The 72,089-nt window shown below is 39.2% G+C and overlaps 2 protein-coding genes and 2 non-coding genes across 4 annotated transcripts; all 4 read left to right on the forward strand.

Annotated features, from left to right (window-relative positions):
• Nucleotides 1–2,056: 2,056 nt before the first annotated feature.
• LOC118492875 lies at nucleotides 2,057–2,158 on the forward strand. Its single transcript, XR_004894876.1, has one exon. It is a non-coding gene; the product is annotated as a small nucleolar RNA R71 (small nucleolar RNA).
• A 28,491-nt stretch (nucleotides 2,159–30,649) lies between these two features.
• LOC110900130 (golgin candidate 5-like) lies at nucleotides 30,650–32,216 on the forward strand. The gene is made up of 3 exons (XM_035989920.1): nucleotides 30,650–30,781; nucleotides 31,926–31,985; nucleotides 32,106–32,216. The coding sequence occupies exons 1-3, from the start codon at nucleotides 30,698–30,700 to the stop codon at nucleotides 32,214–32,216; spliced, it is 255 nt and encodes an 84-aa protein (XP_035845813.1). The 5' UTR covers nucleotides 30,650–30,697.
• Nucleotides 32,217–32,879: 663 nt separating this feature from the next.
• LOC118492127 lies at nucleotides 32,880–33,990 on the forward strand. Its single transcript, XM_035989921.1, has 2 exons — nucleotides 32,880–33,864; nucleotides 33,926–33,990. The coding sequence occupies exons 1-2, from the start codon at nucleotides 32,880–32,882 to the stop codon at nucleotides 33,988–33,990; spliced, it is 1,050 nt and encodes a 349-aa protein (XP_035845814.1).
• A 12,372-nt stretch (nucleotides 33,991–46,362) lies between these two features.
• LOC118492876 lies at nucleotides 46,363–46,464 on the forward strand. Its single transcript, XR_004894877.1, has one exon. It is a non-coding gene; the product is annotated as a small nucleolar RNA R71 (small nucleolar RNA).
• The last annotated feature ends 25,625 nt before the right edge of the window (nucleotides 46,465–72,089 follow it).

Here is a 72,089-nt window from a genome sequence, read left to right on the forward strand (position 1 = left end):
TATGGGTGATGTATGTAAATTATTTCCAACGTTTAGTGTTCGTGTATACAATAAAAGGAACAGTCATACCGGTTTGACGAAAGAGGAAGAGATCGGAGAATTAGAAAAGCAATATGTGGCTAGTAAGAATTCCGATCATGAGAAATTCAAAACAGAATTTCTAAATGAATACTTCGAAAATTTGAATATCTCGGCCAATGAACCAGACTGGAACATTCTGATTTTACAAGCAATGACCTTCAAAGACTTTCAAGATTGCAAGGCCTTATTGCACATGCTTGAAGATGAAGACTACGTCATAAAGTATAAATGTTATCTTGAAACTGCTTTCGATAACATGATAGAATGGTTTATTAAAGAAAAACTGGAAATTCATTCAAGACCGTTGCCGGCATATGCAACAAACAATCGGAAAGTGGGATTATTAGACCTGTATATGGCAGTAAAGAGAGAAGGGGGCCACCGGCGAATCACAGAGAATGGTATGTGGTCATAGCAAAAGACACAGGATTCGAGTATGAGGATGGTGAATACATGCGTCTAATATACGCTATGTATCTGGACGTACTTGTATACTACTACAAGTTCAAGGTAACGCAGGAAAAGGCAATCGGAATAGAGGAAGAAAAGGCGGTGGATCCCAGACAGTGCATGAGTGAAGGTGATAAGAAAGATATAACTGGTGCAGGTCAATCGGAAATTGCTGAATGTTCGAGTAGTTCTGGAGCGGTGGAGAAGGAAGTGAAACATTATGCCCTGTTTACAGATCAGGCAGATGCAGGATTACAAGAACAGTCGGGAGCAACTCAAGACATAGCTGAAGATCATTATGCATTTTATGGTGGCGGTGATTGGCATGGAATCAAGAAGCTGAAACAAAGGAAAAGGTTCGATTTCACAAGGGCAAAGAAGGCAATAACTGAAGCTAACTACAGTGTCATCAAGACCTCCCTTAAACCTAATTATGTTTAGGGGAGAGTATTAGTTATATATAAACATAATTATATTTATTGTGTGTATTAAACTTATACTTATTAGATATATGTATGTAAATGAACGGATACAATCGAATGGGTATGTTGGTCGGATAACACCGTTTCAAACAAGCGGTTATTCCCGCCAAACATAACTACTCACATAACCGTTCTTGTGTAAATGTATATATAGGTTTTACCGGGAAACATTACCGGTTACCAAGACATTCATAATTTCGATTACTGTTTGTCCATTCTATTCAATTTGACAGTTATAATCATGTCTTCCAATTATGTTAGTAATCCGCTGTTTCGTGTCAAAACACCAAAACCCCATCATAATGAAGATAATGATCAACGGCTTCCGCCAACATTATTATATGTGCATGTACCCACGTAGAGTTTTTGTAAGCCTATATATAGGCCTCCTTGTTTAGTTAATAATAGTGTGAACCCTTTTGCTTTTATCACAGCAAGTTTCCTTCCTTCTTTGCAAGTTATATCCACACACGTAATACATACATTCGTGAGTTTTTTTTAAGTGTGTGTGCTAGTGGGGCCTGAACCAACAAACTCATCTTTTGTCCTTGCAAGACAGTTATCATTTAACGCACTTTACTTCTCCATAAGTTCTTCAAGTTCGGATTTCCTCTCAGAAGCAGTGGAGCTGGCACCTTGGTTTTGTGGACGTGGAAGAAATTCGGGTGGTATTGGATTGCTTGAATCCTTCCAATTGAAGCTGCGTTGGTTTCTCTGCCCATGGTTTCCTGGTTTTCAATGAAATCCACTTCCTTGGAGAAAGTGTGTGATAAGCATTCACATGTGTTTAGCTGGTAAACACTCCACCAGCTGGGCTACTCCACAGGATCCACAAGTTGCTTGCGCTGCAGCGAAACCATCAAGTCGACTTGCCATTGCTCCTATTTTAGCTTCCTTGGATCTGGTCAGTTCCATGAATTATTGCTTTCTTCATGGTTGTGGGCCAATTTTTCCAACAGTGCATAAGCATTCACATGTGTTAAGCTGGTAAACACTCCACCAGCTGTAGTGTCTATTGTCTATTTTGCTTGAGTGAACAGAGCATTCCATGGTGTGGACCTTTTCTCAGCAATTCTTTAAAAGGTTCCCATGCTTCCCATAGACTCGTCATCTTTCTATAACACATGAATCATGTTCCTCAGGTTCGTGGTTCTTGATGGTTGAAAGTTTTTTGTTAAGAACATTTTGAACCATAATAGCCTAGGTGGTAACGGAACCTGCTGGCAAGGAGCCTAGCCATGACCATGCTTTTCCATGTAAGAAATTAAAGATACTTTAGAGCAATAAATGGTATTTAGTTTCATTTTTTTTCGGTGATCAAAATGTTAATTAGGTGAGCATCTCATATAAAAATATCCTAATGACCAAATCTACACATAACTATGTCTTGAGTGAAAACTAGTGAAAATAAATTATCAACAATTAAAGAAACAATTTAGTCATCACATGACTGGAAAGAGTGATCCAGAAAACTAATTTTTATTTGTACAAATTGCTGCACAACTTATTTTGATTTGCACAAATTAATGCACCTCTGGGGCCAAAAATGTAATGAAATGTGATTAATATGTGGTGAGAATTTGTGTTTTTTTTTTCAGTCATGAACCTACGTTAAGGTACACAAATAAAAAGCCACAAATGTGTTAGACGGATAATTATAAGCTAGATTATATTAATATTATTGTTATGTTAGTTAATTATTAATTAGCCTAAGTTTTATATGGCGGTTACAGCCGCTGATATACATGTATATATTCAAACGTATATTTGTTAGAAATATTTAAACTTAGTTATGTTTGTTATCTTAATTATTTATCCCAAACTTATAAGTAGCTTAACGTATGTAAGTAAATGACTATTAGATAATATGGTTTGTAATAAACGGTTGATAAGCGGGACGAATGATTTCAAATAACTGTCTGGACAGTTACCCGCCAAAAACGAAACCGCCAAACTCTTATGTATTTATTCTTGTTGCCGGCAATATGATCGGATATCAAGACAGTTTCTATCATCCGAAATTGTCCACTTTTATTCTCTTGTTTTCTCCTGTATATTCTGCATCTTTTATTGATCTGAATATACATTCAAACATGTCTGCAAATTACGTAATATCTTCCGCTGCATCTGCATATTCTTATGCACAAGAAAAGAATGATCCGGAAGTCCAACATAGTGGTATCAGAGCCACTCCAAGATTCAATGAAGAGATTAAACCCACAGCAACATGTATGCCTTGTCAACACTGTGTTGATGAAAAAAATGAGAAGAAACGTCGAGTCCCGCGTGAAAGATTATGTTACTACTGTCACATGCCTGGACACCAGATTTATTACGTGTAAGGCCAAGGAAAACGATGAAGAGATGCAACTGATTAGACAAGCAATTAACGCCGGAATCAGATCGCAGAATGATGATGTGCACTGCCGAGAGGAGATGATTGTCACCGGTACTGACGGTGGACAATGGAATGAAATCTGGTATGTTAATCCAACATTTAATCATCATTTTGTGGGCAATATTGATGTTTTCAAAAGGGTAAAACACATTATGGGTGTCGAGACAAGATCTGGGATGAATAATTTTCTATTCATTCGTGGAGTGGGAAATGTGGAGATGAAAACAGGGAATGAAAAACTGCAAATTCCCAGTGTATTTTATTCACCGGATATAGATCGAAACGTTCTAAGTCTTGAACAATTAACACTTCAAGGTTTTATGGTTCGTCGATCCGGTGATTCATGCAAAATTTTCCCTATGTTCTCATCTCCGTTGGTGAATTCAATAAGTGATGTAACTGGGCTAACGAAGGAGGAGGAACTGGGAATAAAAGAGAAAGAGAGGCTGCAAAACATGTGTGGCATAGATAGATGACGAATTCAAAAACGATTACTTGAATTCGTATTTCGAAACACTAAATGTTTCGGATAAAACTGAAATTGATTGGAACCTAATGATTTTAAAAGCATTAGAATTTCATGAGTTTGGTGATTGCAAAGCGCTGATCAATATGCTTGATGATCGTGAATACGTGTTCAAGTACAAAGTTGATCTACAAAAGAAATTCGAAGAAATGGTTCAATGGTTTCTAAATGAATATTTAGGAATCAATTATAGACCAATTCCACCCTACTCTTTGGATCAACGAAAGATAGATCTGTTAAGTTTATATATGTTGGTTGAAAAGGATGGGGGATACCGAGAAGTTACTACCGAAAACATATGGCCGATCATTGCAAAAGATCTGGGGTTCGAATATAAAGATGGTGATTACATAAGGATCGTATATGCTTTGTACCTAGACGTTCTGGAATACTACTACAAATATAAAACGGTCAAAGAGAAAGTGCATGTAAAGGAAGTAATAAACGATGGTGCTGAATCCTCTCAACGAAGCCACAGGAAGACAAAGAGTGAAGATACGGGTTGCAATGTTACTGCAGGAGAGGATCACAAGGAAGCTGAGTCAACACAAGCTGCGTTCTTTGCAGGGATAAGTGATGATGACTGGCATCAAGTAAAAAGACGGAAAAGGTTCAACTTTAACCAAGCAAGATGGGCCGTTGAGGAAGCCAACCGAAGCGTCATGAATCAGGCTCGTTAACATAACCAAGTTTAGAGGGGTTATGTTAGAAATATTTAAACTTAGTTATGTTTATTATCTTAATTATTTATCCCAAACTTATAAGTAGCTTAACGTATGATAAGTAAATGACTATTAGATAATATGGTTTGTAATAAACGGTTGATAAGCGGGACGAATGATTTCAAATAACTGTCTGGACAGTTACCCGCCAAAAACGAAACCGCCAAACTCTTATGTATTTATTCTTGTTGCCGGCAATATGATCGGATATCAAGATTGTTTCTATCATCCGAAATTGTCCACTTTTATTCTCTTGTTTTCTCCTGTATATTCTGCATCTTTTATTGATCTGAATATACATTCAAACATGTCTGCAAATTACGTAATATCTTCCGCTGTATCTGCATATTCTTATGCACAAGAAAAGAATGATCCGGATGTCCAACAATATTCACATTTTGATATCATCAATTCATAAATATATGAACAAAATCTCTCGTTCTTCAAAACCCTAAATCAGAATTCTAACATAGTGGTATCAGAGCCACATCGATCCAATCCATGATCCAATCCACAAAATCATAAATTCACCGAATATGAATCAGATGCAAGGAATACAAACACAGATTCCCAAATTTACCAGACAGAATTATTACCACTGGCATATTCAAATCAATGTTTTGTTCGAATCTCAAGAATTATGGGGTGTTGTTGAAGAAGGAATTCGGGAACTGGGAATAAATCCCACCGATGAAGCAACAGCGACGTACAGAGATGCAGTCAAAATGGACAAGCGGGCTTTACATATATTATTTCAATCAGTGGGTGACACCATTTTTGAAAGGATTGCCCTGGCAAAATCATCGAAGGAGGCATGGAGTATTTTACACAAATCCTATCAAGGAGAAAACCAGGTAAAATCAATTAAACTTCAATCTCTTCGTTGTGAATTTGATGCATTAAATATGAAGGAAGGAGAATCTGTTGAAGATTATTTCAATAGAATAATCTTAGTTGTTAATAAATTACGAATGAATGAAGAAACGATTAGTGAACAACGGATAGTAGAGAAGATTCTACGAAGTTTGACTCGAAATTTTGAGTCGGTTGTGATCACTATCGAAGAAACGAAAGATCTGGAAAACGTTTCGACTGAAGAGTTGATGGGAATCCTTCAATCTCACGAATTGAGATTGAAGAGATATGAAGATGTTCCGATCGAACACGCATTTCAATTACAAAACTCAAGTCATGATAGGTATAATCAGTCCAGAAACGATACAGGAGGAAAAGGAAAAAGTAAAAACAAGGGCCGAAACTGGAATTCGGTTAGATGTTATAATTCTCAGAGATTAGGTCACACGGCTAAGTTTTGTCAAAGAAGAGATGACGGCGACAAATCTGATAATGTTTTAATACACAAAGATGAAGAAACCACAGATCAAGATGACACAATGTTCATGATCTTTAATATGGAAGAAACAGTCGAAGACGACTGTTGGTATTTAGATAGTGGTTGTAGCAACCACATGACCGGAAATAGAGATCTGTTTGTTAAACTAGATGAATCTGTAAAGAAGGAAGTTAGAACTGGAGATGACAAACGGCTAGAAGTACTTGGTTGTGGTGAAGTTTCGATAAAAATTAAGGAACAAGTTCGGAAAATACCAAGTGTATTTTATGTTAAAGGTTTGAAACATAACCTACTAAGCATAGGGCAACTTTTACAGAAAGGATATGTAGTACTCTTCAAGAAGGATCGATGCATTATTAAGGATGTAAATAATGAGACTATTGGAGACATTAAAATGACAAGTAATAAAATGTTTCCTCTACGTCCGAGTAGTGGTCTGAATCTTGCAATGACTATGACCACCAAAGAGACGTTTGCTCTATGGCATAAAAGATACGGACATGTTAACATAGACACTCTAGTCAGTATGGGAAACAAAGGGTCAGTACTTGGATTACCTAAGATCTTAAAGGACGAGAGTGTATGTGAAGGGTGTGTTTCGGGAAAACAAGCAAGGAAGGCATTCTCGAAGAAGGTCACATGGCAAGCTAATAAACCCTTAGAATTGGTTCATTCTGATATATGCGGTCCTATGAGAACAGAATCCATAGGAGGATGTAAGTATTTCATTACGTTTATCGATGACTATTCAAGGAAAGCTTGGGTGTTTTTTCTAAAGTTTAAATCAGAAGCATTGATTTTTTTCAAAACATTCAAAGCACAAAATGAAAGACAATCTGGTCACCTAATCAAAACACTAAGAACTGATCGAGGAGGAGAATACTGTAGCAAGACATTTCAAGACTACTTGAAAATGAATGGGATACGTCATCAACTAACGAATAGTTATACACCCCAACAGAATGGGGTAGCAGAAAGAAAAATAGATCACTAATGGAACTAAGCAGAAGTATGATGAATGTCAAGCAACTACCAAACTGTTATTGGGCAGAAGCGATAGCTTGTGCTACTTATATTTTAAATCGAACCATTACCAAGACAAGACCAAATCAAACACCTTATGAAGCATGGAATGGTAGGAAATCCAGCGTAGAACATCTCAAAGTGTTTGGCAGTTTAGCTTATGCTCATATTCCAAAACAACACCGAAGCAAGTTAAATGAAAAGATTATGAAAAGATGGAGAGGACAATATTTGTTGGTTACAGTGAACAAAGCAAAGGCTATAAACTGTATAATCCACACACCAACAAAATTGTTATAAGTCGAGATGTAGTGTTTGATGAAAGCAAACAATGGGTCATAAATTCAGGAAATTCGGAGGTTCCATTTATAATATCCAACACAGATGTACATCAGACTCAAGGAACTGAAGGAGTAGATGTCGCACAAGGCGAGCAGACGTCAGCAGGCTCACCTGAGCAAAATGAACAGACGTTACAAGAAGACGAGGATCAGTCTCTAGGGACAAATCGTGAACAGCAAAATGAAAGCGAAAATGGAAATGTAACTGAATCTACACATCAACAAGAAAGTAATTCTTCCTCGTCAGATTCTTGTTGGTGCACTTGTGTCTGTACTTTGTCTGTATTCGGTCACGATGTAAACGATGTCCTGTTTAGTGTTGTAAGTTGACCAAGTCAACCATCCTCCGGTTTGACTTGGGCAACAGTTTGTAAATGTTGAAAGATGATTGTCTGTGTCGAAGGATTGCTCGAAGGATAGCTTGAAGGATAGCTCTCGAAGGATAATGTTGATCCTTCGAGGTGATCAAAGATGAACCTTCGATGGATGATCGATACATCATCCTTCGAAGTACATGCTGATCCTTCGATTGACTAGTCATCGATAGATGATCCTTCGGACCATCTATCGGATCCTTCGGACCAGACATCATGGGCTGGGTATAAATACCCATGCAGTGTGTTGAGTTCAAGCGACAGACACTTAGACAGATTCACACACCCGAGAGATTGAGAGCTTTGAGAGTATTCTGTCCGAAACTCACACACACACTTTGAGAGTTTACAAGTTAGATTTGTAAACATTGTGCTTGTAACCGAAACCTTCATTTGCATTAATACAAGTTGTGTTAATCGGTGAACCCTTGTGTGTTTGTGTTTATACTTGTCTCATTCCGGTTTGCTTGCTAGCTTGGATTCCGCACTCGCTAGTGAGTTTGTATAACAAGGTTTAGGTTCGTCATCCTCCGACAAGGGACCTAGAAGTGGTATCAGAGCTTGGCTCTTTACCTTGTTTAAAACCGGGTTGTTCAAGTTCTTGGTGTGTTTGGACACTTGGTTTAGCACCCGTTTTTGGTGGTTTTCTTGTACTTTTAAACTGAAAAACGGTTTCTAAACCTTAGGGAGTGTTCAAGGTTGGGTTGGGTAACTTGAAAACTTGTTTTTAAGTGACTTTGTGTTTTCCGGTCATATTCCGATCAATATTCCGGTGACTGGTATTAGGATAAGGTTTTCCTTTTTGGGCAATTTTTTTTCAAAGTTGGTAAGAAGGTACAGCCTGCACATCCCTTTCGCCGAAAGTTGACTTACCTACCCATCACCTTTTCACCAACCTTTCACATCGTGTCAGTTGTGTCAGAGGGTCTCGAAAGATATCTTTCGACATCGAAAGACCATCTTTCGATCAAGGAAGGCTCGAAAGATTGTCATCCTTCGACCCATCCTTCGAAGTCTGAAACATATCTTTCGATAAAGGAATCTTTTCGAAAGACAGGTGTCCGAAAGATAAGGATTTAACTCGAAAGATAAGGATCTTTCAAAGTGTGAATCCTTCGAGTTCTTGAATCTTTCGAAATCATTGTTCGAGATTCAACAGTGACCTTTCGAGCACTGTTGATCCTTCGAACAAGATTTGATCTTTCGATTGTGGTCAGTTTATTGTTAACAAGTTTCTGTGATTTCAGATCTTTCGACCAGGATCCTTCGGCTGTGTGATCTTTCGGAATTCTTACTTAGCATTTATTTTGCTTATCAATCATGAATCCGAATTGGTGGAATCCGGCCCCCGACAGTGGTAAATATACAAGTTCAGGTGTCACTCCCTCATGGTGGGGTACGCCGGCGCCAGACAGTGGAAAATATACGTCTAAAAGTCTATCGCCTTCATGGGCCGAGTCTCCGGTATCGACATCTTCTTAGGGAAATCAATGGGCATTGGTATCGAATCAAACTCCGAGTATCCAAAGTATCTTACTGAGCGAAAGCGAAACAGGAAGTTTGAATCGACCTCCAAAGCTGATGCATTTAAACGAGTATCCGGGTTGGGCTGATAGATTCCGTACATATGTTTTGGGTCAAAATACAGAGCTGTGGATACGCTTCACCACAGACTTTGATCAAGCTATCGAGGTATGCAACCTTATCTCACTATTTGCTGGAGAACGGTTTTCGTAGAGGTCTTATCGACTGTACTCTTTTCATCAAAGAACAAGATGGAGATCTTCTTCTGGTACAGGTATACGTTGATGATATTATTTTTGGTTCTACTAATGATGTCTTGTGTAGGGAATTCGAGCGCATTATGCAGGATAAATTCGAGATGAGTGCTATGGGGGAAATGACTTTCTTCTTGGGGCTACAAGTACAACAAACAGAGTCTGGGATATTCATCCATCAGACTAAATATGTTGGTGACATCTTGAGCCGGTTCCAGATGTCTGATGCAACGCCCATTGGTACCCCATTGCCAACCAATCACGGAACTACTCCTGACTTGAAGGGAGAAGCTGTTAGCCCCTCAAACTATCGCGCAATGATCGGATCTCTTATGTACCTCACAGCATCAAGGCCAGATATAATGTACCCAACGTGCCTGCTTGCCAGATATCAAGTTAACCCGAAGGCCTCACATCTTGCTGCTGTTAAAAGGATTTTTCGTTATTTGAAGGCGTACCCTGACACCGGTCTGTGGTACCCTAGGGATAATAACTTTGAATTGGTAGCTTTCAGTGATTCTGATTTTGCAGCGGATGCAAAATCGACGGTAAATCCACAACGGCTGGATGTCAGTTCTTAGGAAATCGCCTAGTCACATGGCAGTGCAAGAAGCAGACGTGTGTCGCTACATCAACATGCGAAGCTGAATACATTGCTGCCTCAAGTTGTTGCTCCCAAGTCCTTTGGATCCAACAACAAATGCGGGACTACGGTTTTGAATTCCTAACTACTCCTATTTACGTTGATAATTCTGCTGCTTTAGATATCACTAGAAATCCTGTGCAGCACTCAAAGACCAAACACATCGAAATCAAATATCACTTCATACGTGATTGCTTTGAGAAAAGGCTAATCGATGTTGTTAAGGTCCACACCGATGACCAACGTGCCGACTTATTTACCAAAGCATTTGACAAATCAGGATTTGACTTTTTATTATTGGTAAACGGCATTATGGTCAAGCAAGAGTAAAGCCAACATCGGAAAATCATTTTTGTAAATATCTTTGTGTGTTTCAAATTTATCTTCGTTTATTGATTTTAGGGGGAGTAAATCCAAAAATCTGAAAATCCAAAAACATCGAAAAATTTCAAAACCACAAAAACAATAGAAAAACAAAAATGAGTTTCCTGGCGAGCAAAAGAGAAAATGATAGTACATCAGTGGTCTATCCAAACCTCTTTAAACCTTAAATGAAAAACGATAAGCAGCTCTATATAAGATGTATCGGTAGGCTCACAATCATTTTAAAGTGTGCAGGGTGATATAAATCTTAATCGACTAAAGACCAGGTGGGAACCATTCATTGGCATATGGTCTTAGTACCGAAATTTCGTTTGATAGATTGCCGAGGTTCTGAGATATTCGGTCTTTATGCTGCTTATTATCTGGGTATCATGGTTGTATCTTTTACCGAAAAATAACGGGGACGCAAGTCTAGATCTTCCATGATACTATACATACGTGTACATATTGCATACTGCATTCGACCTCAATAAGTGATAAACAATCACATGTCCAAAACAAATAAGTGATAAAATATCACATTTATCCGGGTGTCAAGTTCGTCTCTCTGCTGTACGGAAGTACTGACCTGTTCACGGACTTGCACCTGTGCCCTCATGCATATGAAAATCAAGTTCCTCATCAATAAGTGATTATATCACATAGGGCTTGTTTTCAAATCAAAATAAGTGAGTATCTCACAGCTTATACGGTCAAACAGATGATAATCGGTATACTCACCGGTAAGATGAACTCTCGTGCATACCTTGATACGGGAATGTGTCGTAATGTGGATGAACACCGGTCGGTAAGTATAAATCATACCTTAACGTATCCCCTCGCCATGATTACATCTGATAAGTTGAGCTTAAGTGGACAACAATACCGATAATTGTTATAGGATGCTTATTTTAATGTTAACTAACTGAACAACAAGAGTGTTTTGGCATGACCGTACACTGATATGATTCTCTTACCCTCGAAACTCGAAAAAAGAATGTTTGTATATATTTATTTATTTACTGCTTAACTTTTATTGTTTTCTTTTAAACAGTTTCGTCGTTTGGTGCATATCAGCACGACATTAGCGGTGATGTCGTTTGATAACACTCAAAGGATTTTAAATTGTTGTCTTTTAAATTCAAAAATGCCAAAAAGATTTTATTTCTATTTTATTTTCGATCGTACGATGTTGGAACTCTAGTCTTCGTTACCTGAAACCTGACTGAAAACCGAACTGACTAAATCTTCATAAACGGTCAAAATTTGCAGATTTTGAAAGTTAGAATTTAAAATTGATAAATTTATTAAACTTTCAAACTGTCGGACGGTGTTTGATTATGACATGGTCATTCGTGTGTCATTTGGTTATACTAACTATTCCAAGCAGTTGTTCTCATTACGCGTTTAGATTTCTTGCATGTGCAGATTCTAAAGGCTAGGAGAACATGGTCGATGACAAGCTTTGGAATGAAGACACGACGAGAAGGCACTCAAAAGATGAAGATGATCGAGTTGCCGCTGGCCATCATCAACACCACAAGGATCTCACTTCATAAAGATCAAGTCATTCACGAGCATAACTCAAGGGGGAGCTTATGACAAGGGGGAGTTTGTCAACACACTTCCTACATGATACGGGTAGTTTGTTGATACACTCTCTGCTTTCAATACGTGAAGACTTTGAAGATCCTCCGACTTTGAAGACTTGAAAGGACATCAGAGTTTTGAGAACTCGAAGACCAAAGACCATCGAAGTTCGAGACGAGTCTACAACTACAGAAGATAAAGACAAAGCTACAGCCAAGGGGGAGTTTGTTGGTGCACTTGTGTCTGTACTTTGTCTGTATTCGGTCACGATGTAAACGATGTCCTGTTTAGTGTTGTAAGTTGACCAAGTCAACCATCCTCCGGTTTGACTTGGGCAATAGTTTGTAAATGTTGAAAGATGATTGTCTGTGTCGAAGGATTGCTCGAAGGATAGCTTGAAGGATAGCTCTCGAAGGATAATGTTGATCCTTCGAGGTGATCAAAGATGAACCTTCGATGGATGATCGATACATCATCCTTCGAAGTACATGCTGATCCTTCGATTGACTAGTCATCGATAGATGATCATTCGGACCATCTATCGGATCCTTCGGACCAGACATCATGGGCTGGGTATAAATACCCATGCAGTGTGTTGAGTTCAAGCGACAGACACTTAGACAGATTCACACACCCGAGAGATTGAGAGCTTTGAGAGCATTCTGTCCGAAACTCACACACACACTTTGAGAGTTTACAAGTTAGATTTGTAAACATTGTGCTTGTAACCGAAACCTTCATTTGCATTAATACAAGTTGTGTTAATCGGTGAACCCTTGTGTGTTTGTGTTTATACTTGTCTCATTCCGGTTTGCTTGCTAGCTTGGATTCCGCACTCACTAGTGAGTTTGTATAACAAGGTTTAGGTTCGTCATCCTCCGACAAGGGACCTACAATTCTGAGAATGAAGTTCTTCGAACAAAAGATCTACGAAATATATATCAGAGAACTAGGAAGCTTACAGAAGCTGAAATCTTGCAAAAGTACAAAGAAAAACAGGTTGTTAATTTTGTTCTTTACACTAGTTCTGATCCCACATCATTCGAAGAAGCCAGGAAGGATTCAAGGTGGCAAGAAGCAATGGACAAAGAGATAGAGTCAATACAAAAAAATCAAACATGGGAACTTGTAGATCCTCCTGCACGACAAAAACCGATCGGTGTCAAATGGATCTACAAAACAAAATATGATGAGAATGGAAATGTAGACAAGTATAAAGCCAGGTTGGTTGTAAAAGGATACAAACAGAAGTACAGAATAGATTATCAAGAAGTTTTTGCTCCTGTAATTAGATTTGAAACAGTCCGTTTAGTGTTGGCTCTAGCAGCTCAATATGAATGGCATCTCCATCAAATGGATGTGAAAACTGCGTTTCTAAATGGAAAACTAGAAGAACAAGTTTATATAGAACAACCGCAAGGCTATATCAAGAAAGGAGAAGAGAAAAATGTATGTTTTCTCAAGCGAGCTTTATATGGCTTAAAACAGGCTCCTAGGGCATGGTATAGTCGAATCGATACGTACTTCATTAAGAATGAATTCAAGAAATGCATCTATGAACACACTCTCTACATCAAGAACACAAATGAAGGAAAGATTGTGATATGCTTGTATGTAGACGACCTAATAATAGCAAGTAACTCAATGAAATTGATTACTGAATTCAAGGATTCAATGAAAAAGGAATTTGAAATGACGGACATGGGTCAATTACATTATTTTCTCGGTATGGAAGTCACGTATGAGAATAGGAATATTACTCTATCACAAAAGAAGTACATGCGAAATCTATTGGAAAAATATAGAATGACACATTGCAACACAGTGTCAACAACAATGGAATATGGATTAAAGTTATCTAAAGATGATCCAGGAATTCGTAGATGAGGGAATGTATCGTAGTTTGGTTGGAAGTCTGATGTATTTAACAAACACCAGACCTGATATTATGTTTGCAGTAAGCAAAATAAGTAGATTTATGGAAAGTCCGAAGAAAAGTCACTGGGAAGCGGCGAAACGTATTCTAAAATACATTAAAGGAACCCAAGAATTAGGAGTTACATACTCTAAAGGAGGGAAGAAACATTTAATGGGTTCAGTGATAGCGATTATGCCGGAAATGTAGATGATAGTAAAAGTACCTCAGGTTATATTTTTCATCTAGGGACAGGTCCTATATCTTGGCAGTCAAAGAAGCAAAAAGTGGTGGCACTGTCATCAACGGAAGCTGAATACATGGCTTTATCCTTGACGGGATGTCAAGCCTTATGGCTTAAAGGGATCTTAGATGATCTGCAAGGAAAAGAAGATTATGCAATTCCAATATTTTGTGATAACAAATCAACTATATGTCTAGCCAGAGATCCAGTATATCACGGTAAAAGCAAGCATATAAGGGTCAAGTATCATTTTATTAGAGATTTAATCAAGAAAAGGGAAGTAATCGTTACATTCTGTGCAACAAAGGATCAATTAGCAGATATTATGACGAAGGCTCTCCAGCCAAAGGACTTCACAAGACTGAAGGAACTACTGCAAATGAACCTGAAATAATCAAGCTTACGGTAGGGTGTTAGACGGATAATTATAAGCTAGATTATATTAATATTATTGTTATGTTATTTAATTATTAATTAGCCTAAGTTTTATATGGCGGTTACAGCCGCTGATATACATGTATATATTCAAACGTATATTCACATTTTGATATCATCAATTCATAAATATATGAACAAAATCTCTTGTTCTTCAAAACCCTAAATCAGAATTCTAACAAAATGTTCCATATTAGTTTATCTATTTCCGGGGCTAAAAATATAATGAAATATGTTGTTTCCGGGTCATAAATGTTCCACTGAGCATGTAAGTAAATACATTTTAAGTTATTTAATCCGGGACAAAAGCAAGAATCTTGATTTTCAAAGAAGAATTAGAATTGTACAAATTAGGACCAAGAGCTTAGCGGTTCTATTATCTTACTGAACATAAGGATAGTTTGATATGTAACTCAAGTCCCATACACACAACTAATTTATATTAAAAGTACTAGCAAGTTCATTAGCTAGGCTGATGACTGATTAGGCATAAAACTTGATATCTTGATGTTCTTGCACAAAGGGCATTCAGAAACTTTGGTGTCACACTCTAAACATACGGAAAAGTGTCTGCATGGATAGCACACCATGGTTGCAGGCAAGGTATTGCAGTTCAGGCATGTGGTAACCTGAGGTTGCACCCTTGTGGCCAAAGATTGGCTACTCTCCACGCCAGAAGAAACTTCGTGCAACCTTCGGTGCATATCAACTTCCGGATGTTGTAAACGAGTCTTCAATCTGTCAATGCACTCTCGCATCTTTTTCTCCTGCATCACAAGCAGAAAGCCTCTAGACAATAAGTTCTCAGAAACTAGCAATGCATTAGGCAAAAAGGATAGAACTTGTTACCTGGATGTCCACAAGGAAGTACAACTCTTCTATGTGATGCGACACACTATCATCGACTGACTGCACTGGTTGCTGATTACCGGTTCCAGGGATGTTGTTAAGTGGATCAGGTTTGTATTGATGTCCAGAAAGAGTAGCGTCGTTGTCTACAAATAAAATTCCTCAAATACTTTAGATTTTAAATACATTGATATAAAGAAGACACGATGTTAAAAGATATCTAATCAACACTTAAAACCTGATGGCCCTCAGAACGTAACGCAGCGGAATCACCACATGAATCGGTGTTCATGATGTTGATAAACAGTATGAGAATGGATTGAAATTTGGACAAACGATGATGTGATAATTGTGGACAATTACTAGCAGTTATAATTGTCTTGGTACCGAGAGAATTCCCGGCAAATGTCTTAAATACATAGGAAGGAGAGACGGTTGGAGAGACGGTTGAGTTTGGCGGGAATAACCACCATTCGAAACCGACACAATCCACATGTCAAACCTCTTCGAATTTACACACATACATATAAGTTTATATATCCTAGAATTCGTTATATATAAATACTAAATTATGTTTATAATATTCTAACACTCTCCCCTAAACATATTCGAGTTTACGAGAGTGTTGAAGAACACTTTCATTAGCCGCATCCACCGCCGCTTTTGCCCTGTTGAAATCGAAGATTCTCCTGGCTTGTCTTCGTCTCTTGATCTCGTTCCAGCCATCATTTGTGAAAAATGCATAGTGCTCCTTTGGACTTCCAGCAACCTCTTGACAGTCATCTTCTTCTTTATCATCCTTGACGTCTTCTCCTTCACTATAGCTGCTCCGCTTATCCATCTTAGAAACCAGCACTTCCTTGTCTTCTGCATTATCCCCTTCACTGACTTTTGATTGAACGACCTTGAACTTATAGTAGTAAATGTAGGTCCCTTTTCTCGGAGGATCAAGAACAAACCTAAACCTTGTTATACAAACTCACTAGCGAGTGCGGAATCCAAGCTAGCGAGCAAACCGGGATGATGCAAGAACAAACACAAGAACACACAAGATTCAACGATTAACACCACTTGTATTAATGCGTAGAAAGTTTCCGGTTACAAGCACAATGTTTACAATCAGTTTGCAAACTCTCAAAGTGTATGTGTGTGTGTTTTCAGCAGAGTATCCTCTCTATCTCTCGGATGTTCTCTCTCTTGGTGTCTAACTGAAATACAACACACTGCATGGGTATATATACCCATACACAGCAGGTCTTGGTCGAAGGATCCGATAGATGATCCGAAGGATCATCTATCGATGACAACATGTTCGAATGATCAGCAATGACCTCGAAGGATGATCCTTCGAGGTCCAACAATTCGAAGCATATCTTTCGATTACCTCGAAGGATCGACAGTATCCTTCGAGGCTATCCTTCGATTCAGACTAGCATATTACAAACAGATTGACCAAGTCAAAAGTAGGAGGATAGTTGACTTGGTCAACTTACAGACTAACTTTGGACATCGTTTACATACAGACCGAATACAGACAAAGTACAGACACAAGTGCACCAACAAACTCCCCCTTGGCTGTAGCTTTGTCTTTATCTTCTATAGTTGTAGACTCGTCTCGAACTTCGATGGTCTTTGGTCTTCGAGTTCCCAAAACTCTGATGTCCTTTCAAGTCTTCAATGTCGGAGGATCTTCAAAGTCTTCACGTCTTGAAAGCAGAGAGTGTATCAACAAACTACCCGTATCATGTAGGAAGTGTGTTGACAAACTCCCCCTTAACATAAGCTCCCCCTTGAGTTATGCTCGTGAAATACTTTAACTTTATGAAGTGAGATCCTTGTGGTGTTGATGATGGCCAGCGGCAACTCGATCATCTTCATCAGTTGAGTGCCTTCACGTTGTGTCTTCATCCCGAAGCTTGTCATCGACCATGTTCTCCTAGCCTTTAGAATCTGCACATGCAAGAAATCTAAACGCGTAATGAGAACAACTGCTTGGAATATAGTATAAACAAATGACACACGAAAGACCATGTCATAATCAAACACCGTCCGACAGTTTGAAAGTTTAATAAATTTCTCAACTTTAGACTTAACTTTCAAAACTTGCAAATTTCGACCGTTTATGAAGATTTAGTCAATTCGGTTTTCGTTCAGGTTTCAGGCAACGAAGACTCGAGTTCCAACATCGTACGATCGAAAATAAAGTAGAAAGAAAATCTTTTTGGCTTTTATAAAGTTTATATTAAAACACGCCTAAAATCTTTTTGGTATTTTTGAAATTAAAAGACAACAATTTAAAATCCTTTGAGTGTTATCAAACGACATCACCGCTAATGTCGTGCTGATATGCACCAAACGACGAAACTGTTTAAAAAGAAAACAATAAAAGTTAAGCAGTAGATAAATAAATATATACAAACATTCTTTTTGTGAGTTTTCGAGGGTAAGAGAATCATATCAGTGTACGGTCATGCCAAAACACTCTTGTTGTTCAGTTAGTTATCATTAAGATAAGCATCCTATAACAATTATCGGTATTGTTGTCCACTTAAGCTCAACTTATCAGATGTAATCATGGCGAGGGGATACATTAAGGTATGATTTATACTTACCGACCGGTGTTCATCCACATCACGACACATTCCCGTATCAAGGTATGCACGAGTGTTCATCTTACCGGTGAGTATACTGATTATCATCTGTTTGACCGTATAAGCTGTGAGATACTCACTTATTTTGATTTGAAAACAAGCCCTATGTGATATAATCACTTATTGATGAGGAACTTGATTTTCGTATGCATGAGGGCACAGGAGCAAGTCCGTGAACAGGTCAGTACTTCCGTACAGCAGAGAGACGAACTTGACACCCGGATAAATGTGATATTTTTATCACTTATTTGATTTGGACATGTGATTGTTTATCACTTATTGAGGTTGAATGCAGTATGTAATATGTACACGTATGTATAGTATCATGGAAGATCTAGACTTGCGTCCCCGTTATTTTTCGGTAAAAGATACAACCATGATACCCAGATGATAAGCAGCATAAAGACCGAATATCTCAGAACCTCGGCAATCTATCAAACGAAATTTCGGTACTAAGACCATATGCCAATGAATGGTTCCCACCTGTTCTTCAGTCGATTAAGATTTATATCACCCTGCACACTTTAAAATGATTGTGAGCCTACCGATACATCTTATATAGAGCTGCTTATCGTTTTTCATTTAAGGTTTAAAGAGGTTTGGATAGACCACTGATGTACTATCATTTTCTCTTTTGCTCGCCAGGAAACTCATTTTTGTTTTTCTATTGTTTTTGTGTTTTTGAAATTTTTCGATGTTTTTGGATTTTCCGATTTTTGGATTTACTCCCCCTAAAATCAATAAACTAAGACAAATTTAAAAACACACAAAGATATTTACAAAAATGATTTTCCGATGTTGGTTTACTCTTGCTTGACCTTAATGCCATTTACCAATAATAAGAAGTCAAATCTAGATTTGTCAAAAGCTTTGGTAAATAAGTCGGCACGTTGGTCATCGGTGTGGACCTTAACAACATCGATTAGCCTTTTCTCAAAGCAATCACGTATGAAGTGATATTTGATTTCGATGTGTTTGGTCTTTGAATGCTGCACAGGATTTTTAGTGATATCTAAAGCAGCAGAATTATCAACGTAAATAGGAGTAGTTAGGAATTCAAAACCGTAGTTCCGCAATTGTTGTTGGATCCAAAGAACTTGTGAGCAACAACTTGAGGCAGCAATGTATTCAGCTTCGCATGTTGATGTAGCGACACACGTCTGCTTCTTGCACTGCCATGTGACTAGGCGATTTCCTAAAAACTGACATCCAGCCGTTGTGGATTTGCCGTCGATTTTACATCCGCCAAAATCAGAATCACTGAATGCGACCAAGTCAAAGTTATTATCCCTAGGATACCACAGACCGGTGTCGGGGTAAGCCTTCAAATAACGAAAAATCCTTTTGACAGCTGCAAGATGTGAGGCCTTCGGATTAACTTGATATCTGGCAAGTAGGCACGTTGGGTACATTATATCTGGCCTTGATGCTGTGAGGTACATAAGGGATCCGATCATCGCGCGATAGTATGAAGGGCTTATTCCGTGATTAGTTGGCAATGGGGTACCAATGGGCGTTGCATCGGACATCTGGAACCGGCTCAAGATGTCTCCAACATATTTAGTCTGATGGATGAATATCCCGGACTCCGTTTGTTGCACTTGTAGGCCCAAAAAGAAATTCATTTCCCCCATAGCACTCATCTCGAACTTATCCTGCATGATGCGCTCGAAATTCCTACACAAAACATCATTAGTAGAACCAAAAATAATGTCATCAACATATACCTGTACCAGAAGAAGATCTCCATCTTGTTCTTTGATGAAGAGAGTACAATCGATAAGACCTCTTCGAAAACCGTTCTCCAGCAGATATGTAGATAAGGTTGCATACCAAGCTCTTGGCGCTTGATGAAGACCATAGAGAGCTTTGTTAAGCAACCAAACCCGATCGGGATGAACAGGATCTTCAAAACCTGGAGGCTGTTCGACATATACCTCTTCTTCAACCACACCATGTAGAAATGCACTTTTAACGTCCATCTGGTAAACTTTGAATCCTTTGAATGAGGCATAAGCCAGAAAGATCCGAATAGCTTCCAGACGTGCAACTGGTGCATAGACTTCGTTGTAGTCGATCCCCTCTATCTGACGAAAACCTTGAACGACTAAACGAGCTTTGTTTCGAATAACTACTCCACGGTCGTCTTTCTTGCATTTGAAGACCCATCGAGTGCCAATCTTCTTGTAGTTCTCAGGCTTTTCAACAAGCTTCCAAACACCAAGCTTGTGAAATTGCTGTAATTCTTCCTGCATGGCTTCAACCCAAGCACTATCTTTCAATGCTTCTTTCCACGACTTTGGTTCTTCTTGTGACACGTAACACGCGAAGGACCAGTCATTTTGTTGACCAGATTCTCTTATAGCTGAATACAAACCAGCATTCCGGTTGTTTCTCAGCTGATTACGCGTCTGCACACCGCGATGGACATCTCCTATTATATTCTGCTGGGGATGGGTATCGTGAATCCTCATTTCAGGATTATCCGGTGCACGAGCATTGATACCCAAATTGGTAAGATTAAGATCAACAACCAACTCCACACCAGGAATGTGGTTAGAGGTGGATGCATTCCCTTCAGCAGTGTCTACATTCTGCGTATGAGGTGTATCTACAGAAGCACCTTGAACAGGAGCAGCTGGAGCTGAGGATCCTTCAGCTGCATCATGATATTCATCATCTTCAGAAGAGTCATTATAATCAGCAGCATCTTCATAAACCTCATTTTGAACCATATTGTTGACTGACGAAGAAGCTTGAGGGTCAACAACAATAGGTCTAACCAATGGCGAGACAGCAGCGTTGTCACTTTCCAACAACATTCGAGCCGCTGCTGATTCTTCGTCAAAGGTTGGCAGATTAAAGGAGTCAAATAGCCCATCGTAATCGAACATCCACGGATCACCCGGAGCCCTAACAGGACTCGTGTACCTTTGAACCCTAACTTCGCTCCAAAGCTCAATCTTTTTGGTAGCTAGATTCCAAACACGAAAATTCGGAGTAGCATAGCCAAGGAAGAAACCCTCGATAGCTCTTGCACCAAACTTTCCATCTGGCTCAATCATAGTACATGGAGCACCAAACGGTTCAAGGTAAGAAAGATCCGGTTTCCTTCTCTGAAGAAGTTCGAAGCAAGTCTTGCCATGTCTCTTAACTGTAAGAACTCTGTTCAACGTGTAGCAAGCAGCCGATACAGCCTCTCCCCAGAATTGAATAGGAAGTTCCGACTCTACTAACATTGTTCTTGCAGTTTCTATAATCGTCCGATTCTTCCTCTCAGCGACACCATTTTGTTGTGGAGTATAACGAGAACTGTACTCATGAAGAATGCCTTTAGAAGTACAAAACTCATCCATAACTTGATTCTTGAATTCAGTTCCATTGTCGCTTCGGATCCTTTTCACTTTCAACGTATAGAGATTCTCCAACATTGTAAGAAGATCCTTGAGGATGCCAGGAGTTTCACTCTTGTGTGCCATAAAAGATACCCAAGAAAATCTAGAGTAGTCATCAGTAACTACTAAACAATAAGCATCACCAAACGTTGTCTTGTGCTTCATAGGTCCAAAAAGGTCCATATGAAGACGTTCGAGAGGCATGCTGACAGTGTTGATTTTCTTCAAAGGGTGAGACTTCTTTGTTTGCTTCCCCTTTTGGCACGAGACACAGATATCTTGCAAATGAAAACTTCTTACAGGCACACCATTCACAAGATTATTTTTCACCAAATGGTTCATTTTTCTCAAGTGAATGTGTCCCATTCTTCTGTGCCAAGATATAGACTCCTTTTCCGTGGCTTTTGAGACAAAACAAGTGACTTGTGCAGATGTTGTAATCGCCTGGCTCATATCGAGAATATAAAGATCATTAACTCTCGGAGCCGATAAGAGAATCCATTCTTGTGGAATTTTGAAACCAGGTTTCAGCACATAGCAGCCAGCGTCATCAAAAATCACTGAGAACTTTTTATCGCAGATTTGCGACACACTCAGAAGATTGTGATCAATTTGCTTCACATAATTGATCTTATCAAAGCACACGATACCATTGGAGATACTTCCTTCTCCAGTGATGTACCCACCTTTATCACCCGCAAAAGCAACATACCCTCCTCTAATATTTCTCACGTCGTATAGGAGCCGTAAGTCACCAGTCATGTGCCTGGATGCCCCACTATCAACAATCCAATGACTATTAATAGTTCCTCCTAGAACATCCTGCACATGTCAAGTAAACACATCAGTTGAGAATGGGGACCCAAGCCTTAGTGGTCTTGGGTCGTCCCTTGGCATCACGAAACGTAAGCTCGATCTCTTGATGGTTTTCAAGAACAACTGCTCCCCCTGAATTGTCACCCGACTTAGGTAACCAAGTTTGTCTTTGCCTACCAGTTTTTGAAGATTCTGGTTTTACAGGTTGTGACACTCTTGGTTCCTTTTGAATTGTTTTAACTTCAGATTTTAAAGCTTTTTCAACAGTTTTTATGTTCTTACGTCGTTGTTTAGTTTCTTGTTCTTTCATTGTTCGTTTATCATGTTTGGGTGAAACTGGTCGACGTTGAGGGTGAGCTGTTTCAGGTGGAGCTTTTTCAACAAGTTTCTTCTTTGGAGCATTTGGGCAGTTTCTGATGATGTGCCCAATTTCTCCACATTTGAAACAAGTTCTCCTTTCAACAGACTTAGGAGAACTTGATCGACTACCAGATGTTGAACCTGTAGAACCTGAGGTACTTGCTCTTTCATCACACCCGTTTGTGTGTTGGGTGTAATTGTTATCACTGTTACGTTTCAAAATCTTGACTTGTTGTACAAAATCAGTGTTTGATTTGTTTTCAAAAGTCTCAATTTTATCTGTACCCTTTGATGCTACAAATTTAACATCTTTTCCTTTCTTCATGTAACGAGCTCCTTTTGATTCAACCTTATCCTTTGGCTTTGGAGCTCGTTGTTGTTGTTTACCCTTAGAAGCAGTAGGTTGTTGAGTGGTTGGAGATTTTTGATTACCAAACTGTTTTCTAATCTCAGCCTTAGGAATTGGATCACATTGTGTTACCACAATTCCCGGAAGTGTTTTTCCCAAAAATTTGTTTGTATTGTCTTCAAAGACTTTGTCAATCAAAGATTTATTTACATTTTTAATTGGAAAAACATGATCTGAGTAGATTTTATTATCTCCAACCAAAGTGTACAACACATTACTGCTTTTAACAGTAGACACACCTGGCTTATCAACTTTGACAGGATCAATCACTTGCTTCTTAACAGATGGAACCTCAGGAGTATCAGGATCACAAAGGATGTGATTCTCTCGTGGAATATCTACTCCTTTCATCTTGCTAAGTGATTTATCCTGATCACTTACAGCCACTTCTGATTCATCATCCGATGTCTCATAGTCCTCGATAATTGGAGGACTTTGCTTCATGGATGGTGAAGTTTCTTGTTCCTTAGAGGCTGTGTTTGAAGAATTGTCCGGTTTGAACCCAAGGCCAGTAGTAAACTCCTCAACATCAAGAGGCACACTGGGTTCATACCGAGGCATTTCTTCCTCATCAGGCATCTTGGTATAGTTGTTCATCAAAGGGGGTGGACATTTGTTATACCCTATGCCTTTCTGATTTCCCTTTAGTTGTTGAACATCGATGATGTGATCAAGCACAAATTGGGAGTTGGAATAACTATCCAATTTCTGTTTGATCGCATCATGTTCGCATTGGGCAATGGCTAATTGTTTTTTAGTTTCTTCCACAAGGTTAATATATTCATTTATACTTACTTGCTTGTGGTAAACTACTTTGTTAACCTCGGACACATTTTTCTTTAATGTTTCTATTACAGATTTAAATTCTTTTTCATTCCGAGTTAAAGCCATGTTTGCCTCTTTGCATTTCGACAGTTCAATAACCAAATTCTAGTTATGACTATGAAGCTTTTCTGATTCAAGCTTCATCTCTACACATGATTTACAAATACTAGGAGCAGGAGGTTCAGAAGTTACCTGACTAGAAGAAGCTGAACCATTTGCCATAAAGGCAGTTTGAAAAGAAAAAGCTCCATCTTCAGAAAATAGCTTTTCCATTTCCGTTGATGTAGCAGCAGCCTTCCTAATCAGAATTGATTTCTGACATTTAAGCTCATCAGCTTCATTCAGAAGATCCTGAATATCTTCACCTTCTTCCTCCTCATCAGGCTCTGAGTGATTATCCCCAGAAACAGAGCCTTCTTCATCCGAACATCCAGAATAACCAGAACTGTCATCACTCCCAGAAGATTCTTCTTTATGAACCTGCTCGATGACCTTAGCATACAATGCAGTTCCACTTCCTTGATCTCCTTCACCAAACTGCACTGACCAGTCACATCCTTCATCAGCTTGAACAGCCAAAGCCCGATTGTGATTGGTAGTTCCAGGCTGTCCCTGATTGTTATTCACTGCCACCATCCTCCGTTCACGGTTTTCTTGTTGGGCATTCACATTAGTCTGGTTTCTGAACGGGTTGTGATTGCCGTGTTTTGTTGGTCGAGTGCACTCACGTTTAAAGTGCCCTTTCTCGCCACAGTTAAAGCACGTGACGGCATTAATATCAAACCCATACTTCGTGTTTTTCTTTCCTTCCAACGAAGTTCTTCCAGTTCTTGCCATGAAATCTTTTGCCCTTCTAACCGCACTAGCAAAAGCCCATTTAATATCCATCAACTCCATTTCTTCCTTGTCGATCTGATCATAATCTTCATTGGTCATGTTGATGTTTCCAAGCTGACCTGCTACCAAACCACAGTATGCACTGACCATGGTGTTGATAATCTCCATATGTTCCTTAGCAACTTCAATGCTAAGGTGTGAAAGATTTGAGTTGTCGACTCGGATTGTGTGATGACTTTGGGGTTGAGGTTGAGGATTGCTTGTATAGTGAGCTTGCTGTTGTTGTTGTTGAGGTTGTGGTTGTGGCTGTGTTGGAACAGGAATGTAAGACCTCGGATCGAATTGAGGTTGTGGTGGAGCAGCTGTTGACTGAGGAAACGGAAAAGAACTTGAACTTGTATTGGAAACAAATGCAGTCTGCAGCTTAGGTTGCTGTTGCTGAGCTGCAGCAGATCTTGCCAAAACATAGATACATTTCTGTATTCTGAGGAGCTGGAGCACGCCTTGCTTTCCTAATTTCTTCATCATTTTTATGTTCCAGTTTTTGAATGAACTCATAGATGTTGACTTGATCTAGAGTTCCAGTATGCTTCAGCAGTTCAATGAAAGAACTCCACTTTGGAGGTAAGGCGTCAGCAAATCTACTCACCATGTCTTGTTGAGTAGACACAACTCCATAAGCACACATCTCACTAATCAAATGATAGAAACGTGTGATCATATCATTCAGAGTCTCGTTTTCCAAAAACTGAAAGGATTCAAACTCTTTCTTCAACAAATCATGCCGAGATTTTCGAGCAGCTGCATTGCCTTCTCCTCTAGCAACTAAGGCATCCCACAATGCTTTCGTGGTCTTGCAATATGAGAACTGATGGTAGATGTCTTTGTTGAGTGCTTGAGTTAGTGTGGCAAAGGCCTTTTTCTCCAATTCATAAGCCTTCTTGTCATTTTCAAGCATATTGGCATAACCCTCTGAAGTTGACGCAGCAGTTTCAAGATTAGTATTGAACGCATTGATGAAACACGTCCAAAGATCAGTGCTTTGCCCTTGAACATATGTGTGAAAACGGTTTTTCCATGATGGAAAATCGTTCATATGGTTCAACTTAGGTGGACGATTGTTGCTGCCAGTTTCACTCTCACTAATCAGAAGGTTCTGAAGACTTTGACTTTGATTGGATACCAAAGCCCATTGACTTGGACTGATTGACGGCTGTGGAATCATACTCTTTACCCAATCTGCAGCAGTGACTAACTCTTGATTGGTTCGTGAGTCCAAACTCCAATCCCAAGGACTTGTACAGCTCATTTTGATTAAATAATAATTGAGAACCTTCACAAACACAAACTGTTAAAAACACAAGCAACTAAGAATCGAAAGATACTGACTTGTTCGAAAGATCAATGCTTGTTCGAATGATCAACAAGGTTCGAAAGATCCCTGTTGAGTTTCGAACAAAGACTTCGAAGGATTGAATTCGAAAGATTGATCACACGAAGGATCCTTATCTTTCGCACACTAATCTCGAAAGATTCACCAACACGAACGATCCTTATCTTTCGAGAAGATTCCAAAAACGAAAGATAATGCTTAGACTCCGAAAGACTAATCGAAAGATGCTTATCTTTCGAGCTGCCTTTGATCGAAAGATGTCGAAGGATATCTTTCGATGTCGAAGGATATCTTTCGAATGCTCTGACACACTGACAAAAAGTACGACAGGTTGGTGAAAAGTTGATGTGGTTGGTGAGCCAACTTTCGGCAAAAAGGAATGGTCAGACTGTACCTTCCTTACCAACTCCGATTTTGAAATAAAATAACCCAAAAATGGAAATCTTATCCAAAACCTGTTCACCGGAATACTGACCGGAGATATGGCCGGAATTTTCCAAGACACTTAAAAACAAGTTTTCAAGTTACCCAACCCAACCTTGAACACTCCCGAAGGTTTAGAAACCGTTTTTATGCTGAAAACTACCAAAAACGGGTGCTAAACCAAGTGTCCAAACACACCAAGAACTCGAACAACCCGGTTTTAAACAAGGTAGAGAGCCAAGCTCTGATACCACTTGTAGGTCCCTTTTCTCGGAGGATCGAGAACAAACCTAAACCTTGTTATACAAACTCACTAGCGAGTGCGGAATCCAAGCTAGCGAGCAAACCGGGATGATGCAAGAACAAACACAAGAACACACAAGATTCAACGATTAACACCACTTGTATTAATGCGTAGAAAGTTTCCGGTTACAAGCACAATGTTTACAATCAGTTTGCAAACTCTCAAAGTGTATGTGTGTGTGTTTTCAGCAGAGTATCCTCTCTATCTCTCGGATGTTCTCTCTCTTGGTGTCTAACTGAAATACAACACACTGCATGGGTATATATACCCATACACAGCAGGTCTTGGTCGAAGGATCCGATAGATGATCCGAAGGATCATCTATCGATGACAACATGTTCGAATGATCAGCAATGACCTCGAAGGATGATCCTTCGAGGTCCAACAATTCGAAGCATATCTTTCGATTACCTCGAAGGATCGACAGTATCCTTCGAGGCTATCCTTCGATTCAGACTAGCATATTACAAACAGATTGACCAAGTCAAACTAGGAGGATAGTTGACTTGGTCAACTTACAGACTAACTTTGGACATCGTTTATATACAGACCGAATACAGACAAAGTACAGACACAAGTGCACCAACAGTAAACGAGAACGTCCAGGTACATTACATATATGAGTCGAATCAACTCACCATCACTGTACTCAAAATCTAAATCTTTGGCCACTTTAGGCCATAAATTATACTCGGTTATACTTCTGTGCCCTCCTTCCTTTTCCGTTTCTAGGTACAGATCCAGTAAACACACTTTCCGAATATCGATGCATAGGCCGGTAACGGTCTGGATGTTATACCCAGTTTCTTTATCATAAACCATTCTACCATTTCTTCAAATTTTGTTTGAAGAATATACTTATACTTCCCGATATATTCATCGTCATCCATCATGTCAAGCAAAGCCTTACAATCCATAAAATCTTTAAACTTCAAAGTTTGAAGTATCATCACGTTCCAATCCGGTTCGTTTGATGATACTTCAAGATTTTCGAAATAACTGTTTAAATAATCGTTCTTGAAAGCCATAAACTCTGCTTCTTTATTCATCACTTTCTGTTTCTCTAAAATACCCATTTCTTCTTCCTTGGTTAACCCAGATTTTGTATCTATACTATTTATTCTATTTATTAGAGGACACTAAATGTAGGATAAAGTTTACACTTATCCCCAGAGAACTTAACAGTGAACCCCTGTGTGATTAGTTGATCATAACTTAAGACGTTCCTATCTATGTCTTGTGAGTAAAACACACTTTGAATACGAATTCTTTCGATCCCTGAAATTACTTCCGTAACACCGATACCCCTTATGAAGTAAAACTGATTTTCACCCGTGTTTGACTCTACCCCTTTCATACTCTTAATACGTTTGAACATGTTTAAATTTCCAGAGAAATGATTTTTTAGAGATTTACTGACATACCAAATTTCCGACCATAAGCCACCATCTGTTCCTGCCACAATGAATTCTGATTCCCAACTTCTTCTGTGTTCTTCATTCTTGACATCACGTTGTTGTACACCGGTGTTGATTGCAAGACGTATTAATTGAGTTTCTTCGTCACTTTCTTTCCTCTTACAGTTTGAAACTTGATGGCCCGGATTATTACAGTAGTAACATCGTTTTACTAGCCATCTTCTTCCCCTTCTTTCGTCTGCACAATGTTGACACGGAATAGTTGTAGATGTTGCCCTAAGATCGGAGTAACCTGATGCTCTGATACCACTATGATGGCCCTCAGAACGTAACGCAGCGGAATCACCACATGAATCGGTGTTCATGATGTTGATAAACAGTATGAGAATGGATTGAAATTTGGACAAACGATGATGTGATAATTGTGGACAATTACTAGCAGTTATAATTGTCTTGGTACCGAGAGAATTCCCGGCAAATGTCTTAAATACATAGGAAGGAGAGACGGTTGGAGAGACGGTTGAGTTTGGCGGGAATAACCACCATTCGAAACCGACACAATCCACATGTCAAACCTCTTCAAATTTACACACATACATATAAGTTTATATATCCTAGAATTCGTTATATATAAATACTAAATTATGTTTATAATATTCTAACAAAACCTTCATTGTTGGTGGTTCCCCGTCTTCTTCTTATTGGTGCCATTACAGAAGTAGTGAAAGAAAAGGAGATACGAAGATGCTATATGCTGAGAATTTGGTGGTGGTGTAGTAATATTGTAAAGGCAGTTGATATAGTGGTAACGCAAGCCACAGATGATTTGGTGGTGAGATAAATGTGATTAACATGAAATGATGAAGAATGCCAGTTGGTTACAATAATCGTGATACCCAGTAATCTTTACATTAAATTCTGTAAAATAATTCTTGATTGTATCTTATTATGAATTAGCTGTAATTGTAAATCATAGAAAAAGCCAAAAAAGATAGTGCAGTTTCCATCCAAACCAGGACACATGAAAAATGAAGACCACATGGAATTGAAAGAAGTAGTGAACAGATATTTACGTTAAGAATTTGAATAAGCATCAAAAGGATGACTATATTTATGTTAATTACCCATGATATTCAAACATTTTAACTTTTCTGGAATTATATACATTTAACTTTTTTACTTTATGTGAAAATCACATACTGTTTAGATATGACTGGAAAATACATAAAGTTATTCATGAGATAAAACTAAATTCTACGCAACAAAGGACTTGATCAAATTTGTAAGTGAGGTAGTGTGCTTTCATTCCGTGTAACTAATGCAGTATTGAAAGCAATGAAATGACACAGTTTGTTTGTTACGAGGAAAGCTCTTGATCCTTGGGGTTCTCCGGCATAAAACCGATTAGAAGGAGATTTATAAGTTAGATTCATTATTAGTTTAGATATAATACATGTTTAGTTTTATTATATTTATGTAACATCTTATTATAGATAGGGGGTGACGGTTATGATATGCATATCATATCATATATATATTTTGTAAAGACATATTCGTATTCACTAATTCTATCAGAACATCATTATTCATTCTCTTTCAGTCCCTAAACCCTAACACGAACAAGATTAATCCCAACAAAGTGGTATCAGAGCCATCACGATCCACGTTTTCAGTATCTGTTTCAATCATTTAAGTGATTATACAATCTCACTACAGAAAAACACAGAACATGACGACGACAAATGGAGGCATTCAAACCCAGATTCCAAAATTACTGGGACAAAACTATTATCACTGGCATATACCAATGAAAGTTTTGTTAGAATCACAAGATTTATGGTCAATTGTGGAAGAAGGGTACAACCAACTTGCATCTGGGGCATCAGAGAATGATCAGAACGCACATAAAGAAAAGGTTAAGGACAAGAAGGCACTGCACATCATTTTCCAAGCGGTAAATGAAATGGTGTTTGAAAGAATTGCTACATGTACAACGTCCAAGGAAGCGTGGAATGTCCTGCACAAGGCATATAGAGGCGAACAGACACTACAAGAAATATTGGCAATAGTGGCAACATTTTTAGCGACGACTTCAGAAAAGTCGCCGCTAAAGGTTCTTATCCGTGTCCAATGTTTAAAATCCATCCACAGCCGTTCGATGAAAACAACATCTGATGGTTCATGTTTTATTACAACTTGTCGCCGCTAAAAAGTGTATCGAAAACCTTTGGCGGGCTCATACCTCACTCAATCCCTCCCAAATCACACCACTCCCTCCCCCAAACCCTAGGCTGTCTAATGCCGCACACCACGCCAGACCACCTCATCTGCGACGCTGCATCATCTCTCCGAACAACCTCTTCAGCGTCGTCGGACCACCAGGTATCCTTGTTGTGTTTGATTGTCTCTATTTTGTATTATCTACACAAATTTCTTGAGTTAAAATGTCAAATTTCTGTAGTTAAATGTAGTATAGCAGGTTATTGTGTCGTTGCTGTGTTGTTCTTGACTTCAATTAGAGGTTAATTGCTGCATTTTTTTGATAAATAGGTTTAGAGCTAGTTGAAGTTAGAGGTGCACAATCGGGTTAGGGTTTGAACCCGAACCGGGTTCAAACTGGTTTGGAGTGAAGTCTAGAAAAGTCAAACCGGGTTGAGTGTGAAACCGGGTTGGGGTTCAACCCGGGTTGGTGGTTTGTAAAACTTAACCTTATGAAATCAGTTTGGGTTAGGTTGGTGTCAAGTGTATTAGGTTGCTGTGTATTTCAGGTTTCAATGTTGTTGTTGCAGGGCGTGTCTTTTGCTCTGGAGTCGGTTTTGTGTCCGTCACCTGCTTTGTCATCCTCATCACTCAGAAATACAACATCAACAGTCATTCGGGGCATGCTCAATGACTATCAATCTGAATTGCCCCTCTGCCATTGATTCTGAGAGTGACTCAGAGGGCCCTCAGGAGTACTATACCGGCGGCGAAACAAGGTTTGCACTTTTTTAGTCACAAGCCCTAGCTGTATCATTTAATATTTTTTGTTTTGAATTGGATCTGTTTTGTAATCTATTGTTTGTGAGTTAAGAGAATTGTGGAAAGACTGTAACTTGGTAATTTAAGAACTTGAGAATTTAGTTCATACTAGAATTGAACATCTTTTGCATTAAATATGGAGGTTTTTGATCTTCTGTTACATAAGAACTATAGGTCACCTTGGAGAATTCATTAATTACATATGAGTACTTTAAATCTAAAGGGATGTGTGAATGTGTATTTTGAAATGTGATTCCTGCAACCTGATGAACTTGAAGCAGAAAAATAGTTGATTAAAGTTAGGGTAGATATCGATGGGTTATTTTATGTTTATCTCAATAATCAGTGTTCTTTTTTCATATTTAAAAACACTTCCAAATACGCTATAAATATGGTTATTTTATGTTAATCTCAATAATCAGTGTTCTTTTTTCACATGCTTTGACTTTCTTATAAATGTAATTAATATTTTTAAAAAGGGGAAATATTCATCATTTAATACCAGGCATCCATGGAATCCATTCGGGACTCTCTTGCTGAGGAGTTGGTTAAAATGACTGGAGAGGTACGTTTTTGATCAAATTGTTATCTTCTCAATTTTTATACACTCCCAAAAAAATTATAAAAAAATAACAACAGGTTATGTATTTTAATCTTCATCGTAGAGTAATTATTTTTTGTGCAGTGTGAAAAGTTACGGTCAGAAGTGTCTCAGCTGCCTGGCATGAAGGCAGAGATGGAAGCGTTAAGACTTAGACACGCGGCTGCACTCGATTCAATGAACGTGTCGGTATAAATTCAAGTTCGTCTACGCTTTAACGTAATATTTATGTACGTGTCGGTATAAATTCAAGTTCGTCTACGCTTTAACGTAATTTTTGTTTCGAAACGAGTCGGGTCAATTATATAATGTTTTATTTTTATGTACGTTTTGAGTTGGACTACGCTTTGACGTAAATTTTGTTTGCAAAGAAATCAGGTCATAGACTTGGGCTGACTTTCAACCAATTCCCTTTTGGATGATTATTTAGATTTAACCCGTTTGAGATAAAACACAACCCAAATCGACTCTCTTAGCCGATAATTATGTTTATATTTATGGTGTCCATAGTTATTTATAGTATTGATGTATTTGTATTATTATGGGATTGTAATTCCTTATTAGAGTTAGGGTTAATCTTTGTATCTCTCCCTATTTAAAGGGTTTCTCATCATAATAGATAGACATACAGAATTACAAACCATGAACACTTTCATGGTATCAGAGCCTCGGTTCTGATTAGCCCTATCTCTCCCTACGAAACCCTATTTTCTCCTTCTTCTTTTTCGCAAACCTGCAGCCCTCTGTTTTTCGGTTCTGTTTCTCTGCAGCCGGCCCTACACCCTCTCCTCTGCGCTATCAAAACCTGCTGTCCCCCAACCATTCTGTTTTTTTTTTCGATAATCTACTGCTGCCATCATGCCAAAGTCAGATGACAGCCCTTCTCAGCCCGACAAACCTGCAGTCACACCCCTTCACCCTGCATACACTGTCACCAATGTTCAGTCCAAGATTCGGACCCTTGATGGCACCAAAGTAACATATTCCCAATGGGTCAAGCTGTTCACCTTTCATGCCATCGCTTACAAGGTTCTAGACCATATCGATGACACCCAAAAACCAACCAAAACTGACCCTGATTACGAAACCTGGAAAGAAATCGATGCTTTGGTCTCTCAATGGATCTATAGCACGATATCCGATGACTTGCTGGGCACCGTCCTTGACACCACCGCTTCGGCTCGAACCACTTGGCTACAACTTCAGAAAAAATTCTTGGGAAACAAGCAAGCCAAGGCAGCAGCTCTGGAGACTCGTTTCGTTAACCTTACACTCGCCTCATGTGCCTCAGTCGATGATTATTGCCAACAGTTGAAAGAACTAGCAAACCAGCTCTCGGATGTGGATCAACCTGTTACTGAGAGCCGAATGGTACTGCAGTTGGTCAGAGGTCTTTCAGCCGAATTTGACACCACTGCCCAACTAATTCATTCACAGCAGGCCGACTGGGACACGGCCCGTACTATACTTAATGATGAGGTTATTAGGTTAGAAGCTCGGAAACAACAATCCTCTTCGGTCCTCTACACACCCGCCCCTACAAACCACACCACTAATCAGCAAACACCTGCTCACTCTTCAGAAAATAATCAACAGCAGCAGCAGCCTCCCTCGTATAGGGGTAGAGGCCGCGGACGTGGTCAGGGCTACCGTGGACGTGGAGGAAGAGGAAGAGGAAACAGGGGTCAATCACCTCCAACACCTTGGAATTTTTTGAACTACACGGGACAGCAGCAGCAATTCCCACAGTGGGCGTGGTGGTCCACCCCCCCGTGTCCATACCCCACTCAGAATACATGGAAACCCAACCCGACCCCACAGCATCCGTCAGCAAATTTTGCGGGTCAGCCACATCCGGCCCCACCCCCATACGGGCATTCACCTTCGGGTTTCGATGCTCTCAGCCCCTCGGATCTCAGTGCAGCCTTCCAAACAATGCAGTTACAATATCAAGATCCGAATGCTGTGATGGACACTGGAGCAGAACAACATGCCACGGAAAATCGAGGTATGATTCCTAATTTGAATTCTAACGTAAATACTAAATTAATGGTTGGTAATGGCGAACTTATACCTATTGAGGGATCCGGTACTGGCTACCTTCCTATTTACAACCGAACATACATTTTACCAAATATCCTTTATACCCCAAAAATCATTAAAACCCTCATTTCAGTTCGCCGTTTCACCCGTGATAACCATGTATCCATTGAATTTGATCCTTTTGGTTTTTCCTTGAAGGATCTCACAACGGGGCGTCTGCTTTCCCGCCACAATAGCACCGGCAACCTCTATCCCATCACTCCACCAACGCTACCACCACAAGCATGTTTTCTCGCATCTACAACTTTGCCTTGGCATGATCGTCTTGGACATCCAGGGACTCAAGTTTTAGATGTTCTTAGCAGACGTTTTGGTTTTTCATGTACCCATAATAAAGTTTCTAATTTATGTCATTCTTGTCAACTTGCTAATAGTAAACGTTTACCGTTCTTTGAATCTTCTTCCTTTACATTTGCACCCTTTGATATTATACATTGTGATTTGTGGACATCTCCCATAACCAGTAAAACCGGATATAAATATTATATGGTGCTAGTTGACAATTTTTCAAACTTTATTTGGGTATACCCTCTTAAATACAAATCAGAAACTTTTCCTACATTTGCTAAATTTCATAAACTCATTGCCACCCAATTCAACAGAAATATCAAAACTTTCCAATGTGACCTAGGGGGCGAATTCGATAATAACGCCTTCAAACAATTTGCCCATCAACATGGACTTTTGTTTCGCTTTGCGTGCCCTCAAACGTCATCTCAAAACGGGCGTGCCGAACGCATGATTCGCCGTCTCAACGACATCATCCGTTCCCTCCTCATCCATGCCCACCTGCCTCCTATTTTTTGGGTCGAAGCCCTCCACACCGCCACTTATTTGCACAACATTTTACCCACAAAACGCTTAAACTACTACACACCTACCTTTGCACTATACCTACGACACCCGACCTACGATCATCTTCGTGTGTTCGGGTGCGCGTGCTACCCAAACACCTCCGCCACCCAACCACATAAGCTTCACCCACGCTCCGTTCGGTGCATATTCCTCGGTTATCCTCCCGATTTCCGAGGGTATCGGTGCTTCGACCCCACAACCGGGAAGGTCTCCATATCACGCCATGTAACGTTTGACGAACACACTTTTCCATACACCGTTCCTACCCCTACCTCTTCCTATAACTTTTTTGATGATATTCCTCCCGGTTTCTCCTTTTCTACACCCATTCCCACCATCCCGCTGGCATCTTCACACTCCACATCTCCTTATCCTCAGCATTACACCCGACGCCCTAAACCCAACACTGCTGCCCAAAATCAGCAGCCCATACCAGCCCCCCTACAGCACTATACCCGCCGTCCTAAGCCCAACACGGCTGTCCAAAATCAGCAGCACCAAACCGCCCCCCTTCCGCCCAACCGGGCAGCTTCACCGCAGCCCCAGCAGCCCTCCCACACTATCCCGACCCAGCCTATTTCCGACCCACCTGCCCCACCTCACCCGCAACCTGCTCAAACCGTATACAGGCCCACGGTTGCCCCTTCTGTGAACACACATCCTATGACGACCCGGTCTAAAGCCAAAACAACCCTCCTTTCCACCACCATATCACCAATCCCAAAATCCTACAACCATGCCTTTACCGACCCTCATTGGTTAAACGCCATGCAAGCCGAGTTTAGTGCTTTACAGCAGAATGAAACTTGGGAACTCGTACCTAGACCTATTGACAGACCTGTTATTCGTTGCATGTGGCTATTTCGCCATAAATTTAAGTCAGATGGTTCTTTGGAACGTTATAAGGCACGGTTAGTCGTTAATGGTAAATCACAAACTGTTGGGGTGGATTGTGAGGACACATTTAGTCCGGTTGTTAAGCCGGCTACCATCCGGACCGTCTTATCCATTGCAGTTTCCCGCTCTTGGCCCATCCATCAGTTGGATGTCAAGAATGCTTTTTTACACGGTCATCTTAATGAAACTGTTTTTATGCATCAGCCACCGGGATTTGTGGATCGTAGATATCCTAACTTTGTTTGCAGGTTAAAGAGGTCGCTTTATGGTCTGAAACAGGCACCACGCGCGTGGTATACCCGCTTTGCCACGTATGTTATGTCTCATGGTTTTAGTAACAGCAAGTGCGACAATTCATTGTTCATCTATACACGAGGTTCTCAAACCGCGTATCTATTGCTGTACGTCGATGATATTATTTTAACGGCTTCTTCAAATGAGTTATTACAGGACATTATCAACAAACTCTCTCGAGAGTTTGCCATGACAGATTTAGGCCCTCTACATCATTTTCTGGGTATTAAAGTAACACGCAGTGACCGTGGCTTATTCTTGGATCAATCTCAATATGCCAAGGATATTATTTCTCGTGCGTCCATGGACGCGTGCAAACCTTACACCACTCCGGTCGATTTATCATCTAAGTTGAGTGCCACAGATGGCCCTCTGTTTCATGATCCAACGTTGTACCGAAGTTTGGCCGGAGCATTACAATATCTTACCTTTACTCGACCGGACATTAGTTATGCCGTGCAACAGGTCTGTCTCTTTATGCACGAACCACATGACCCTCATTTTGCCTTCATGAAGCGTATCTTAAGGTACATACATGGCACTCTCGATTATGGTATTCGTATCATCCGCTCTAATAATCATTCTTTGGTAGCATATTCTGATGCCGATTGGGGGGGATGTCCTGACTCCCGTCGATCCACCAGCGGTTATTGTGTTTTTCTCGGGGATAATTTGATTTCTTGGTCCTCCAAGCGCCAGCCTACTGTATCACGATCTAGTGCTGAGGCGGAATATCGAGGAGTAGCAAATGCGGTAGCCGAAGCTACTTGGATTCGTAACCTGCTTTTGGAATTACATTTGCCTTTACGTAGTGCTTCGATTGTATACTGTGACAATGTCTCTGCTGTGTATTTATCAGACAATCCGGTCCAGCACCAAAGAACGAAACATATTGAAATCGATATTCACTTTGTCAGGGAAAAGGTTCGAGTTGGGGACATTCGAGTTCTTCATGTCCCAACGTCTCTCCAGTATGCCGACATCTTCACAAAGGGACTTCCTCGTGAGCTGTTCCAGTCTTTTCGTTCCAGCCTGAGCGTTTGTCCTACGCCCGCTCAGACTGCGGGGGAGTCTTAGCCGATAATTATGTTTATATTTATGGTGTCCATAGTTATTTATAGTATTGATGTATTTGTATTATTATGGGATTGTAATTCCTTATTAGAGTTAGGGTTAATCTTTGTATCTCTCCCTATTTAAAGGGTTTCTCATCATAATAGATAGACATACAGAATTACAAACCATGAACACTTTCAGACTCATGACTCATCATAAGTCAATGGGTTGACACTGCCACTTGTACGTCTTAGTTATAGCTATATGCCTGTACATGACCCATATCATGAAATTATTTGTTGTGTAGCGTGAAGAACTTCGGGCTGATATCGTGGACCAGAAGGAGATGTACAGAGAACAAGTAAACACTATTGTAAATAAGGTATTTAATTCAGCCATCAAGGTTACAATTTACATTAAACTATACATCACTAACCGAAAAAAATGTTAAATATTTTGCCCGATGTTTGATCTTTTGTAGCTCCAGGTGTTGAGTTCATCAATTGGTGCTGCTTAAAGGAGAGGTCAGTTCTTAAGGGTGCAAAAATATACTATACATTATTACAGTAAAATCATTGTTTTACCCTTCTTTTTTCCCTTGATGAAAGATCTTGTATTTCGAATGATTAGTATTTTTGTTAAATGAGTTTTTGAGAGCTTTCATGGCTGCTCATATGTTCTGTAACTTCAATTGATTTAACATACAGGATTATAGATTTTTTTTTTTTACTATTTTGACTTTTAGTGGCAACTTCTTTCGCGGCGACATCTGCTCTTTAGCGACGGAGCATTAGCGGCGACCCTTTAGCGGCGACAAGTCTATTTTTCCTGTAGTGGGAGTGTAAAAATTATAAAACTTCAAACCCAAATATGTGAATTTGTTGCCTTACCAATGAAAGAAAATGAATCAATAGAGGATTTCGTTAAGCGAACAACAATCATAGTGAATCAGTTACGGTTAAATGAAGAAAACATAACTGAACAACGCATTGTTGAGAAAATTTTCAGACTCTGACGCGTACATATGAGTCAGTGGTTGTTGCCATCGAAGAATCCAAGGATCTAAATATCATGTCTACTTCAGTCGCATGAATTAAGACTAAAACAATATGATGATACTCCGACGGAACAAGCCTTTCAAGTACAGGGTAACAGTTTTGATCGTTCAAAACAATATAGATCAGAAAATGCAGGAAGAGGACGAGGCAGGAAGAGGAAGGTTTAATAGTCAAATACGGTGTTACAATTGTTAGAAACTGGGACATACGGCACGTTTTTGTCAAAGAAGGGATGAAAATGAGAAAACTAATAGTGCACTCAGAAAAGGGGGCTGCCTTCCGTGCGTCCCCTCTGCCTTGCGTTCACTCTCAGCCGTCAAACTCCTCTGTGGTATGCCAAAAAAAACTCCCAAAGAACATATATGGATCTGATGAGCAGCCTCCTTGAATGAATATTGCGGCTGAGATTAATGTTTTATATATCAAGACCTATATTGGCCAACTTCCTTTTGTTAACCCCAAAGCCCAGAAAAAAAGATCTTGAAATAATACTCCTAAAAACTCCCAAAGAACATATATGGATCTGATGAGCAGCCTCCTTGAATGAATATTGCGGCTGAGATTAATGTTTTATATATCAAAACCTATATTGGCCACTTTCCTTTTGTTAACCCCAAAGCCCAGAAAAAAAGATCTTGAAATAATACTCCTGCACACGTGATATTGTTCCCCCCAAGAATATGCCTCATAATGTGTGTATTAAATTCCTTTTTAATTTAATGATATTGATGTAAGGCTAGATGGTATGGTGACTATCTTCCCTTGGAGGATGATCCGTCACCTAGGCGCCACATCATAGTCCTCTTGAGGATGGTCCATCGCACAAAAAAAAACAATGGAAATTGGAGGATGATCCTACCCTACTAATTTATTATTTTTTTAATCTTCCATTTTTTTAACATTTAACAAATAAAATAGGAAAATACTTTCATTAATATTAAAAACAATACATAAACTTAAAAAAAAATCCTAATAACTTAAAAAAAACATAAACTTATAAAAATCATCCACTTAGATGCTTCTTGATGATCTCATCTTGCAATTTTTTAATGTCGAGCGTTTCGGTTCGGGATAACTATCAACATCCATCGTCAATATTTTCCACTCCTTGAACCGAACCTTATCATCGGACAATCGTAGCTTTTCTCCCGCCACGAGTAACTTTTCTTCGATCGTCTGTTCCTTCGCCCTCGCCTTTTGGACCATGACCTCGATGTATGTTTTAAATTGCGTCATAAACTTCTACATCTTCGGATCGACCTTTTGCTTTTCTTTCTTTGACGCCGCCTTTTTCTTTGATTTGTCCCGGCCCGGGGGACGTTCCGCTTCCATTACAGCGTACTCTTCTTCATCGAACTCGGCGTGGTCGTTTAAATTCATGTGACATCTCGCGTCCGATCTGCCGGCGCTATAACTACCTGTCTCCGAGGTTCTTTGACGTTTTGCCATCTCCACCTTGTTCGGAACCGGCGCCCACTTTGGGGCCGTTCGCATAACTTCTCACGCCCGAACGTGTGCGAACATGGTGTGATGGTTCTGCTTCTAATTTTCCAATGTCTTTTTGAAGACATCCTCGTCGCTCATCCCACTACGACGCCCACTTGAATATATTTTATTATATTCTTCCGAAACCTTGTTGATGAACCCGCTAATTTTTCGCCACTTAGAAGACACCGAGTCGACATCCCGATACGGTCCTTGTTCCATTAGCTCAAGAAACTTCGCCAAAACCGATTTCCAAAACCCCTCACCCGTTTGATTGTTACTTATATTGGACAAAAATATATGTTACTAAAATTAAAAAAATAATACTACAAAGTATATACTTTAAAAAATGCAAGTTATTTTTACGTACCTTTAATAGGGTGTGTGGACGAGCCTATATAAGCCTTCGCTAAGGCTTCTTCCTCGAGTTGCATCCATTGTATTGGCTTGGGTTTGGACGGTTGGCTTTGCTCACCCGCAACTTGCTTGCCTTTTTTCGTTTGTTTGTTTGTTTGCGGTTGGGTCTCTGGAACAACTTCAACAACATCTTCGTCGGGTTTGGTTCGAATGGGTTTCGATGGTTGTTCGGGTTGAACGGGTTGTACGGGTTGGATATTAAAAGGATTACGCATCATCAAGTGTTGTATGGCTTGACTTTGTTGCGTGTTCGCAAAAACATTCGGTGAGTTTTGGAAAGCGGCAAAAGCGTTTGCGGAAAATTGGCTAAATTGGTTCGGTTCCATCGTGGGATAGTACCCCGGAAACAAAAATACATTTGGGTTGTTCGGGGGGTTCGGGTTGTTCGGGTTGTTGGGGACGTTCGGTTTGTTAGTGTTGAAGGGATCCATGGTAGAATATTTTTTATAAAAAGGGAAGAGGTTTAAAAAAATTAAAGAGAGAGATGAGGTTGTAGTGGGTGAAAAGTAGTGAATATATATAATTTTTGGTTGGATTTTGGTATAAATTTGAAATATATCTGTTTGTAAATTTGAAATTGGAATTTTTTTTAAACAGTCTAATGCATGGGAAAAGGCAAAATTTTTGTCTTTTAGTGCTTCGTCTCCAACGTCTAGTACTCGACGGGGACGACGAGGACAGGGGGCGGTGTTGATGCAGATTTTGTGTCCGATGCTTGTCGAATAGATTAGTTTTATTTTATGCTGAATTTGTAATAGTTAGTGAAACGGTCAAGCGAACGTGTATAGACCCGCTCGTTTGAAGTGGTCAAACGAGAGGGTTGTTGGTTTGACTGTGTGTGTGTGTTGCTAGACAAAGTTGCTGTGTTGTCATTGGTGTCGAAGGATAAGGCATCGAAGGATTATGAATATCCTTCGATGAGCTCGAAAGATACCCATCGAAGGATGGACCTCGAAGGATATCGAAGGATATCATTCGAGGTATGTGAGTATCTTTCGAAGACTGTCTGATCGAAGGATGATGTTTCGACCAGTCAGTCTGATCCTTCGACCTGCAGTGTTTGTTTTGGTATAAATACCAACACTTTGTCATTTGCAACATAAGAGTGAGAGCACAAGTGTGTGCTAGAGAGAGAATGGAGGTCTGAGACCTCACCGGGAGAAATCACCACTTGGTTTCTCCCCGGATGTATACTTCTTTGGTATTAGTTCGATTGTCATGTAACCGGGCCGACTTGTAATGTTTACTACCGGATTAATACAAAGTTTGTTATGTTTATCCTCTCTTATCTCTTCCATCTTTGAACATAAACAGAAAATCACGGTTTCGGTCCCGAAAACTGGACCTACAATTGGTATCAGAGCCATGGTGCCCGATTTAGTAAAACTAACCGTTTACTAAGTCACATGTGCTCTAGATCTGTGATTTTTGTGGGTTTTTGTTCAAGATGTAAAAAGGTGAAAATGAGAAAAACCCAGATCTGGACCCGGATATCCAGATCTGTGCTAAACCGGGTGTTGGGTTTTATGTTTTTCTCTAAAATACTCAAGTTTTCTTCATCAAAACAACGTGTACAAGTGTTTTCGGTCAGATCTGCAGATGAACAGTCCTCCGTGTTCTTGATGTTCTTGACAGCTTAAAATTTCGAAAGATGCTGTTTGTCCTCGAAAGATTGAACAGTTTTTCGAAGGATGAAACAAAATTCAAAATTCAAATTTTCATGCTTCGAAATGTGCGAAAGTTGGTCACCTACCACATCAACTTTTCACCAACCTGTCGTACTTTCTGTCCTTGTGTCAGAACCATCGAAAGATATCTTTCGATCTCGAAAGATCATCCTTCGATCAAGGAGATTCGAAAGATGAACAGGAGTGCTCGAAAGATCATCAGTTCTTCGAAGGATCAAAAGGTTCTTCGAAGGATCAAAAAGACTTCGAAGGATCAAGTCTGAGGTGTACGAAGGATCAGCCATGTCCAACTTCGAAAGGTGTTCGAAAGATCTGTGACATGTGCTCGAAAGATGCTCGAAAGATATGTGACATGTGCTCGAAAGACTTCGAAAGATCATCTTTCGAAGCTGTCTTGGTGTTTATCTTTCGTTTGATGCAGATGTTTCGAAGGATCCAGGTGTTGTGGAATTTTATGAACTCAGACAGTGTGTTGGGGTTAATCATTTAATTCACTTGGAGTCGGGTCGGGTGTTCGCAAGGATTATTCATACCGGGCTTCAAAGTTTCAACATCAAAATTCGTACGGGATTTGGGAACACGCGGGGTGATGCAGCATGATGAACACAAGAGATGATGAAGACTTGATGTTTGAAAATGTGGGGTAGTCACGGTTACCGATGCAATGACAAATATGGTAACGCGACTATTATGGGCCAAACACAACAGTTCCGCTTGGTGGAGGGAATTGGTGAATATTTGACGACAGTTTCTTTGAAGTGGAAAGAATCTGTTAAGGTTTAGAGATTTTGCCAAAGAAATGGGGGGATACAAATTTTTTCATTTGTTGAATTTCTTCGGTAAAATTCTAAACGCAATCTCAGGTGGTAGAGTTTATGATCTTCTGGTGATTCAAACGGTTCAGCGTGGAATGTTTTGCACAGACACTTGAAGATCAAGACTTGATGCAGTTGTTTAAGAATGGAACCTTTATCATATGCCGGTTGGAGTTTTGGAAGATCAGCGGAAGATCGGTCAATTGATCCTTTTGAGGAAATTGCACAACACTCAACACGGATACGCGTACTTTGAGGGGGAAATCTTATACAATGAGCATCAGGATGCTACTTACCTGGATCATCGGTCAAGGGGGAATTTGTCTACACAGAGAAGATGAATACTTGGCTGAAGATTGATTGCAATTGCATTTTCAGCATTCGACAGCAACGGACAAGGGGGAATTTGTTGATGCAGATTTTGTGTCCGATGCTTGTCGAATAGATTAGTTTTATTTTATGCTGAATTTGTAATAGTTAGTGAAACGGTCAAGCGAACGTGTATAGACCCGCTCGTTTGAAGTGGTCAAACGAGAGGGTTGTTGGTTTGACTGTGTGTGTGTGTTGCTAGACAAAGTTGCTGTGTTGTCATTGGTGTCGAAGGATAAGGCATCGAAGGATTATGAATATCCTTCGATGAGCTCGAAAGATACCCATCGAAGGATGGACCTCGAAGGATATCGAAGGATATCATTCGAGGTATGTGAGTATCTTTCGAAGACTGTCTGATCGAAGGATGATGTTTCGACCAGTCAGTCTGATCCTTCGACCTGCAGTGTTTGTTTTGGTATAAATACCAACACTTTGTCATTTGCAACATAAGAGTGAGAGCACAAGTGTGTGCTAGAGAGAGAATGGAGGTCTGAGACCTCACCGGGAGAAATCACCACTTGGTTTCTCCCCGGATGTATACTTCTTTGGTATTAGTTCGATTGTCATGTAACCGGGCCGACTTGTAATGTTTACTACCGGATTAATACAAAGTTTGTTATGTTTATCCTCTCTTATCTCTTCCATCTTTGAACATAAACAGAAAATCACGGTTTCGGTCCCGAAAACTGGACCTACAGGCGGGATGGTGATTGGGTCGGCGCTGGGTGAGACTGTCCAGGGACGTTCCCCATACCGGTTAGCCTAATATTATTTTGCTAAAACAAAATTCTCCCAAGAAAAGTTGTCCCATGTGCCCGTATGACGACGGCTGATGGTTTGAAAGTAATAAATGTGTTTCCCTTATAACCTATTGTTGCCAACTTAATAACAAATCCCGTAATTGGACTCAGCCGCGCTACGCGGAGTAAACACAAGCCACCCCCGCGTGTCGTGGGGGTCATTTCCTTGACCAGCACGTTTTTCTTATTGACCGACATTATTTCTATGGCTCCAGCGCATCGCGGACCATTCCCGAATACCATCTGCGTATCACCTGGCTGCTCCAATTAAATTCCTTTTGTTTCAAATCTTGCACTTACTTGTCGAACCCTTTTTTCAACTCGCTTACTTTCGTTTAACCTCGTTTATAATACCTGTTAACTCACAAATATCAATACATTAAAAGTAGCGAAACCATTACGACTTAATGTATTTAACTAACTAAAAAACAACACTAATTAATGTAAACTATACATTTTTTAACCCGACATCAGTATATCAAAGTGAACTTATAATGGCTTAATTTAGGGTTTACTCATTTCACATGTTTTTAATGTCCATAGTTGATTTTGAGATGGCTAGACCTAAGAAAACACTGGTGTGTTTATGTTGAAGTACTTGTTACGTACGACACATGTTGTCAGATTCATGTATCAACTAACAGAGATATCACTTGACCACAGGTCTTAGAAAAACAAAGGCCCTAACTATCTGCACACCCAGTTTGCCTATCTGCACACTTAGGGTTTACATACGCTGCGTATTGGTCAATACGCAGCGCATAGGGTTACCTCAATACGCTGCGTATAGAGCTATACTAAGCGTATATAAACCATGGATTTCAGAGCCTTATTAGCAATCATTGCACAGAAAACAAGGGTCATATATGCTGCGTAAAGGTCAATACGCAGCGTATATAAACCATTAGATTTTTTTGGGTCACTTTGGTAGGTTTGAGGGATCATTTTTTCACAAATTTTAAATACGCTGCGTATTGACCTCTAAGAAGCGTATATAAAGGTCTGAAAATGTCTTTTATACCCTTATTTTGAGGCTATACGAAGCCAAATACAAGGGTAGTTGTGTCATTTTTGTCTCATACGCTGCGTAGGGACCTCTAAGGAGCGTATATAGCTCCATTTTTGTATTTTTTATTGTGTATTCCTTTGTTTATTTATAAAAAAAAAGTAAATTAATTGTGTGTATTTTGGGGTATTTCCATGTTTATTTATAAAAAAAGAATATTATTAAAAATAATACAAATATTATGAATTATAAGAATTAAAAATAATACAAATATTAGGTCCCGTATTGACTTCGTATAAGCCTGTAAGTGTGATATCGTATCGTATAGCGTCGTATAGGTCACATATTGACCTCGTATAAGCCTATAAGTGTGATATCATATCGTATAGGTGTAGTATAGGTCACGTATTGACCTTGTATAAGCCTATAAGTGTGATATCGTATCGTGTATAACGTAGTATAGGTCACGTATTGACCTCGTATAAGCCTATAAGTGTGATATCGTATCGTATAGCATCGTATAGGTCACGTATTGACCTCGTATAAGTCTATAAGTGTGATATCATATCGTATAGGGGTAGTATAGGTCACGTATTGACCTCGTATAAGCCTATAAGTGTGATTACCGGTTACCAAGACATTCATAATTTCGATTACTGTTTGTCCATTCTATTCAATTTGACAGTTATAATCATGTCTTCCAATTATGTTAGTAATCCGCTGTTTCGTGTCAAAACACCAAAACCCCATCATAATGAAGATAATGATCAACGGCTTCCGCCAACATTATTATATGTGCATGTACCCACGTAGAGTTTTTGTAAGCCTATATATAGGCCTCCTTGTTTAGTTAATAATAGTGTGAACCCTTTTGCTTTTATCACAGCAAGTTTCCTTCCTTCTTTGCAAGTTATATCCACACACGTAATACATACATTCGTGAGTTTTTTTTAAGTGTGTGTGCTAGTGGGGCCTGAACCAACAAACTCATCTTTTGTCCTTGCAAGACAGTTATCATTTAACGCACTTTACTTCTCCATAAGTTCTTCAAGTTCGGATTTCCTCTCAGAAGCAGTGGAGCTGGCACCTTGGTTTTGTGGACGTGGAAGAAATTCGGGTGGTATTGGATTGCTTGAATCCTTCCAATTGAAGCTGCGTTGGTTTCTCTGCCCATGGTTTCCTGGTTTTCAATGAAATCCACTTCCTTGGAGAAAGTGTGTGATAAGCATTCACATGTGTTTAGCTGGTAAACACTCCACCAGCTGGGCTACTCCACAGGATCCACAAGTTGCTTGCGCTGCAGCGAAACCATCAAGTCGACTTGCCATTGCTCCTATTTTAGCTTCCTTGGATCTGGTCAGTTCCATGAATTATTGCTTTCTTCATGGTTGTGGGCCAATTTTTCCAACAGTGCATAAGCATTCACATGTGTTAAGCTGGTAAACACTCCACCAGCTGTAGTGTCTATTGTCTATTTTGCTTGAGTGAACAGAGCATTCCATGGTGTGGACCTTTTCTCAGCAATTCTTTAAAAGGTTCCCATGCTTCCCATAGACTCGTCATCTTTCTATAACACATGAATCATGTTCCTCAGGTTCGTGGTTCTTGATGGTTGAAAGTTTTTTGTTAAGAACATTTTGAACCATAATAGCCTAGGTGGTAACGGAACCTGCTGGCAAGGAGCCTAGCCATGACCATGCTTTTCCATGTAAGTGTTGGGGTTGAACAAGGTTTGATCAGAACATCATCATCATTTAAATGATTCAAACGTCTGTTGGCAGCGGACATACTTGACATATTTGTTAGAAATATAAACTTAATTATGCTTATTTGTTTTTTATTATGTAAATTAACGATTAGTGACATATTAGATATGATAAGTAAGGTATATGTAATAAGCGGGTATTTAGCGGGAAACCGGATTTCAAATAACTGCATAGCAGTTACCCGCCAAAACAACCGCCATGACCTGCAGTATTTATGTCATTTGCCGGCAAATGTTGTCGGCATCAAGACAATTTCTATTACACAAATTGTCCACCCCTGTTAGCCTTTCTTTCGATCCATAATTTTCTGCATTTACTATGTCTACAACTCAAAATTATGTATCCGCTGCACATGGAAGTTCATATGATCAAGTTAATCTTGATCAGAATTTCCAACATAGTGGTATCAGAGCCACGAAAAGACAAGATGCAGAAATGAAACCGACCAACACCGAAATGCCTTGCCAACACTGCATAGATGAAAAGAATGAACGAAAACGACGATCACGAAGAGAAAGGCTGTGTTATTATTGTCACTTGCCCGGCCATCAGATTTACACTTGTAAATCTAAAGAAAACGATGAGGAATCTCAACTTATACGGCAAGCAATCAACAATGGTATTAGAACGCAAAAAGAAGAAGTTCATTGCCGAGAAGAAATGATAGTCACGGATACCGACGGAGGGCAATGGAACGATATCTGGTATGTGAATCCAACGTTTTGTCACCATTTTGTGAACGATCTAAATGTCTTTAAAAGAGTGAAACACATCATGGGGGTAGAAACTCGATCCGGAATGAATAATTTCTTATTCATCCGAGGAGTGGGGATAGCCGAAGTAAAAATGGGAAATGAAACACTAAGTGTTCCAAGTGTTTTCTATTCACCGGACATAAACCGGAATGTTCTAAGTTTAGAACAATTAACGTTACAAGGTTTTACCGTCCGGAGAACCGGTGACTCTTGCAAAATATTCCCAATGTTCTCATCTCCGGTGATGAACACAAAAAATGAAGTATCGGGGTTAACAAAAGAGGAAGAGTTGGGGATAAGGGAAAAAGAAAGGTTGCAAAACATGTGTGGGATAGATGATGAATTCAAAAACGATTATTTGAATTCATATTTCGAAACCCTCAATGTTTCGGATGAAACCGAGATCGATTGGAATCTAATGATCTTAAAATCATTGGAGTTTCATGAATTTAATGACTGTAAGGCTGTGTTAAGTATGTTAGACGATCGCGAATACGTTTTCAAGTACAAATATGAACTAAGTAAGAAGTTCGAAGAAATGGTTAAATGGTTTTTAACGGAATACTTGGGAATTACTCATAGACCGTTCCCTCCTTACACCAAAGACAATCACAAGATAGATCTAATGGATCTGTATGCATTAGTTGATAAGGATGGAGGATACCGTGAAGTAACAACAGAAAATTTATGGCCAATCATCGCTAAAGATATGGGATTTGAATATAAAGATGGTGATTTCATTCGTATAGTTTATGCTATGTACCTAGACACCCTCGAGTATTACTACAAATTCAAGAAGGTTCAGCAGAGAGTGCATGATAAAAGGATTATAAGTGAAGAGGATGAAGTCTCAAGAGAGGATCTCAAGAAGACGAACAGCCTGGGAAGCGGCCGACAGGGTGCTGCTGTTGATGTGCACGAAGAAATGGAACCAAATCAAGTAGCATTTTATGCAGGTGTGAGGGATGACAACTGGAATCAAATGAAGAAACGAAAGAAATTCGACTTTAATCAAGCGAGATGGGCCGTTGAAGAAGCAAACCGAAGTGTGATCAAACAAGCTCATAAGCATAACCAAGTTTAGGGGGTTATGTTAGAAATATAAACTTAATTATGCTTATTTGTTTTTTATTATGTAAATTAACGATTAGTGACATATTAGATATGATAAGTAAGGTATATGTAATAAGCGGGTATTTAGCGGGAAACCGGATTTCAAATAACTGCATAGCAGTTACCCGCCAAAACAACCGCCATGACCTGCAGTATTTATGTCATTTGCCGGCAAATGTTGTCGGCATCAAGACAATTTCTATTACACAAATTGTCCACCCCTGTTAGCCTTTCTTTCGATCCATAATTTTCTGCATTTACTATGTCTACAACTCAAAATTATGTATCCGCTGCACATGGAAGTTCATATGATCAAGTTAATCTTGATCAGAATTTCCAACAATATTTAACAAACAATAACGAACGAATGGACAGACAATTATCGAAGAGAATTGAGTGTCTTGGTACCGGTTAATGTTGCCGGTCCTTACATTTATATACTTGACAAACTTGGCGGTTAATTCAAGCGGGAAAACTGTCATTGGCAGTTTTGAATTACCCGCTTATAATATCCACCATAACTTATCACTATGTTCCGAGTTCTAGCTATCACAAACATAAGTACATATACATATCATAAAATTAAGTTTAATCGTTTCTTCTAATACTTCCCCCTAAACTTAATTACGTTTAGTAACACCCTTGAGAACGCTTGCATTTGCTTCTTCAACAGCTTTTCTTGCATGATCAAAATTGAATTTTCTTCTTTTCTTGTGTGCATTCCATGCTCCTTCCCAACTGTTTTCAGCATACAGTGCATACGATTCCATTTCAGTTGCCTTCTTGATTTCTTCAGCACTTGTGCTCCTTCCGAGACTGCATTCAGGTACATCTTCCCTTTCCTTCATTCTTTCTGATTCGTTGGCTCTTGTCTGCACATCTTTAAACTTATAATAATACACTAGAATATCTAAATACATGGCATAAACGGTCCGCATGTATTCACCATCCTTGTATTCAAAGCCCATGTCTTTAGCGATAATCGGCCAGAGATTATCTTCGGTTACACTGTTGTAACCACCATCCCGTTCCACAATCATGTACAGACTCAGCAAATCAACTTTCCTGTTCTCGGTCATCACCGGAGGTATTGGCCTAGTTGTTATGCCCAGGAAAGTTATAACAAACCAAGACACCATTTCATCGAATTTCTTTTCTAATTCGTACTTGTAATGGAACACAAACTTGCCATCCTCTAACATATTTAACAGATTCACACAATCTTTGAAATCATTGAATTCCAAAGCCCTTATGATCATAACACTCCAATCCGTTTCATCGGAGGAAACGTGTAAATCTTCAAAATAGGAACTAAGGTATTCCTCTTTATATTTTTCATTCACATCATTTAACCTTATCACCTTTTGTTTTTCTTTTAGGCCTAATTCATCTTCCTTCGACAGTCCCGTTATTTCGTTGACAGTGTTCTTGATAGGGGACGAGAACATAGGAAATATTTTGCAAGTATCTCCATCCTTTTTAACCGTAAAGCCTTGCATTGTTAACTGATTTAGACTGAGTACATTTCTATCTAATTCCGGTGTGTATAAGACACCCTGAATCAACAACTTTTCATTATTGGACTTGACTTCTACAACCCCTATGCCCCGCATAAACAAGAAATCGTTTTCCCCCGAGTTGGTTTCAACCCCCACTAAATGTTTGATACGCTTGAAAACATTTAGATTACCGGCATAGTGTTGTGTAAATGAAAGACTAACATACCATATGTCTCCCCACGTTCCGCCCTCTGATCCAGTCACAATCATCTCGTTCCTTTCTTCTACCGATTCCCTTTGTTTTCGTATCCCTGCATTTACCGCTTGAGAGATAAGTTGTGTGTTTTCATCATTCTCCTTTGATTTGCAGTCGTATATGAAGTGGCCTGGGCGATGACAGTAATAACACAATTTTGTCCCATGAATTTTCTTTTGCAGTCTGGTTTCTTCATCTTGGCAGTGTTGGCATGGAAGGGTTGTCACCGTGGCTCTGATACCACATGTTGGGGTTGAACAAGGTTTGATCAGAACATCATCATCATTTAAATGATTCAAACGTCTGTTGGCAGCGGACATACTTGACATATTTAACAAACAATAACGAACGAATGGACAGACAATTATCGAAGAGAATTGAGTGTCTTGGTACCGGTTAATGTTGCCGGTCCTTACATTTATATACTTGACAAACTTGGCGGTTAATTCAAGCGGGAAAACTGTCATTGGCAGTTTTGAATTACCCGCTTATAATATCCACCATAACTTATCACTATGTTCCGAGTTCTAGCTATCACAAACATAAGTACATATACATATCATAAAATTAAGTTTAATCGTTTCTTCTAATAGTAAGAAATTAAAGATACTTTAGAGCAATAAATGGTATTTAGTTTCATTTTTTTTCGGTGATCAAAATGTTAATTAGGTGAGCATCTCATATAAAAATATCCTAATGACCAAATCTACACATAACTATGTCTTGAGTGAAAACTAGTGAAAATAAATTATCAACAATTAAAGAAACAATTTAGTCATCACATGACTGGAAAGAGTGATCCACAAAACTAATTTTTATTTGTACAAATTGTTGCACAACTTATTTTGATTTGCACAAATTAATGCACCTCTGGGGCCAAAAATGTAATGAAATGTGATTAATATGTGGTGAGAATTTGTGTTTTTTTTTTCAGTCATGGACCTACGTTAAGGTACACAAATAAAAAGCCACAAATGTGTTAGACGGATAATTATAAGCTAGATTATATTAATATTATTGTTATGTTAGTTAATTATTAATTAGCCTAAGTTTTATATGGCGGTTACAGCCGCTGATATACATGTATATATTCAAACGTATATTTGTTAGAAATATTTAAACTTAGTTATGTTTGTTATCTTAATTATTTATCCCAAACTTATAAGTAGCTTAACGTATGTAAGTAAATGACTATTAGATAATATGGTTTGTAATAAACGGTTGATAAGCGGGACGAATGATTTCAAATAACTGTCTGGACAGTTACCCGCCAAAAACGAAACCGCCAAACTCTTATGTATTTATTCTTGTTGCCGGCAATATGATCGGATATCAAGACAGTTTCTATCATCCGAAATTGTCCACTTTTATTCTCTTGTTTTCTCCTGTATATTCTGCATCTTTTATTGATCTGAATATACATTCAAACATGTCTGCAAATTACGTAATATCTTCCGCTGCATCTGCATATTCTTATGCACAAGAAAAGAATGATCCGGAAGTCCAACATAGTGGTATCAGAGCCACTCCAAGATTCAATGAAGAGATTAAACCCACAGCAACATGTATGCCTTGTCAACACTGTGTTGATGAAAAAAATGAGAAGAAACGTCGAGTCCTGCGTGAAAGATTATGTTACTACTGTCACATGCCTGGACACCAGATTTATTACGTGTAAGGCCAAGGAAAACGATGAAGAGATGCAACTGATTAGACAAGCAATTAACGCCGGAATCAGATCGCAGAATGATGATGTGCACTGCCGAGAGGAGATGATTGTCACCGGTACTGATGGTGGACAATGGAATGAAATCTGGTATGTTAATCCAACATTTAATCATCATTTTGTGGGCAATATTGATGTTTTCAAAAGGGTAAAACACATTATGGGTGTCGAGACAAGATCTGGGATGAATAATTTTCTATTCATTCGTGGAGTGGGAAATGTGGAGATGAAAACAGGGAATGAAAAACTGCAAATTCCCAGTGTATTTTATTCACCGGATATAGATCGAAACGTTCTAAGTCTTGAACAATTAACACTTCAAGGTTTTATGGTTCGTCGATCCGGTGATTCATGCAAAATTTTCCCTATGTTCTCATCTCCGGTGGTGAATTCAATAAGTGATGTAACTGGGCTAACGAAGGAGGAGGAACTGGGAATAAAAGAGAAAGAGAGGCTGCAAAACATGTGTGGCATAGATAGATGACGAATTCAAAAACGATTACTTGAATTCGTATTTCGAAACACTAAATGTTTCGGATAAAACTGAAATTGATTGGAACCTAATGATTTTAAAAGCATTAGAATTTCATGAGTTTGGTGATTGCAAAGCGCTGATCAATATGCTTGATGATCGTGAATACGTGTTCAAGTACAAAGTTGATCTACAAAAGAAATTCGAAGAAATGGTTCAATGGTTTCTAAATGAATATTTAGGAATCAATTATAGACCAATTCCACCCTACTCTTTGGATCAACGAAAGATAGATCTGTTAAGTTTATATATGTTGGTTGAAAAGGATGGGGGATACCGAGAAGTTACTACCGAAAACATATGGCCGATCATTGCAAAAGATCTGGGGTTCGAATATAAAGATGGTGATTACATAAGGATCGTATATGCTTTGTACCTAGACGTTCTGGAATACTACTACAAATATAAAACGGTCAAAGAGAAAGTGCATGTAAAGGAAGTAATAAACGATGGTGCTGAATCCTCTCAACGAAGCCACAGGAAGACAAAGAGTGAAGATACGGGTTGCAATGTTACTTCAGGAGAGGATCACAAGGAAGCTGAGTCAACACAAGCTGCGTTCTTTGCAGGGATAAGTGATGATGACTGGCATCAAGTAAAAAGACGGAAAAGGTTCAACTTTAACCAAGCAAGATGGGCCGTTGAGGAAGCCAACCGAAGCGTCATGAATCAGGCTCGTTAACATAACCAAGTTTAGAGGGGTTATGTTAGAAATATTTAAACTTAGTTATGTTTATTATCTTAATTATTTATCCCAAACTTATAAGTAGCTTAACGTATGATAAGTAAATGACTATTAGATAATATGGTTTGTAATAAACGGTTGATAAGCGGGACGAATGATTTCAAATAACTGTCTGGACAGTTACCCGCCAAAAACGAAACCGCCAAACTCTTATGTATTTATTCTTGTTGCCGGCAATATGATCGGATATCAAGATTGTTTCTATCATCCGAAATTGTCCACTTTTATTCTCTTGTTTTCTCCTGTATATTCTGCATCTTTTATTGATCTGAATATACATTCAAACATGTCTGCAAATTACGTAATATCTTCCGCTGTATCTGCATATTCTTATGCACAAGAAAAGAATGATCCGGATGTCCAACAATATTCACATTTTGATATCATCAATTCATAAATATATGAACAAAATCTCTCGTTCTTCAAAACCCTAAATCAGAATTCTAACATAGTGGTATCAGAGCCACATCGATCCAATCCATGATCCAATCCACGAAATCATAAATTCACCGAATATGAATCAGATGCAAGGAATACAAACACAGATTCCCAAATTTACCAGACAGAATTATTACCACTGGCGTATTCAAATCAATGTTTTGTTCGAATCTCAAGAATTATGGGGTGTTGTTGAAGAAGGAATTCGGGAACTGGGAATAAATCCCACCGATGAAGCAACAGCGACGTACAGAGATGCAGTCAAAATGGACAAGCGGGATTTACATATATTATTTCAATCAGTGGGTGACACCATTTTTGAAAGGATTGCCCTGGCAAAATCATCGAAGGAGGCATGGAGTATTTTACACAAATCCTATCAAGGAGAAAACCGGGTAAAATCAATTAAACTTCAATCTCTTCGTTGTGAATTTGATGCATTAAATATGAAGGAAGGAGAATCTGTTGAAGATTATTTCAATAGAATAATCTTAGTTGTTAATAAATTACGAATGAATGAAGAAACGATTAGTGAACAACGAATAGTAGAGAAGATTCTACGAAGTTTGACTCGAAATTTTGAGTCGGTTGTGATCACTATCGAAGAAACGAAAGATCTGGAAAACGTTTCGACTGAAGAGTTGATGGGAATCCTTCAATCTCACGAATTGAGATTGAAGAGATATGAAGATGTTCCGATCGAACACGCATTTCAATTACAAAACTCAAGTCATGATAGGTATAATCAGTCCAGAAACGATACAGGAGGAAAAGGAAAAAGTAAAAACAAGGGCCGAAACTGGAATTCGGTTAGATGTTATAATTCTCAGAGATTAGGTCACACGGCTAAGTTTTGTCAAAGAAGAGATGACGGCGACAAATCTGATAATGTTTTAATACACAAAGATGAAGAAACCACAGATCAAGATGACACAATGTTCATGATCTTTAATATGGAAGAAACAGTCGAAGACGACTGTTGGTATTTAGATAGTGGTTGTAGCAACCACATGACCGGAAACAGAGATCTGTTTGTTAAACTAGATGAATCTGTAAAGAAGGAAGTTAGAACTGGAGATGACAAACGGCTAGAAGTACTTGGTTGTGGTGAAGTTTCGATAAAAATTAAGGAACAAGTTCGGAAAATACCAAGTGTATTTTATGTTAAAGGTTTGAAACATAACCTACTAAGCATAGGGCAACTTTTACAGAAAGGATATGTAGTACTCTTCAAGAAGGATCGATGCATTATTAAGGATGTAAATAATGAGACTATTGGAGACATTAAAATGACAAGTAATAAAATGTTTCCTCTACGTCCGAGTAGTGGTCTGAATCTTGCAATGACTATGACCACCAAAGAGACGTTTGCTCTATGGCATAAAAGATACGGACATGTTAACATAGACACTCTAGTCAGTATGGGAAACAAAGGGTCAGTACTTGGATTACCTAAGATCTTAAAGGACGAGAGTGTATGTGAAGGGTGTGTTTCGGGAAAACAAGCAAGGAAGGCATTCTCGAAGAAGGTCACATGGCAAGCTAATAAACCCTTAGAATTGGTTCATTCTGATATATGCGGTCCTATGAGAACAGAATCCATAGGAGGATGTAAGTATTTCATTACGTTTATCGATGACTATTCAAGGAAAGCTTGGGTGTTTTTTCTAAAGTTTAAATCAGAAGCATTGATTTTTTTCAAAACATTCAAAGCACAAAATGAAAGACAATCTGGTCACCTAATCAAAACACTAAGAACTGATCGAGGAGGAGAATACTGTAGCAAGACATTTCAAGACTACTTGAAAATGAATGGGATACGTCATCAACTAACGAATAGTTATACACCCCAACAGAATGGGGTAGCAGAAAGAAAAATAGATCACTAATGGAACTAAGCAGAAGTATGATGAATGTCAAGCAACTACCAAACTGTTATTGGGCAGAAGCGATAGCTTGTGCTACTTATATTTTAAATCGAACCATTACCAAGACAAGACCAAATCAAACACCTTATGAAGCATGGAATGGTAGGAAATCCAGCGTAGAACATCTCAAAGTGTTTGGCAGTTTAGCTTATGCTCATATTCCAAAACAACACCGAAGCAAGTTAAATGAAAAGATTATGAAAAGATGGAGAGGACAATATTTGTTGGTTACAGTGAACAAAGCAAAGGCTATAAACTGTATAATCCACACACCAACAAAATTGTTATAAGTCGAGATGTAGTGTTTGATGAAAGCAAACAATGGGTCATAAATTCAGGAAATTCGGAGGTTCCATTTATAGTATCCAACACAGATGTACATCAGACTCAAGGAACTGAAGGAGTAGATGTCGCACAAGGCGAGCAGACGTCAGCAGGCTCACCTGAGCAAAATGAACAGACGTTACAAGAAGACGAGGATCAGTCTCCAGGGACAAATCGTGAACAGCAAAATGAAAGCGAAAATGGAAATGTAACTGAATCTACACATCAACAAGAAAGTAATTCTTCCTCGTCAGATTCTGAGAATGAAGTTCTTCGAACAAAAGATCTACGAAATATATATCAGAGAACTAGGAAGCTTACAGAGCTGAAATCTTGCAAAAGTACAAAGAAAAACAGGTTGTTAATTTTGTTCTTTACACTAGTTCTGATCCCACATCATTCGAAGAAGCCAGGAAGGATTCAAGGTGGCAAGAAGCAATGGACAAAGAGATAGAGTCAATACAAAAAAATCAAACATGGGAACTTGTAGATCCTCCTGCACGACAAAAACCGATCGGTGTCAAATGGATCTACAAAACAAAATATGATGAGAATGGAAATGTAGACAAGTATAAAGCCAGGTTGGTTGTAAAAGGATACAAACAGAAGTACGGAATAGATTATCAAGAAGTTTTTGCTCCTGTAATTAGATTTGAAACAGTCCGTTTAGTGTTGGCTCTAGCAGCTCAATATGAATGGCATCTCCATCAAATGGATGTGAAAACTGCGTTTCTAAATGGAAAACTAGAAGAACAAGTTTATATAGAACAACCGCAAGGCTATATCAAGAAAGGAGAAGAGAAAAATGTATGTTTTCTCAAGCGAGCTTTATATGGCTTAAAACAGGCTCCTAGGGCATGGTATAGTCGAATCGATACGTACTTCATTAAGAATGAATTCAAGAAATGCATCTATGAACACACTCTCTACATCAAGAACACAAATGAAGGAAAGATTGTGATATGCTTGTATGTAGACGACCTAATAATAGCAAGTAACTCAATGAAATTGATTACTGAATTCAAGGATTCAATGAAAAAGGAATTTGAAATGACGGACATGGGTCAATTACATTATTTTCTCGGTATGGAAGTCACGTATGAGAATAGGAATATTACTCTATCACAAAAGAAGTACATGCGAAATCTATTGGAAAAATATAGAATGACACATTGCAACACAGTGTTAACAACAATGGAATATGGATTAAAGTTATCTAAAGATGATCCAGGAATTCGTAGATGAGGGAATGTATCGTAGTTTGGTTGGAAGTCTGATGTATTTAACAAACACCAGACCTGATATTATGTTTGCAGTAAGCAAAATAAGTAGATTTATGGAAAGTCCGAAGAAAAGTCACTGGGAAGCGGCGAAACGTATTCTAAAATACATTAAAGGAACCCAAGAATTAGGAGTTACATACTCTAAAGGAGGGAAGAAACATTTAATGGGTTCAGTGATAGCGATTATGCCGGAAATGTAGATGATAGTAAAAGTACCTCAGGTTATATTTTTCATCTAGGGACAGGTCCTATATCTTGGCAGTCAAAGAAGCAAAAAGTGGTGGCACTGTCATCAACGGAAGCTGAATACATGGCTTTATCCTTGACGGGATGTCAAGCCATATGGCTTAAAGGGATCTTAGATGATCTGCAAGGAAAAGAAGATTATACAATTCCAATATTTTGTGATAACAAATCAACTATATGTCTAGCCAGAGATCCAGTATATCACGGTAAAAGCAAGCATATAAGGGTCAAGTATCATTTTATTAGAGATTTAATCAAGAAAAGGGAAGTAATCGTTACATTCTGTGCAACAAAGGATCAATTAGCAGATATTATGATATATTATGACGAAGGCTCTCCAGCCAAAGGACTTAACAAGACTGAAGGAACTACTGCAAATGAACCTGAAATAATCAAGCTTACGGGAGGGTGTTAGACGGATAATTATAAGCTAGATTATATTAATATTATTGTTATGTTATTTAATTATTAATTAGCCTAAGTTTTATATGGCGGTTACAGCCGCTGATATACATGTATATATTCAAACGTATATTCACATTTTGATATCATCAATTCATAAATATATGAACAAAATCTCTTGTTCTTCAAAACCCTAAATCAGAATTCTAACAAAATGTTCCATATTAGTTTATCTATTTCCGGGGCTAAAAATATAATGAAATATGTTGTTTCCGTGTCATAAATGTTCCACTGAGCATGTAAGTAAATACATTTTAAGTTATTTAATCCGGGACAAAAGCAAGAATCTTGATTTTCAAAGAAGAATTAGAATTGTACAAATTAGGACCAAGAGCTTAGAGGTTCTATTATCTTACTGAACATAAGGATAGTTTGATATGTAACTCAAGTCCCATACACACAACTAATTTATATTAAAAGTACTAGCAAGTTCATTAGCTAGGCTGATGACTGATTAGGCATAAAACTTGATATCTTGATGTTCTTGCACAAAGGGCATTCAGAAACTTTGGTGTCACACTCTAAACATACGGAAAAGTGTCTGCATGGATAGCACACCATGGTTGCAGGCAAGGTATTGCAGTTCAGGCATGTGGTAACCTGAGGTTGCACCCTTGTGGCCAAAGATTGGCTACTCTCCACGCCAGAAGAAACTTGGTGCAACCTTCGGTGCATATCAACTTCCGGATGTTGTAAACGAGTCTTCAATCTGTCAATGCACTCTCGCATCTTTTTCTCCTTGTAGGTCCCTTTCCGGAGGATGACGAACCTAAACCTTGTTATACAAACCTACTAGCGAGTGCGGAATCCAAGCTAGTAAGCAAACCGAGATGAACCAAGTAGAGAAACAAACACACAAGAGTTCACCGATTAACACCACTGTATTAATACGTATGAAGGTTCCGGTTACAAGCACAATGTTTACAAATCTAACTTGCAAACTCTCACTATGTGTGTGTGTGTTTCGGACAGAATGCTCTCAGCTCTATCTTTCTGTCTTTGTGGGAGTGTCTCTCTGTCTAAATGAACACAACACACTGCATGGGTATTTATACCCATACACAGCAGGTCTTGCTCGAAGGATTCGATAGATGGTCCGAAGGATCATCTTTCGAATGCAATGCTCTCGAAGGATCAGCAAGGACCTCGAAGGATGATCCTTCGAGGTCTATCAGTCGAAGCATATCTTTCGAAGTCATCGAAGGATATTAAACATCCTTCGATCCTCAACCTTCGAGACAGACACTTTACAACCAATATATGATTGTTTGGCCAAGTCAAACCAGGAGGACGGTTGACTTGGTCAACTTACAGGACTGACACGGACATCGTTTACATCGTGACCGAATACAGACAAAGTACAGACACAAGTGCACCAACAAACTCCCCCTTGGCTGTAGCTTTGTCTTTATCTTCTATAATTGTAGACTCGTCTCGAACTTCGATGGTCTTTGGTCTTCGAGTTCTCAAAACTCTGATGTCCTTTCAAGTCTTCAATGTCGGAGGATCTTCAAAGTCTTCACGTCTTGAAAGCAGAGAGTGTATCAACAAACTACCTGTATCATGTAGGAAGTGTGTTGACAAACTCCCCCTTAACATAAGCTCCCCCTTGAGTTATGCTCGTGAATGACTTGATCTTTATGAAGTGAGATCCTTGTGATGTTGATGATGGCCAGCGGCAACTCGATCATCTTCATCTTTTGAGCGCCTTCTCGTCGTGTCTTCATTCCAAAACTTGTCATCGACCATGTTCTCCTAGCCTTTAGAATCTGCACATGCAAGAAATCTAAACGCGTAATGAGAACAACTGCTTGGAATAGTTAGTATAACCAAATGACACACGAATGACCATGTCATAATCAAACACCGTCCGACAGTTTGAAAGTTTAATAAATTTGTCAATTTTAGACTTAACTTTCAAAACTTGCAAAATTTCGACCGTTTATGAAGATTTAGTCAATTTGGTTTTCGTTCAGGTTTCAGGTAACGAAGACTCGAGCTCCAACATCGTATGATCGAAAATAAAGTAGAAATAAAATCTTTTTGGCTTTTACAAAGTTTATATTAAAACACACCTAAAATCTTTTTGGTATTTTTGAAACTAAAAGACAACAATTTAAAATCCTTTGAGTGTTATCAAACGACATCACCGCTAATGTCGTGCTGATATTCACCAAACGACGAAACTGTTTAAAACAAAAACAATAAAAGTTAAGCAGTAAATAAATATATACAGACATTCTTTTTGCGAGTTTCGAGGGTAAGAGAATCGTATCAGTGTACGGTCATGCCAAAACACTCTTGTTGTTCAGTTAGTTAACATTAAGATAAGCATCCTATAACAATTATCGGTATTGTTGTCCACTTAAGCTCAACTTATCAGATGTAATCATGGCGAGGAGATACGTTAAGGTATGATTTATACTTACCGACCGGTGTTCATCCACATCATGACACATTCCCGTATCAAGGTATGCACGAGATTTCATCTTACCGGTGAGTATACCGATTATCATCTGTTTGACCGTATAAATTGTGAGATACTCACTTATTTTGATTTGAAAACAAGTCCTATGTGATATAATCACTTATTGATGAGGAACTTGATTTTCATATGCATGAGGGCACAGGTGCAAGTCCGTGAACAGGTCAGTACTTCCGTACAGCAGAGAGACGAACTTGACACCCGGATAAATGTGATATTTTATCACTTATTTGATGGGACATGTGATTGTTTATCACTTATTGAGGTCGAATGCAGTATGTAATATGTACACGTATGTATAGTATCATGGAAGATCTAGACTTGCGTCCCCGTTATTTTTCGGTAAAAGATACAACCATGATACTCAGATGATAAGCAGCATAAAGACCGAATATCTCAGAACCTCGGCAATCTATCAAACGAAATTTCGGTACTAAGACCATATGCCAATGAATGGTTCTCACCTGATCTTCAGTCGATTAAGATTTATATCACCCTGCACACTTTAAAATGATTGTGAGCCTACCGATACATCTTATATAGAGCTGCTTATCGTTTTACACTTAAGGTTTAAAGAGGTTTGGATAGACCACTGATGTACTATCATTTTCTCTTTTGCTCTCCAGGAAACTCATTTTTGTTTTTCTATTGTTTTTGTGTTTTTGAAATTTTTCGATGTTTTTGGATTTTCTGATTTTTGGATTTACTCCCCCTAAAATCAATAAACTAAGACAAATTTAAAACACTCAAAGATATTTACAAAAATGATTTTCCGATGTTGGTTTACTCTTGCTTGACCTTAATGCCATTTACCAATAATAAGAAGTCAAATCTAGATTTGTCAAAAGCTTTGGTAAATAAGTCGGCACGTTGGTCATCGGTGTGGACCTTAACAACATCGATTAGCCTTTTCTCAAAGCAATCACGTATGAAGTGATATTTGATTTCGATGTGTTTGGTCTTTGAATGATGCACAGGATTTTTAGTGATATCTAAAGCAGCAGAATTATCAACGTAAATAGGAGTTGTTAGGAATTCAAAACCGTAGTCCCGCAATTGTTGTTGGATCCAAAGAACTTGGGAGCAACAACTTGAGGCAGCAATGCATTCAGCTTCGCATGTTGATGTAGCGACGCATGTCTGCTTCTTGCACTGCCATGTGACTAGGCGATTTCCTAAAAACTGACATCCAGCCGTTGTGGATTTGCCGTCGATTTTGCATCCGCCAAAATCAGAATCACTGAATGCGACCAAGTCAAAGTTATTATCCCTAGGATACCACAGACCGGTGTCGGGGTAAGCCTTCAAATAACGAAAAATCCTTTTGACAGCTGCAAGATGTGAAGCCTTCGGGTTAACTTGATATCTGGCAAGCAGGCACGTTGGGTACATTATATCTGGCCTTGATGTTGTGAGGTACATAAGGGATCCGATCATCGCGCGATAGTATGAAGGGCTAACAGGTTCACCCTTCAAGTCTGGAGTAATTCCGTGATTAGTTGGCAGTGGGGTACCAATGGGCGTTGCATCGGACATCTGGAACCGGCTCAAGATGTCTCCAACATATTTAGTCTGATGGATGAATATCCCAGACTCCGTTTGTTGCACTTGTAGGCCCAAAAAGAAATTCATTTCCCCCATAGCACTCATCTTGAACTTATCCTGCATGATGCGCTCGAAATTCCTACACAAAGCATCATTAGTAGAACCAAAAATAATATCATCAACATATACCTGTACCAGAAGAAGATCTCCATCTTGTTCTTTGATGAAGAGAGTACAATCGATAAGACCTCTTCGAAAACCATTCTCCAGCAGATATGTAGATAAGGTTGCATACCAAGCTCGTGGCGCTTGATGAAGACCATAGAGAGCTTTGTTTAGCAACCAAACCCGATCGGGATGGACAGGATCTTCAAAACCTGGAGGCTGTTCGACATATACCTCTTCTTCAACCACACCATGTAGAAATGCACTTTTGACGTCCATCTGGTAAACCTTGAATCCTTTGAATGAGGCATAAGCCAGAAAGATCCGAATAGCTTCCAGACGTGCAACAGGTGCATAGACTTCGTTGTAGTCGATCCCTTCTATCTGACGAAAACCTTGAACGACTAAACGAGCTTTGTTTCGAATAACCACTCCACGGTCGTCTTTCTTGCATTTGAAGACCCATCGAGTGCCAATCTTCTTGTAATTCTCAGGCTTTTCAACAAGCTTCCAAACACCAAGCTTGTGAAATTGCTGTAATTCTTCCTGCATGGCTTCAACCCAAGCACTGTCTTTCAATGCTTCTTTCCACGACTTTGGTTCTTCTTGTTACACGTAGCACGCGAAGGACCAGTCATTTTGTTGACCAGATTCTCTTATAGTTGAATACAAACCAGCATTCCGGTTGTTTCTCAGCTGATTACGCGTCTGCACACCGCGATGGACATCTCCTATTATGTTCTGCTGGGGATGGGTATCGTGAATCCTCATTTCAGGATTATCTGGCACACGAGCATTGATACCCAAGTTGGTAAGATTAAGATCAACAACCAACTCCACACCAGGAATGTGGGTAGAGGTGGATGCATTCCCTTCAGCAGTGTCTATATTCTGCGTATGAGGTGTATCTACAGAAGCACCTTGAACAGGAGCAGCTGGAGCCGAAGATCCTTCAACTGCATCATGATATTCATCATCTTCAGAAGAGTCATTATAATCAGCAGCATCTTCATAAACCTCATTTTGAACCATATTGTTGACTGACGAAGAAGCTTGCGGGTCAACAACAATAGGTCTAACCAAAGGCGAGACAGCAGCGTTGTCACTTTCCAACAACATCCTAGCCGCTACTGATTCTTCATCAAAGGTTGGCAGATTGAAGGAGTCAAATAGCCCATCATAATCGAACATCCACGGATCACCCGGAGCCCTAACAGGACTCGTGTACCTTTGAACCCTAACTTCGCTCCAAAGCTCAATCTTTTTGGTAGCTAGATTCCAAACACGAAAATTCGGAGTAGCATATCCAAGGAAGAAACCCTCGATAGCTCTTGCACCAAACTTTCCATCCGGCTCAATCATAGTACAAGGAGCACCAAACGGTTCAAGGTAAGAAAGATCCGGTTTCCTTTTCTGAAGGAGTTCGAAACAAGTCTTGCCATGTCTCTTTACTGTAAGAACTCTGTTTAACGTGTAGCATGCAGCCGATACAGCCTCCCCCCATAATTGAATAGGGAGTTCCGACTCTACTAACATTGTTCTTGCAGTTTCTATAATCGTCCGATTCTTCCTCTCAGCGACACCATTTTGTTGTGGAGTATAACGAGAACTGTACTCATGAAGAATGCCTTTAGAAGTACAAAACTCATCCATAACTTGATTCTTGAATTCGGTTCCATTGTCGCTTCGGATCCTTTTTACTTTCAACGAATAGAGATTCTCCAACATTGTAAGAAGATCCTTGAGGATGCTAGGAGTTTGACTCTTGTGTGCCATAAAGGATACCCAAGAAAATCTATAGTAGTCATCAGTAACTACTAAACAATAGGCATCACCGAACGTTGTTTTGTGCTTCATAGGTCCAAAAAGGTCCATATGAAGACGTTCGAGAGGCATGCTGACAGTGTTGATTTTCTTCAAAGGGTGAGACTTCTTTGTTTGCTTCCCCTTTTGGCACGAGACACAGATATCTTGTAGATGAAAACTTCTCACAGGCACACCATTCACAAGATTATTTTTCACCAAATGGTTCATTTTTCTCAAGTGAATGTGTCCCATTCTTCTGTGCCAGGATATAGACTCCTTTTCCGTGGCTTTTGAGACAAAGCAAGTGACTTGTGAAGATGTTGTAATCGCTTGGCTCATGTCGAGAATATAAAGATCATTAACTCTCGGAGTCGATAAGAGAATCCATTCTTGTGGAATTTTGAATCCAGGTTTAAGCACATAGCAGCCGGCATCATCAAAATGCACGGTGAATTTCTTATCACAGATTTGTGACACACTGAGAAGATTATGATCAATTTGCTTAACATAATTGATCTTATCGAAGCACACCATGCCATTTGAAATACTTCCTTCTCCAGTGATAAATCCGCCTTTGTCACCCGCAAAAGCAACATACCCTCCTCTAATATTTCTCACGTCGTATAGGAGCCGTAAGTCGCCAGTCATGTGCCTGGATGCTCCACTATCAACAATCCAATGACTATTAATAGATCCTCCTAGAACATCCTGCACATGTCAATTAAACACATCAGTTGAGAATGGGGACCCAAGCCTTAGTGGTCTTGGGTCGTCCCTTAGCATCACGAAACGTGAGCTCGATCTCTTGATGGTTTTCAAGAACAACTGCTCCCCCTGAATTGTCACCCGACTTAGGTAACCAAGTTCGTTTTTGCCTACCAGTTTTTGAAGATTCTGGTTTTACAGGTTGTGACACTCTTGGTTCCTTTTGAACTGTTTTAACTTCAGATTTTAAAGCTATTTCAACAGTTTTCATGTTTTTACGTCGTTGTTTAGTTTCTTGTTCTTTTACAGTTCGTTTATCATGTTTAGGTGAAACTGACCGACGTTGAGGGCGAACTGTTTCAGGTGGAGCTTTCTCAACAAATTTCTTCTTCGGAGCATTTGGGCAGTTTCTGATAATGTGCCCAATTTCTCCACATTTGAAACAAGTTCTCCTTTCAACAGACTTAGGAGAACTTGATCGACTACCAGATGTTGAACCTGTAGAACCTGAGGTACTTGCTCTTTCATCACACCCGTTTGTGTGTTGGGTGTAATTGTTATCACTGTTACGTTTCAAAATCTTGACTTGTTGTACAAAATCAGTGTTTGATTTGTTTTCAAAAGTCTCAATTTTATCTGTACCTTTTGATGCTACAAATTTAACATCTTTTCCTTTCTTCGTGTAACGAGCTCCTTTTGATTCAACCTTAGCCTTTGGCTTTGGAGCTCGTTGTTGTTGTTTACCCTTAGAAGCAGTAGGTTGTTGAGTGGTTGGAGATTTTTGATTACCAAACTGTTTTCTAATCTCAGCCTTAGGAATTGGATCACATTGTGTTACCACAATTCCCGGAAGTGTTTTTCCCAAAAATTTGTTTGTGTTGTCTTCAAAGACTTTGTCAATCAAAGATTTATTTACATTTTTAATTGGGAAAACATGATCTGAGTAGATTTTATTATCTCCAACCAAAGTATACAACACATTACTGCTTTTAACAGTAGTCACACCTGTCTTATCAACTTTGACAGGATCAATCACTTGCTTCTTAACAGATGGAACCTCAGGAGTATCAGGATCACAAAGGATGTGATTTTCTCGTGGAATATCTACTCCTTTCATCTTGCTAAGTGATTTATCCTGATCACTTACAGCCACTTCTGATTCATCATCCGATGTCTCATAGTCCTCGATAATTGGAGGACTTTGCTTCATGGATGATGAAGTTTCTTGTTCCTTAGAGGCTGTGTTTGAAGAATTGTCCGGTTTGAACCCAAGGCCAGTAGCAAACTCCTCACATCAAGAGGAACACTGGGCTCATACCGAGGCATTTCTTCCTCATCAGGCATCTTGGTATAGTTGTTCATCAAGGGGGGCGGACATTTATTATACCCTATGCCTTTCTGATTTCCCTTTGGTTGTTGAACATCGATGATGTGATCAAGCACAAATTGGGAGTTAGAATAACTATCCAATTTCTGTTTGATCGCATCATGTTCGCATTGGGCAATGGCTAATTGCTTTTTAGTTTCTTCCACAATGTTAATATATTCATTTATACTCACTTGCTTGTGGTAAACTACTTTGTTAACCTCGGACACATCTTTCTTTAATGTTTCTATTACAGATTTAAATTCTTTTTCATTCCGGGTTAAAGCCATGTTTGCCTCTTTGCGTTTCGACAGTTCAATAACCAAGTTCTGGTTATGACTCTGAAGCTTTTCTGACTCAAGCTTCATATCAGCACATGTTTTACAGACACTAGGAGCAGGAGGTTTAGAATTTACCTGACTAGAAGAGGCTGAACCGTTTGCCATAAAGGCATTTTGAAAAGAAAAAGGTCCATCTTCAGAAAATAGCTTCTCCATTTCCGTTGATGCAGTAGCAGCCTTCCTAATCAGAATTGATTTCTGACATTTAAGCTCATCAGCTTCATTCAGTAGATCCTGAATATCATCATCTCCTTCTTCCTTCACTCCAGGCTCTGAGTGATTATCCCCAGAAACAGAGCCTTCTTCATCCGAACTTCCAGAATAACCAGAACTGTCATCACTTCCAGAAGACTCTTCTTTATCAACATGCTCGATGACCTTAGCATACAAAGCAGTTCCACTTCCCTGATCACCTTCACCAAACTGCACTGACCAGTCACATCCTTCATCAGCTTGAACAGCCAAAGCCCGATTGTGATTTGTAGTTCCAGGCTGTCCCTGATTGTTATTCACTGCCACCATCCTCCGTTCACGGTTTTCTTGTTGGGCATTCACATTCGTCTGGTTTCTGAAGGGGTTGTGATTGCCGTGTTTTGTTGGTAAAGTGCACTCACGTTTGAAGTGCCCTTTATTACCACAGTTGAAACATGTAACGGCGTTGATATCAAACCCATACTTCGTATCTTTCTTTCCTTCCAACGAAGTTCTACCAGTACGAGCCATGAAGTCTTTGGCCCTTCTAACCGCACTTGCAAAAGCCCACTTAATATCCATCAACTCCATTTCTTCCTTGTCGATCTGTTGGTAGTCTTCATTGGTCATATTGATGTTTCCAAGTTGACCTGCTACCAAACCACAGTAAGCACTGACCATGGTGTTGATAATTTCCATATGTTCCTTAGCAACTTCAATGCTAAGGTGTGAAAGATTTGAATTGTCGACTCGGATTGTGTTAGGATTTTGGGGTTGAGGTTTAGGATTGCTTGCATAATGAGCTTGCTGTTGTTGTTGTTGTTGAGGTTGTGGTTGTGGCTGTGTTGGGACAGGAATGTAAGACCTCGGATTAAATTGAGGTTGTGGTGGAGCAGCTGTTGATTGAGGAAATGGAAAGGAACTTGTGTTGGAGACAAATGCAGTCTGCAGTTTAGGTTGCTGGGCTGCAGCTGCTCTTGCTAGAGCATCGAAACCCGGAAGATACATTTCTGTATTTTGAGGGGCGGGAGCTCTCCTGGCTTTCCTGATTTCTTCATCATTTTTGTGTTCCAGTTTCTGAATGAACTCATAGATGTTGACTTGATCTAGAGTTCCAGTATGCTTCAACAACTCAATGAAAGAGCTCCACTTTGGAGGTAAGGCGTCAGCAAACCTACTCACCATGTCTTGTTGAGTAGAGACAACTCCATTAGCACACATTTCACTAATCAAATGATAGAAACGTGTGGTCATATCATTCAGAGTCTCGTTTTCCAAAAACTGAAAAGATTCAAACTCTTTCTTCAACAAATCATGCCGAGACTTTCGAGCAGCTGCATTGCCTTCTCCTCTAGCTACTAAACAATCCCACAATGCTTTCGTAGACTTGCAGTATGAGAACTGATGGTAGATGTCTTTATTGAGTGCTTGAGTAAGTGTGGCAAAGGCCTTTTTCTCCAATTCATAAGCCTTCTTGTCTTTTTCAAGCATATTGGCATAACCCTCAGAAGTGGACGCAGCAGTCTCCAAATTTTCATTGAATGCATTGATAAAACACGTCCAAAGATCGGTGCTTTGCCCTTGGACATACGTGTGAAAACGGTTTTTCCATCATGGAAACTCATTCATATGATTTAGCTTTGGTGGACGATTGTTACTGCCCGTTTCGCTTTCACTGATCAAAAGGTTTTGAATGCTTTGACTTTGATTGGATACCAAAGCCCATTGACTTGGACTGATTGATGGAGAAGGTAACATACTCTTTGCCCAATCTGCAGCAGTGACTAACTCTTGATTGGATCGTGAGTCCAAACTCCAATCCCAGGGACTTGTACAGCTCATTTTGATCAAATATTAATTGAGGATCTACACAAGCACAAACTGTTAAGTGTACACAGACACAAATTGAAAGATACAAGACTTGTTCGAAAGATCAAGATTTGTTCGAAGGATCAACAGTGATCGAAACATTACTGTTGAGTTTCGAGCAAAGTCTTCGAAAGATTCACAATGAAAGATCCTTATCTTTCGAGCAATTATCACGAAAGATTCACAATTCGAAAGATATTTATCTCTCGAATACTGATCTCGAAAGATTCACAATGAAAGATCGTTATCTTTCGAGATGAATCCTTATCTTTCGGACAACTAACTTTCGAGAAGATTCCCTGGTTCGAAGGATAGATCTTTGACTTCGAAGGATGGGTCGAAAGATGATTATCTATCGAGCCTTCCTGGTCGAAAGATGGTCTTTCGATGTCGAAAGATATCCTTCGAATCCTTCTGACACAACTGAAAAAGGTGACAGGTTGGTACGAAAGGTGATAGGTTGTTGTACGAACTTTCGGCAGAAAGGATGTTCTGTCAACAACTTTTCACCAACCTTTTGACTTTCAAACAAGATTTCCCAAAAAGGCAAATCTTATCCAACAAGTCCAGTCACCGGAACACACCGGAAATATGGCCGGAAAAATCAAAGTCACTTAAAAACAAGTTTTCAAGTTACCCAACCCAACCTTGAACACTCCCGAAAGTTTAGAACTCGTTTTTCAATTTTAAGATGCAAGAAAAACCACCAAAACGGGTGCTAAACCTAGTGTCCAAACACACCAAGAACTCGAACAACCCGGTTTTAAACAAGGTAAAGAGCCAAAGCTCTGATACCACTTGTAGGTCCCTTTCTGGAGGATGACGAACCTAAACCTTGTTATACAAACCTACTAGCGAGTGCGGAATCCAAGCTAGTAAGCAAACCGAGATGAAGCAAGTAGAGAAACAAACACACAAGAGTTCACCGATTAACACCACTGTATTAATACGTATGAAGGTTCCGGTTACAAGCACAATGTTTACAAATCTAACTTGCAAACTCTCACTATGTGTGTGTGTGTTTCGGACAGAGTGCTCTCAGCTCTATCTTTCTGTCTTTGTGGGAGTGTCTCTCTGTCTAAATGAACACAACACACTGCATGGGTATTTATACCCATACACAGCAGGTCTTGCTCGAAGGATTCGATAGATGGTCCGAAGGATCATCTTTCGAATGCAATGCTCTCGAAGGATCAGCAAGGACCTCGAAGGATGATCCTTCGAGGTCTATCAGTCGAAGCATATCTTTCGAAGTCATCGAAGGATATTAAACATCCTTCGATCCTCAACCTTCGAGACAGACACTTTACAACCAATATATGATTGTTTGGCCAAGTCAAACCAGGAGGACGGTTGACTTGGTCAACTTACAGGACTGACACGGACATCGTTTACATCGTGACCGAATACAGACAAAGTACAGACACAAGTGCACCAACACTCCTGCATCACAAGCAGAAAGCCTCTAGACAATAAGTTCTCAGAAACTAGCAATGCATTAGGCAAAAAGGATAGAACTTGTTACCTGGATGTCCACAAGGAAGTACAACTCTTCTATGTGATGCGACACACTATCATCGACTGACTGCACTGGTTGCTGATTACCGGTTCCAGGGATGTTGTTAAGTGGATCAGGTTTGTATTGATTTCCAGAAAGAGTAGCGTCGTTGTCTACAAATAAAATTCCTCAAATACTTTAGATTTTAAATACATTGATATAAAGAAGACACGATGTTAAAAGATATCTAATCAACACTTAAAACCTGATGGCCCTCAGAACGTAACGCAGCGGAATCACCACATGAATCGGTGTTCATGATGTTGATAAACAGTATGAGAATGGATTGAAATTTGGACAAATGATGATGTGATAATTGTGGACAATTACTAGCAGTTATAATTGTCTTGGTACCGAGAGAATTCCCGGCAAATGTCTTAAATACATAGGAAGGAGAGACGGTTGGAGAGACGGTTGAGTTTGGCGGGAATAACCACCATTCGAAACCGACACAATCCACATGTCAAACCTCTTCGAATTTACACACATACATATAAGTTTATATATCCTAGAATTCGTTATATATAAATACTAAATTATGTTTATAATATTCTAACACTCTCCCCTAAACATATTCGAGTTTACGAGAGTGTTGAAGAACACTTTCATTAGCCGCATCCACCGCCGCTTTTGCCCTGTTGAAATCGAAGATTCTCCTGGCTTGTCTTCGTCTCTTGATCTCGTTCCAGCCATCATTTGTGAAAAATGCATAGTGCTCCTTTGGACTTCCAGCAACCTCTTGACAGTCATCTTCTTCTTTATCATCCTTGACGTCTTCTCCTTCACTATAGCTGCTCCGCTTATCCATCTTAGAAACCAGCACTTCCTTGTCTTCTGCATTATCCCCTTCACTGACTTTTGATTGAACGACGTTGAACTTATAGTAGTAAACGAGAACGTCCAGGTACATTACATATATGAGTCGAATCAACTCACCATCACTGTACTCAAAACCTAAATCTTTGGCCACTTTAGGCCATAAATTATACTCGGTTATACTTCTGTGCCCTCCTTCCTTTTCCGTTTCTAGGTACAGATCCAGTAAACACACTTTCCGAATATCGATGCATAGGCCGGTAACGGTCTGGATGTTATACCCAGTTTCTTTATCATAAACCATTCTACCATTTCTTCAAATTTTGTTTGAAGAATATACTTATACTTCCCGATATATTCATCGTCATCCATCATGTCAAGCAAAGCCTTACAATCCATAAAATCTTTAAACTTCAAAGTTTGAAGTATCATCACGTTCCAATCCGGTTCGTTTGATGATACTTCAAGATTTTCGAAATAACTGTTTAAATAATCGTTCTTGAAAGCCATAAACTCTGCTTCTTTATTCATCACTTTCTGTTTCTCTAAAATACCCATTTCTTCTTCCTTGGTTAACCCAGATTTTGTATCTATACTATTTATTCTATTTATTAGAGGACACTAAATGTAGGATAAAGTTTACACTTATCCCCAGAGAACTTAACAGTGAACCCCTGTGTGATTAGTTGATCATAACTTAAGACGTTCCTATCTATGTCTTGTGAGTAAAACACACTTTGAATACGAATTCTTTCGATCCCTGAAATTACTTCCGTAACACCGATACCCCTTATGAAGTAAAACTGATTTTCACCCGTGTTTGACTCTACCCCTTTCATACTCTTAATACGTTTGAACATGTTTAAATTTCCAGAGAAATGATTTTTTAGAGATTTACTGACATACCAAATTTCCGACCATAAGCCACCATCTGTTCCTGCCACAATGAATTCTGATTCCCAACTTCTTCTGTGTTCTTCATTCTTGACATCACGTTGTTGTACACCGGTGTTGATTGCAAGACGTATTAATTGAGTTTCTTCGTCACTTTCTTTCCTCTTACAGTTTGAAACTTGATGGCCCGGATTATTACAGTAGTAACATCGTTTTACTAGCCATCTTCTTCCCCTTCTTTCGTCTGCACAATGTTGACACGGAATAGTTGTAGATGTTGCCCTAAGATCGGAGTAACCTGATGCTCTGATACCACTATGATGGCCCTCAGAACGTAACGCAGCGGAATCACCACATGAATCGGTGTTCATGATGTTGATAAACAGTATGAGAATGGATTGAAATTT

The sequence above is a fragment of the Helianthus annuus genome, chromosome 5 (genome assembly GCF_002127325.2).
Source record: "Helianthus annuus cultivar XRQ/B chromosome 5, HanXRQr2.0-SUNRISE, whole genome shotgun sequence".
NCBI classification, from domain to species: domain Eukaryota; kingdom Viridiplantae; phylum Streptophyta; class Magnoliopsida; order Asterales; family Asteraceae; genus Helianthus; species Helianthus annuus.

What these genes read in the sequence shown, in the direction of transcription:
- LOC110900130 (XM_035989920.1), top strand. Translation starts at nt 30,698, where the DNA reads ATGCCGCACACCACGCCAGACCACCTCATCTGCGACGCTGCATCATCT. An exon ending in CAGCGTCGTCGGACCACCAG is followed by an intron (nt 30,782 to 31,925) that starts GTATCCTTGTTG and finishes ATTTAATACCAG; the next exon opens with GCATCCATGGAATCCATTCG. An exon ending in TGGTTAAAATGACTGGAGAG is followed by an intron (nt 31,986 to 32,105) that starts GTACGTTTTTGA and finishes TTTTTTGTGCAG; the next exon opens with TGTGAAAAGTTACGGTCAGA.
- LOC118492127 (XM_035989921.1), top strand. Translation starts at nt 32,880, where the DNA reads ATGCCAAAGTCAGATGACAGCCCTTCTCAGCCCGACAAACCTGCAGTC. An exon ending in TCCGTCAGCAAATTTTGCGG is followed by an intron (nt 33,865 to 33,925) that starts GTCAGCCACATC and finishes CGATGCTCTCAG; the next exon opens with CCCCTCGGATCTCAGTGCAG.